This window comes from Physcomitrium patens, chromosome 5 (assembly GCF_059467195.1).
Source record: "Physcomitrium patens ecotype Gransden chromosome 5, ASM5946719v1, whole genome shotgun sequence".
Taxonomy (NCBI): Eukaryota; Viridiplantae; Streptophyta; class Bryopsida; order Funariales; family Funariaceae; genus Physcomitrium; species Physcomitrium patens.
This window is the reverse complement of record NC_143414.1, coordinates 16,242,478-16,314,566: the sequence shown is the minus strand read 5'-3', so window position 1 is coordinate 16,314,566 and position 72,089 is coordinate 16,242,478. Positions and strand designations below refer to the sequence as shown.

The window sequence follows — 72,089 nt, the reverse complement described above, 5'->3', positions numbered from 1 at the left end:
AATAATTTATAGGACTTCTAATACATTCTTGTATTGTAATACAACTATATGATGAAAATTTAATCAAAAATAAATTTTTAATTAATATTTAATCAAATTGATTCAATACTAATTCAAGATATTTAAATATAGTTTTTATAAAAGCCTCTTAATTTATTTTTTTATCTTAATAGCTAATAGATTAAAGGTTGATTAATAATTTTACCTTTTAGACTATAGGATTTCTTTTAATACCTGAAAAAGGCCATATATTAATAAAAATAGGATAAAAGAGATAAGTAATTAATATGATTGATACTAGGATTAATTTGAGGGTAGGTTTGAGCTAAAAAACTCCTACATAATGTTAGATTGATATCCAAGGGTCGACCATTTGTGGAGCAAGGTCGAAATCAGACCTCTAGCCACTAAAATGGTTGCCTAGGACAAAGTAGGGATTCATTCAAAAATTGAGATTTGTGAGTTAGCTTTAAGCTTATTCTAGAGGTGTAAGGCTTATTTTCAAAGGATTTGAAATGACTTTGCAATTGTTATTCAAAGTTAGGATTTGTATCAATGATTTGAGATTTATGTAATATATTAGAGCTAGCACTCTTGGCTAGTTTGGGCACTTGGTATCACATCTACAATATAAAATTTGATAATTCTTGGTTAATTAGATGTACCAAGCATATGTAAAATTTTGTATCAGTCTAATAATACAATTGAGAGATATTTGGATTTAATACAAGAAGGTATCATTAGTTGGCAATTTGGAATTGGATAGAGTTTCTATGATATCTGAGGATTTATTAGTTGGATGAAGATAAAATCTAACATAGTGTTAGTAGACTTCAAGATCAAGCTACATACTAATTTTGAATTGAAGTTAATAGTTGAAAAAAGAGAAATTGCTATTGGAACATCTCCATCAACTTTCAAGTTAGTTGCCAAGTGATATTAGTGCGGTTTTTGGATTTTTTTTCACAATTTGTAAGTTGGATTGAATTGAATTTTTTTAAGCATATAACAAACTTATAGTAGCATTTTTATGCAAAATTTTAAATTGAGTGAATAGTTAGATTAAGAGTTATAACTTGCCAAAGCTCACTAACTATGATTAGGACTTGCAAAGAGAAATCAAAATTGCCTAATTATATAAGTAATAAGGCAATTGGAGTTTATGTATGGTTGAGACTCCTAAAAACAGTGTTTTTGAGCACTTTGTATTGGCTTTAAGTACTTTTGAATTGAAATTCAAATTACATTCTTCTTATATGGATGGAATCTATTAGGGTTTTTTAGATATTTATAAAACACAACTTCACCTCCTATAGTCAAGTACTCGATGCATTTTCAAACAAGACAACATGTATTATGACAACGTGTCCAATTTGCTAGACATGTATCTTAACTTGTAAGCAAAGTTTTTTATATGTATGCCATATTAATAGCTTGTACCACAAGCTTCATATATGCAACACATATTGGTTAAGTTTCTAATCTACTAATCAACTATAAACATGTATAAAGTCAAATACATATCTATGAAGCTTCTATAAAGTTTTTCTATAAGATAATATCAAATCTACCTACATTTATCTTCTATCTAGCACTTTTTATTTAAGTAAATATGTATGTCCGAACACAATTTTAGATACTTAAATTTTTTTATAATCAATATTTTAAAAAGATACATAAATTTTAATATTGCATTAAAATACTTAATCTCTTAAAAAAAAAATTTTTTGATAGATCAAAATGATAGATTCTAAAATCATATTTAGGTATTATAAAAAAATAAATTTAGCATTCTTACAAAATTATATTGCCAAGTACATGCCAAGAAAAAATTCCAAAAGTAAATAGTTTTTTTTTATTATTTTTTTTTTATTTATTTATTTTTTTTTTTTTGTATGTGTGTGTGTAAAAAGTTGGTATACACATAACATTGATGGAAGGTCACTTGTATTTATTGTATTTATACAAGTGTATTTATATAAGATATTGTATTTATATTGAAAACATATTTTCATACCAAAATCCTTAGAATACTTTTATCCATTCTACTAGAATATCATTAAATATTTATATATATATATATATATATACACACACACAAATACATTATTATGAAATGTCTGTGTGGAGGTAAAGAGTCTATGAGTCTGTCTGAAGTCATTTGTTGCTGCTCTCTAGGGGAACATTCTCCTGGATCTGGGTCCCCATGGACATGATCCAATCAGAAATATCAAGTGTTGCTTGTTTTACTAGAAAAATACACACACCTACATACACTGACACAAAGAGGACTCAATCAAAGTTATGAAGTCTTTGGCATTTTCAACAACACATCCCTCCCTCTAGATAGTCTCAACAGTCCTCCTTCATTCAAATCCCCACTCCAAAGCACCCAAGTTGACTTTTGAAAAAAGTTGTTCCTTCAATATTTTGCATATATTTAACTTTTTTATTTTAAAAAAATAAAAATAAAAATAAAAAACTTTTACTCATATTTTTTGTCTTTAGTATATACTCCAATAAATCCAAGAGGACAATAGATTTAATTTATTTTTATTTTTTTCAAGATGTATTTCAGTTTCATGATTTTAGTTTGAAATTTAGTGCTCAAGGGGCCACCAAAAATGTACTTTTGACCCGAGGAAATATGTATAATTTTATTTATTTATTTGTATGTATATCTTAGTGTGTGAAAATGTATATATATATAATATATATATTTTGTGTATAAGTTAATGAACATAGTTTTAGGAACATTCCTTGTTATTTTTTTCTTAAAAAATATTACAAAGGACCATTTGTAGAACTTACTCCCTGTTCCATAAAGTTTGATTTATCATCTCATGTTTAAACGTACAACTTCTTTTTCATGATACACTTATTTATATTTTTTTAAAACATTATCAGGTTCTTTTCACATCTTTGATTTATTTTTTCTAAGAGTTTTCTCTTTTTTTTCTTTTTTCAAGAACTATTTTCATAGATGTCATTGGTGGTGTGATTGCTAACAATTAATTTTGAATTATTGAATTCAAAAGCATTATTAACTTGAAAGGAACATATATTTTTTCATGGACAAAGTGTCCTCAATCCCGGTTCAATTAATTTACTTGTTATTGTCTTGGCTATAAAATTGCAACCTCATCAGTTATGAACATGAAACAAACATTTCATTCTACTCTTCATGTAGTGTTAGTATAGATCTGTAATCATAAATGTTTTTCAATGGAATCTATTTAGTTGAATGCATGTATTATTCATAATAGTCATATAGCCATTTAAAATCGAAAAATGGTTTCAAAATTTAAATAAAAACTTGTTTTTTCAATCACCCTCTAGTAAATCTGCATTGCATTAATATTTGAAAATCATTGTTTCAATTACTAGCACCATCATCATCATCATCAAATATATGTATATATATACATGTATGTGTGTTACAAACATTTGAATAAAAGTTCTTATTTTATACTAATGGTGTATAGCTAAAACGTTTTTCTTTTTATCTGTTTTCATCAAACAACTATCAAAAGCAGTTGAGCTTTTACAAGGTCATTTTTCAATTTTTTTACTTCAATTAGGTATAAAACTTATAGATTCACGATTGTATTACTTTTCTTTTTTCACATGGAAATCATAACTAAAAGAACTTTAAACTTTATGGAATTCAAGTTAAATATCATTTCAAATTAGAGCATGACAATAAGACATTAAAGTAATTATAAAGAATATCAATTCTTTCTCTAGTTTCTCCTTTGTGGTGATATGTTTAGGATAAGTAAGCAAGTCACTTCTTGTTGGAAATGAAATTTAGCTTTGATCTCAGAAATATCATTTTTTACTCATGATTTCAAAAAAAATACAAAACATTACAAAACATAACAAAAATCTGTTTAAAAAAAATCAATCAAAATATAAAAAAAAACAAAACATAACAAAACAAAAAATAAATAAAGATATATTTTATGTATAGATTAAAAATAACTAAGATTTCCCTCAAGGGTTGGAGAAAGAAATTTTAGCAAGCTCTTGAGTTTATTTTTATTTTTATTTTTATTTTTTTTGAAGATATGAGCAAAAAATTAGAATGAGAGACAAAGCTTAAGTTTTGAAAGACGTTTAAAGGTCTTTCTACTCATGGTTGAATGAACACCCATTTCCAGATTGGTGGTGGATTTGATTTGTATAATCCATCCTCATAAAGTGGGTGTAGGATGACCAATGAGCACTTTAATTTCCTCTTAATTAGCATATTGACTATTGACCTAAAAAGATCTTTTTACTAATTGATTTTATTTATTTTAATATTGGAGTTATATCCCTGATTACTTTGAACTATGAATTGGATGATAAAACCAAACAGGATGTTCTGATTTGAGAAATTTAACTAATCAAGATAGACACCCAATTCTATTCACTTCTCTTTTTTTCAAGGTCTAATTTTCGCTTTCAAATCAGCATGTGTATCCCTAATAATTTTTTATTTTTTAAACTTTGAAATAGATTTATGGATTTTGGAAATCTGAAATACATTGGTTTGAATTCTCTACTCGAATAAAGGTCAGCTTTTATTTTATAAGGGTCATAATTTCTACATCTTTGATTGCAAATATACTTTTTTTAAGTAAGTTAGATAATCATTCTAAATGAATGAGTTACTTTTGAAAATGATATGTTTATTGGGATTAGATGCCAATTAGCTACTCATAAGTGGTTCTTGTAACAGAATTTTTGATTTTAATCAATATAATTAAATTAAATTGAAAAATTAGTTTGAAAAAAAATTGTTATTTTAAAAATGTAAAAAGTAAAAATAGCATGTCTATGTCCAAATATTGTATTTTGAGCCACATATCTCTATTTCAACTTAATATACGACTGGGACTATTTATAAAATAAAATAATAAAGAGACAGGTAAAAATCACTACAACTATTGCTCTGAATTTCACAGCAATTGTACTTGTAAACACACAAAATCTATAATGAAAGAAAGGTCATACTTTATATTTACAATACTTTGTATCAATATGGCTTTTACCCTTTTGTATTACAAACACGCTTATGGCCAAAACCTTCACATACTATATTTTCTTTAAAATTTTAATAATGTTATGTCTAACTCATATTTTCTATTATAAGGATCTTATTAAAATAAGACTCACTAAGAATTTAGCAAGATTCACTTCATACCATTGGCATCATTGGATTTTAAATACTTTTATAAAAATATAACTCAATAAAACTTTTCAAATGTACACACATTTTTAAAATAACACGTTTGTTATCTTCATACAGTAAAGTTTAATAAGTTTGATTTTTATTTTATTTTTTTAATATCCTCTTTCAATATTCTACATATATCTAGTTTTTTTCTACCATTCTATTATGTTGTTTTCTTTCAACATAATGACAATATATATATGTTTCATGCACTATTTTAAGTTTTCTGTTCGTTTATTCCTTCTTCCTTTCTTTTAGATATTTTCTCTGGTTTTTAAATACTTTGAATGTTCATTTGATAAAATATAATTCTTGTTTTATTATCAATCATCATTTTGACTTGACATTTAATGTTTATTAGAAAATAATTGCAAGTGATTTTATTCATACCTTGCTAAGATGATATTTTATAATTACTTGTTTTATTTAGAACATTCAAGTTTAAATGTTCTAACTACACTCTTTATAACACCCACTGTTCTTCTTTTTCTCTTTTTTTGAATGTAACATCTTTTGAACATAACCTATCAATACTGACACCACACAAGAAAAATTGCTCAAAACCTTTTTTTTGTACCACATACAACACACAAATGGTGCAACCAACCGCAAACCCTAACCCTAAAATCCAAACCCTCAATTGCACCGCACGTCGGACCCATCGGCGTTACAGTTGTGGTCGTTGTTGGTTCGTGCTGCATTTGCTTGGGTAATCAAAGACGCGTGAAGCGAGTATGCGAGGGCGGAGGAGAAGGACAAAAGAGCGCGGGGGGGGGGGAGAACGGGAGATAAGACATGAGTGCTTGATTATAGGGCAGGGTGCAGAAATGGGGGTAAGTTCAGGATTGCAGGTGGTGGGAGGAATCATGGGGGGGCCACAGTTGCCGAAGCTGCTGCCTGCTGCTGCAGGGTAGGAGGGGCTGCTGCTTTGCTTGAAGCGCGGCTTCCGCCTCATCGGGCTGCAGTCCCACAATATCTTGGCTGACAGGCGAAGCAGGGGAATGAAATCTTTGTTGGATGTACAGCCACGACACATTAGTGACGAGGACTGGCAAGCGGAGAGATCCTTTCGGATATGGATCATCGTCCCCTCCACCCTTTTCTGCTCAGCTCGCCTTGCTGCGCTGTGCTTGTGCTGTGCTGTGCGGCTCTGACGGGACGAGACGAGACGAGACGAGGCGGTGTGTTGCCCCGAGGGGGAGAGGACGACGACAACGACAGCACTGTCGTTTCCTTCCCCAACGTGTCTTCGAGTCTTTATTGGAGGTCGATTGCTCCAGTGTCCCCTGCGCCTTGGCACTCGGGGACTCGACGCCCTTGCATTTCCGCAGAAGAAGTGAAGTTGAAGAAGTGCGGATCATGGCTCTGCATTCCATTCCATAGCTTGCGCTTCTTCATTGGCATTGTCGTGTGGAGGTCGTGGAGCGGAGATGGAAACAGAGAAATTAGGGTTTTGAACCTCCTCGGGGGGCTCGTTCCTTAACGACATGTATGTGACCCTTTCACCATTCCGGAGGAGCTTTTGCAATACCTTTTCATCAATTCGTTTTTATCAAAGTATTTGTTGTTTAACAAGTATTTTACAAGTGTCATTAATGATGAATATTTATAATTTGACTTCGATTCTCGTAGCAAATAATACAAAAGATTAAAAAAATGATTTTTAAATTTTTATTTATAAAAAGAATTAACTTGTTTTAAGGGGGTTTTATATATTAAACCCAACTTTGAAATGCTATGGTACGAAAGTCTTTGAAAGGTTTTTGTGGTAAAAAAAAATTCTCTTCAAAAGCTTTGGTTTTTAGAGATGGTATAAAGTAAAAAGAAGTTATAAAATGAATAAAATAATTTATTTTTATTATAAGTTTAAATCTATTGGTTAATATACTATCTAGCAATTACAAAAATCATTAAATAGAATTAGAGATACTTTATTTTAAATTATTTTTAGAAAATTATATATATATATATATATATATATATATATATATATTTAGAAACCACTTCTCGAGATGAATCTATCAAATATTTTAAGGAACAAATTTTGTTCATGCTAATTAAAATTATAATATTCTATTGTATTTTCTTATCCTTTGAGATTGATTTTTCTAAGTATAAAATCAAATAATTTAGGCTTCTTAATTTTAATCAAAGAACCTAAAAGATTTAGCTTTTGACCTTTTCTCCTAAGTTCAAAGACATTCTAAGCCTTTCTTAAAAAATATATTTTAGTCAAATTATTATTTTAAAATAATAATAATAAATTATTTTTTTATCATATAAGTATATATTTTTCTTCTCTTCTATAATGACTCTTAAAAATCAAGCAATTTTTCTTATATTTAAAGAGCTAAAATATTATGACTTCCATTTAGTATTCTCATTTTGAGATTCTTTATATAATTCAATTGATATCATATTTTTTGATATTTTTTTTTAAGTTATTACTTTAAATACTAATTTTTAATACCATAAATATAAGGAAATGTTAAAATGATCCACCTTTTTATTAAATTGACTCACCTTATTGTAACCATCATTAGAAAAATGGAACATATTTAAAAACCATCATTGCAATCATGGCCTTTATCTTATCTCTATCCTTCTCCCTCCTTTCCCCGTTATTAGCTATATAAACTTTAATTACGAATTTTTCTCAATAATATTTAGAACTTCATGACATACACATTCTCACCAAGTAATGCAAAATAGAAACGAGGTTTCATCTATCAAAGAAGTTCAATACTCGTCATTATCTTGATGCCTTCTAAAGCTTGAATCTTTGATGGGTAGCTTTTTTCACCTTACCAATGCGACATTGAGTATAATTCAATCACAACATTAGAATCCTTCTTTAATTTGATGAATTAAGATTGTGAAGAATAACAATAAAAAAATTCACTACAATATGGTATTAGAATATTTTTCTTTCTGAATTCTCAATATGTGTCAAAGACATATATATTTACCTTGATAATTATCTAGATAATAAGAATAGGTGTAATACAAGTTGGACATATGGTGCACATCTAAGAAAATTGCCTTACAAATTAGACATGTGTCCTGCAAGTTGGATGCGTATTAGAGGTCCTATAGCATATTGCCACATAGTTCTTAATTAAGTAGTATATATAGATGTAAAAGTAAAGCCTTCTTCATTCTTGTCAATTGCTTCTTGCTTTCAGTCTAGATTCAAGAGTCTTATGTTTTTTAGTCTTTGGCAATAGCCATTCCAGTTCTTCCTTAAATATACATACTTTCTTCTATTTTGTTACTTTTTTTTTACACAAATTCTACAAATTTATGTATCTTCTTCCAGTTTGTGTCCTTGACAGATTAAAAAGAGTATATATATAATTTCAGAGTTTTGTCCTTTCTTGATTAAGAATGGATTATTCCTTTCTCTTGATAAGACATAAATATATTAGAAGTTGCAGATTACCTTCTTCTAAACTGATATTGTTTTTATTTTTATTTTTTAAAATTCTTGAGTATTGTATTCTGTGAGAATAGACACATTTTTTATTATTATTATTGTGCTAGCATGGCAGAGCTTGCTAAAATGAAGAGTGCAATGGCTCAAATGCAAGAGCAAATGAGAGAGTTAATGCCTACAATGCATCAACTCAGTTTACCACCACAAGAAGCAACAAGATTATTAGGCAATGAAGATATAGAGATGATTCGAGTTACTTCAACATCTACACCAAGCCATACTATTGCTCTTACAATAGATCATTCAAGTTTCAAGGAACCAGAAATTTGATTGTCTGAGAAGTTTCATGGCACAAGATTTAAGTTTCGAGGATTCATCAATCATGTACAACAGGTGATTGAACTACAACCTCAAAGTTATCTAACTCAAAGATCTCAAGTCAGGTTTATTAAAACATTACTTTCAGGTTCTGCTTTATTATGGTTTTCATTATTTTTTGAACGACGTGATCTAATATTAGATAAGTTGGAAGCATTCTTAATAGAGTTTTGATCTATAAATAGAAAACATGATGCAATTCATATTGCAACTAATTAGATTTGTATCTTGCAATAAGGTAATTGATCAATGATATTATACGCTTCATAATTTTAGCAATTAGCAAGAAATATCAAGTGGGATAATGTAACTTTCATTAGACAATTTCTCTACGGATTATAATATTAAGTAAAGAAATTGATGCTCAATTTACATGATCCTCAGACAATGAGTCAAGCAATTGATTTTGCTGTGATATAAGATAATCAGCTTTTTGAGTTTTAATTTGAAAATCGCACAAGAAAACCTCAATATTATTACAATTCAATGACAACACCAATGACTTCTCAATGTAAACATTTGGAAATAGAAGACATGCAAATTAGTGCAAAACATTTTAAACCTCTTACCAAATAAGAAAAGACTCATCGTTGTTAAGAAGGACTATGTTTATATTCTGAAGAAGCTAAGTACATTGCTCAATATTGTCCAAAGAAATGATGCAACAACAAAATGAGGAGTATTGCTGTCAAAATTAAATTTGTACATGTAGAAATCATAGACAATCATCCATTATCTTTTGGAGATGTTACTCATGAAATACTTCCTATAGATGTCATAATAAATGATTATAATAGTTGCATAATTTTTAATATAATTAAATCTTCATCTAATTTTGTCATTTTAGGTTTATCGTGGCTAAAAAAGTATAATCTTGTGATAGATTGTATTTCTCGTAAACTTAACTTTTTTCAAACATTATAAAGATTCATCATTTTTAAGAGTTTTTTTAATCCAATACAAAGCCATGAGTTTAGTATAGCCAAACTTGTACTTGCAGGTACAAAAGCTTTTTTGCATGGTGCAAAAGAAGGATTGTCTTTTGTTATTTATGCCACTCCCATTTTAAATGATGGAAAGATTTCAATTGAAGTTTCAAGTCAATATCAAGATTTTTAAGATATTTTTGAGAAGAAGAATATAAATATTTTCTCCAAGCATCGTCCATATGATTGTTCAATCAATCTTAAAGAAGGAACTCAGCCACCATTTGGTCTAATCTATAGTTTATCACAAAATGAATTGGCTGAACTTAAGAAGTACATTGATGAGAACTTGGACAAGAATTCCATACGCTATTCAAAATCTCTTGCAAAAGCTCCTATCTTATTTCTGAAGAAAAAAGATGGATTATTACAAATGAGTGTGGATTATCGAAGACTCAACAAGATTACTATCAAGAATAGATATTCTTTGCCTTTGATATCTGGACTTTTTGATCAATTAAGTCGAGCTAAGATCTATACTAAAATAGATCTACAAGGAGTATACAATTTGGTCCACATTAAAGAAGGAGATGAATGGAAGACTATATTTTGCATAAGGTATGGACACTTTGAATATAATGTCATGCCTTTTGGACTCATAAATGCACCAACTACTTTTTAACATCTTATGAATGTTGTTTTTTGTGAGATTCTAAATGATTTTATTGTTTATTACTTAGATAATATTTTAATCTACTCTAAGAACACAAAAAAATAAGAAGTTCATGTTTGTCATGTATTACAAAAATTTAGAGATGCAAGATTGTATGCCAAGATAAAAAAGTGTGTATTCCACATTACTCAAGTTGACTTTTTAGGATACATCATTTCAAACAATGGTCTAATGATGGATCCTAAAAAAATTCATACAATCATGGATTGGAAGATTCTAAAAATAGTAAAAGATGTACAATATTTTTTGAGAATTGTGAATTATTATTTGATCTTCATCAAAAACTTTTTTCAAGTTGTAGCACCACTTATACACTTAACTTGTAAAGACAAACTTCTATGGAGTAAAGAAGCAAAAGCATCATTTGAAGCTTTGAAGAAAGCTTTTACTTTTACACCAATCATACATTGCATTAACTTCTCCAAAATATTTTTTATAGAGATAGATACATCTGACTTTGCCTTAGGTGCAGTCTTGTCACAAATAAGAGAAGATGATAAACTTCATCTAGTAGATTTTTATTTTAAAAGTGTTTTAGCAATCGAGATTAATTATAAGATCCTTGATAAGGAAGTTCTTACAATCATGGATTCTTTTCAAGAATGGCATCATTATTTAGAAGGCGATTCAAGTCCAGTCAGCATATATACAAATCACAAAAACTTTAAGTATTTCATATTAGCACGTATTTTGAATTGTCACCAGGTCTATTGGAGCATTTTTTTGTCAAGATTTAAGTTCAATATCACTTATCACTGAGAAAAAAAATAAGGTTTGTTTGATACTCTTTCTAGACATTCTTATCTTATATCAAAAGAAAGAAAAGCAGCTTTTGACTAACAAAAGATAATTTTACTGAAGCTAGAATAATTTCATCTCTAAGCAATGAAATCAACATTGACTCTTAATTTGATTTTTTTCAAGCAGATCCAAGTTAAAATGTCCTCAGACCTTCTTGTTCATGATATTAAAAATAATTCTTCTTAATTTCAAGATACTTCCAAATTTGAGTTTAAAGAGAATCCATTTTATTTCAAAGGACACTTATATGTTTCAAAAAGAGAAGCATAATTACGTACTCTTGAAGCTCATCATAATTTTTCTACAATATGATATTTTGATTATAATAAGAATTTGGAGCTTATATCTGGAGATTTTTAGTCGCCTCAAATATGGAAGGCTGTTAAAGAATTTGTGTAGACATGTGATGTTTGTTTAAGATCAAAAACTCCTTGTCATTGATTTTATGGACTCTTCCAACCATTACCTATACCAAAACAACCATGGTCTTTTGTCTCTACGGATTTTATTACGGATCTTCCAATTTCAAGTTCATATGATTTCATATTCATGATTGTAGATCATTTTATTATTCACATTTTGTACCATGTACAAAATCTATCACAGATGAACAAACAGCTAAATTCTTCATTGATAATATCTATCGTTATTATGGATTTCTAAGGGATATTATATCATACAGAGGAACACAATTTTTATTAAGATTTTGGAGAACTCTTTTCAAGATATTAAAAGTGGATATAAAACTATCTTTGACTTTCCACCTTCAAACTAATGGACAAATAGAATGGATAAATTAAGTTTTAGAGCAGCATTTGAGGTGTACCATCAACTATCAATAAGATGATTGGACAACTCTTTTGCCATTGGCAGAGTTTGCTTACAATAATTTGGTACATACTTCTATTCAATAAACACCTTTCTTTACCAATTACAATTATCATCGACGATTTGACACTTTTGACTTTTCAAAAGTTGATAATTCTACGGCAAAAGATGTAGAAAATTGATTGTCTGAGGTATATGTAACAATGAAGGGATAATTAAAAGAAGTTCAAGAATGACAAAAAATCAACACAAGTGTCTATCACAAAGAACAACCTCAATTCTATGTAGGAGATAAGATATGGTTACTTTGTCATAATATTAAAACTATTGATTCTTGTGATAAGCTGGATTATCATAGGCTTGGACCATTTCCCATTTGTGAACAAATCAATTCAGTTGCTCAGCAATTATACCTATCAAAGTCTATGAAAATCCATCTTATGTTCTATGTATCTTTACTTGAGCCATACAAGACAATGATAATATAAGGAAAGAGAAAAATGCCACCACCTCCTATAGAAGTAGACAATAATGAAAAATTTGAGGTAGAAGAAGTCTTAGATTCAAGGCGACACTAAAATAGGTTAGAATATTTGGTACATTAACATAGATATGACATTAATGAATGTACATGGAAGCCATCTAGGAATCTAGCAAATACATCAGCCAAAGTTAAAGCTTTTTATCAATGACATCTATCAAAATCAAGATGAAGAGTCAAGAAATTCTTTGCTATGAAGCAAAGCAAGTCCAATGGAGATTTCATTCTATCTTGTATAATTATTTCTTTGGATTTTTTTACTATTTAAGAGATAGAGAACCAACAATCAGCAGATTTAATTCTAGAACTATCATTTGCTGAGCTACCAGACAAGACATTATGACTATCACAACCTTCAAGATGGCAAAATTGAGATAAAGATCCTCAAGAATGACATATTCTTCCTCAAATAGATAGCAAGATACAACGCATTTCATACCATGACCTTATAAGGGACTTCCAGTATTTAGTGATACTTTGGAAGTAGGAACCACTCTTGATGGTATTACTAATGTTTTGTTTGAAGAAAGTTATGAAGGCATCAATAATGATTAAATATCAAGATGGTCTTCTTGCTATGGTATGGCATATTATCAATGGTTGAAAGGACCTATCAACTACCTTTAAAGGGAACAAAGATCAAAGTACATGGCAAATACAATTTGGTGCATCTTGGACTTCATCGATATATAATCACCACTTCTCATGGAACTCGCCCTTAAAAAAGGGGGTAATTTCATTGACATACATATTTATCTTGATAATTATCTAGATAATAAGAATAGATAGAAGTAAGTCAAAGTAGATATATATGATAATATCTTATGAAAAGATTCCTAGAAGCTTCATAGATGATGTTTTGCCTTAATGCATGTTTATAGGTGATTGGTAGGTTGAAAACTTGGCCAACAAGGAAGCTACGTGTTGACCACTTGTAGTACAAGTTGGACATATGGCACACACCTAGAAAAATTGCCTTACAAATTGCAAGTTGGACATGTATTAGAGGTCCTATAGTATATTGTCACATAGTTCTTAGTTAAGTAGTATATATAGAGATAAGAGTGAGGTATTCCTCACTCTTGTCAACTCTTTTCTTACTTTTAGTATAGTTTCAAGAGTCTTATATTTTTCAGTCTTAGGCAATAGCCATTCTAGCTCTTTTTTGAATACCTTTTTTTATTTTATGACTTTCTTTTTGACACGATTGCTCAAATTTATGTATCTTCTTTTAATTTGTGTCCTTGACAATATGTTTATATAAAATAAAAAAAATGGTATAATTTCTTAACAATAAGACTCTTAGAAAGAATATTATTTTTTTTTTCATCCTAGACTTTGGCTTTATGTGATTCTATTGTCCTAAATTTTTTTGAATCAACATCAAATATAAATCTTGAAATCTAGATATTAAGCAATAAGATTAATAAAAAAAAAAATCATTTGTTATAATATTGATGGTCAAATTTAATAACAAATTTTTTAAAAAATCAATTCTTTTGTAAAAGCAAAATAAGACACAAGAAGAAGAAAGCAAAAATGTGACATTGAATTACCTTGTAAAATAGTTCTTCAATCATAGAAGTTGAATTTTTTAAAACAATTTTAATTATTCTCTTTGATATGCTAAGAATTCTTCAAGTATGAATAAAACTTTAATGCTCAATACACATACATATCGAATTATTTTTCCTTTAATTCTTTATATCTCTCTTGAATATGCAAAATCAAGCTACAATCGTCGACTAATACAAAAGAAAAAATTAATACTCTATTACAAATAAATTACTATAATCTATTTTTCATGCAAATACATTCATTTCTTTCTTTTGGAATGGTCTTTTGGTGTTAAGCATGCAAAGTATACTACAATGGCACAAGCTCTTTGTATTTATCACAAATATTTATGCACTTCTTATGATAATGTCATAAGACTTTTTTGGTTTCAGTGTCGCCACAATCATTTTCATTGTGAAGACTTTAGAATCTAAATCTTTTTTCTTATATAACATGATGTGTGTCAAAGCTCTATAGCAAGTGCAGCTTTATCTTTGATGAAATTAATTGTTCAATCTACATTTGGAGATTCTTACCTGTGCAAAATTGTGTATTGTGAATTTCTTCTAGTACATTCATTGGATGGCTCTTTTTGGAATGGAGTTGATCTTTTCAAAGTAAGATAATCACATGTTTTATTTTAAAAAAACATGGAAACTTCTCCCTTTTTTAAATGAATGGAGATTAAGAACAAAGAAAATATAGGAGATCAAGATCAAGGCCATGATTGTAATAATAGTTTTTGGAGATAATTAATTTTTTTAAGTATGGTTACAATAGAGTGGATTGATTTAGTAAATGAATAGGTCATTTTAATATTTCTTTTTTTAAATATAACTTTATAATTTTTTCTAAACTCACATCTTTCAAATGGATCTATTATAATTTCAAGATGATAATTATATTTATACCATAGAGGGAAAAGAATATATTATACATATTTTTTACTTTTTAAGACTATTAGATTTATTTTTCTAAGTATAAAACTAAATCAAATAGGCATTTCAATTTCAATCAATAAAAATATTTAAAAATTAAAGCCTCTCATCTTATCTTTTAAATATTAAGTTTATATAAGATTATATTATTAAATGCTTTGTATTTATCAATCTAACTAAAAAAAAAAACCTATGGTTTATAAAGATCTTTATCTTAAGTACAATATCATAATATTAATATTTATAGAAATATAAATAATTATTTAATTTTATTTCAAATATAATTTTTAAAAATAAATCTATTAGGACTTGATTTACTATTTGAATACAAATAGTAAAAAATAAATTATATACAAACTTAATTTAAAATAAAAATAAAAATTTAGTGCAATGTTTTTTTCTTTCTCTTTTTTCTTTTTTCTGTATTATCTTAATATCATTATTGGTCTAAATAAATATTCTTAATAATATGTTTAATACCTATATAGTATATTTATAAGATTCTAAAATGGCATCTACAAGCAGACATAAGTAATATATTTGCACTAATATAAAAAATATATATATATTAAAAATATTATTTTAATATATGTATATATATCATTTTTAATTTATATATATATAATAAGAGGTATAAATTTCTTAAGTCTCAAAAAGTTAATTATCTTATAAGATTTAAATAAATCTATAAAAAAACATAATCAATTTGTATTGATTAAAATAGTTATATTGTATTGATTATTTTATGGAATATAAAATAGTTATATTGTATTGATTATTTTATGGTCTATGACTATAATAAGCTTATGTTATTCTTAAGATTTATTTTATTATATCTTTACAGTATCTTAATTATAAAATAGAACTTAAATATTTGAATTCCTAAATCTTTTATTATGGGATTAGAAATAAATAAATAAATAAATTATAACATTTTGGATGATAATTCTAATTGATATTTATTTATTAATATTAAATATAAGAACAAATTCTGTTATAACTAAAAACATTACCAAGTGGTAAAAAATTTATTTTATTGTCTTGATGCTAATTAATTGAATACTATAAGGACTGATCTAATACTTCATTTATATATTTTATTCATCAATATGTTAAATTATAAAAAATCAAAAATTAATCATGTTTATTCTGATAATTTAGTAGGGTGTCTTTAGAAGTATTAAGAAAAACTAAGATATTCTTTGAATGTGGTTGAAATTGAGTTTAAATCAACTTTGCAACTAGAATTTTTTTCAATTCCAAAATATATTATTGATAAAAAAAAGGTTTTTGTTAAGCTTGAATTGCACATAGGTATGCTTGATTTTGTAGAAATTTTCAGTATATTATAAAATGAATTTATAAAAAAATTAAGTTCAAACTTATTTGAATCTAAAAAGGATTAAGAACTTTAAAAAATAATATTTTTTAAAAATAAATAAATAAATAAATAAATAACTTATCAATATATTTTAATTTATATAATCTATTACTTAAAATACATATATTTAGAATAAAATTAATATTAAATAAAAATGATAAGAAAATTATGTCATAAGAAGCTTGATAAAACTTAAGTCATGTAATGAAATAAAATATTAAAAAATCTTCTAATTAGTATAGATAGTAAAAAGAAAAAAATAAATATTTTAATAAAAAAACTCATCTTGAAAAAAAAAATGTAATATTAAATAAATTTTATTATGAATAATATTATTTACTTATAATTACTGTAAAATAATAATGTAAAAAATAGTTAAATAAGAGACTATAAAAAAAATTTAACAAATTATAAAAATATTACAACTACATATACATAATTCTAAAAAACTCTATCTAAAAATATTTTGGAGAAAAGTTTACCTAATAGATTAGGTAAAATCAGCCTTTGAATCCAAAAACTTTACATATATGTTTTTACTTCTATAAGACACATCTTATTTTGATTTTTAAAAATAATTTAACTTCAAGATATGTTATTTTTACTTGAGTTATGTAAAATTATTTTTTATATTATTGTATATTCTTACATCTTTATATTTTTCAAATAGGATACATACATCTTTTGTGTTCTTTTGTAGTATTTGTTTAAGTAATGAATATTTAAATATGCATGCATATATATATATATATATATATATATACATAATTTTTCTAAAAATTGTAATTTTTTTGAATGAAGTTTTAACCTAAAAGATAAAATCATATATTAAAAAGTTCCATGATTATTTTTTCATGTGTTTATATTCTTGTGCATACTATAGTGTATAATTTTTATAAATCTATCTTAAGTTAGATCTTAAATTCATTTAATTTATTAAAAATTATACTTATTAAAGATACTACATAATTATTTCTTAATGTTTAATTGTTAAGACTACAATTAATTATCTAAACATATTTTTTTAAAAAATTATTTATTTTTCTTAATAAATAAAATTAACATATATGTAAGAGACTCAAAATATAGAATAAAATTTTATGCAAGATTCTTGTTAATATTTTCTGTAAAGACTACCAATTTATATTATAACAAAGTTATAGATTGGTCCATGTGATAATTGAGCTAAACTTTGAAGTACAATTTTTGAGTCAAAAAGTAGTATTTCAATTGATAATTTATATTTTAAAAATAATTTAATAGTCCTAATTTAATCTATAATTTTGTTAAAATTTTACTTGAATATTTTTGGTTACTATTTACATGACTAAAAGCATTTTTTTATAAATTTTCTTTATTCCAAAAAACATAAATTTTAAATTTTAAATTTTAAATAATTTTTTTTATTAAAATATATTTTGGATAATTTCTAAATTATTAAAAATATGGAAATTCTACTCTTTATCTATTATAGATTTTAAATAATTCTATTAATTATAAATTTAATATTAATAAATACTTTTATATTTCTATTATCTTGTGCAAATGTTACTATCAAGAAGAATTTAACAATAATGTTGTAAATTAAAGTAATTATCTATTTATTGCATCTAATGCATTTTATAAGTTTTATACCAAAAATAAGTATTTTATTTTTAATGAATTGTTTTTTAAAAAAGTAAAAAATATTTAGAGCATTATAGTAAAGAAATAGAAAAAGAAATAATGCAATTTCTAGGTCCTTAATGATGTGTGTTGTAAAAAAATAATAAAAAAAAAATAGAAAAAAAATATTAGTCAATTTATAGTAGTAGAAGAATAAAACCACAAAATCTATATTTTAGTTAGAACAACTTATTTTTGGAAAAATCCTCTTGTCTTATAATTATGTTTTGAGATTAAGAAATATATAAATATTTTCTACAATATATGCATAATTATTCTTTTGCAAAAATCAAGATTATCTCATGTTTTAAATTATTTTTATGTTTTTACATTAATATATGGTTCTTTTACTTCTAGTCATAAGTTTTTAACAATCATAAAAAGTCACTATAGAACTCATAAATGTTAATGGTTATCAAAGTTGTTGCATGAGTAGTATGCTGTTAGATACTTCTTATCGTGAGCATCCTTTGTGGAAATTCACTCTCACACTGCCCGTGCCCCCACAACCTCCGGCCTAGCTGCCCGGGAACAAAACAATTCCAAGCCTCCAAACCCAACTGCCCGAGAACAACCCAGAAAACATTCCCGAACCGGGATCACGTTTTCATGTTTGAGGGATGGACCATAAAGGCCGGGCTGGGCCGGGCCAGGCGGGGAGCTCATGTTGGTGGGGACTAGGTTGGGTAAGACGGGGCATAATAATAATAATAAGTATAGTAATAGACTGAGATTGAGGCCCCCTTTAATGGGTCGGAAGGCTCACTGCCAGAGAAAGGCCCATCCTGCGAATCAGAGTAGGACCGGCTTATCCAGTCTCCCCAGAATGGATACAATCCCATTTGATGCCAATGCCACCGGCTACTTCGGTCGTCTCCTCAGCATAAAAGCCATGCAGGAATCTGGAAGCTCCTGCTTGCCTGCCAGTGTCTTTCATGGCTATTCATGGGCAAGCATCACTGACTAATGGATAAAGCCTCTCTGGCTTGCTACTTAAATTTGGATTTTGGTTTTTTTGCGGGGCTGGACTACATTAATGTCATAAATTCTAAATTTCTTCTTACATGGCAAATCTCAGAGTTACTAATTACATATTTTGATTTATATATGTATATATATTAGTGGAAACCTGGGCACTGCGATCTTTGGAACATCCATACATTTTCTTGTTCATGAAACACGCAAGCTGTCTTATACAATAGATTTGAACATGTCTCAGTTAGTTATGTTTAATCCACCTAGTTTGTGAATTATGAACTTGTTGTGTAAAATGTTTTATGTTTTATTTAATGATGATTTCGTGTGTAGATCCCATAATCCATTGTTCTGTTTATGTAGTATTTCATCCATCAAATCACATAAAATTGTGTTTTTATTTTTTTTCATTTTTTATTTATTTATATATATATATATATTTATATTTATATTTAAGTTTTATAATTTTGGTATATAGTTTTGGTGTATATATATATATATATATATATATATATTCACATATTTTCTAATTATATATCATAATATTTAAATTAAGTTGGAACTAGTTTAATAAATATTGTTTATTACTTTAGGAAGGCATGCAAAAGCATCGATCTTTGACAGCATTTTAGTAGTTTATTTATAAATTATTTGGGCTCAATTTGTATTTAGAGTGCTTGTGTACATTTATAAAATTTATGTAAGAGTTATTTAAAGATTTAACATGTTATTGGATCTCTATACATTAATTAAAAATCTTTGTTATCAAATCATCCACTTTATTATTATTGTTGTTTGTTTGCTTTTTTTTTTGTTTTCGTTTTTGTTTTTGTTTTTTGTTTTTTGTTTGTTTGTTTGTTTGTTTGTTTGTTTGTTTTTTTTTTTTTCTCTTCGTGTCCAATGGTTAATCTATAATGAGTATGAGTTCTAGATGAATTGAAGATTATTAATTAGTCCATGGAAGAGTTTAAGACCTACAAGAGTATCCTTTTTGGTCTTGATAATTCTCATGAATGTAACAAACTTAGCAGGTTTTTTAATACCAAATTTTTAAAATTTTAAATTCCTCCACTATAAATATAATTTTTAGAAATGATTGTCATTTCTTTAGATTGCAAACTAACCACAAGTTTTAATTTTTTAATGTACATCTATGCATTCTTTTTTCTCTTTTTCAAAATGATCAAACCCTAAATTTCACCCTTGTTCCCACCAGGTTTGAGTGTGTGGGGGTCCAAGTGTGAGAGAGATGGGTCCCATTACATGGGGCTATGGAGAGAGAGATGCAAGCAAGCAAGCAAGCAAGCAGGGCAAGAACAATCTTGCCATCACTTCAAGTGAAAAGAAGGAAAGGGGGGGGGGGTAGAAGAAGAAGGCTTAGCTCAGCTCTCATAGCTGGTTGGCACACTTGTATGTGTACCCTAATTAATTAATATATATGATGTATCATAACTGTGGGACACTCAACAGCAAAGAGGGGGAACTAGTCACCCTCAGCATCATCACTATCTTCTCTTCCCCAAAAGGGGGAGGGGGGGCTTTCCCAATTGATGGAACTGTCATGGTCTATGCCCCCCAGGATAGAAAGAGAAAGAGAGAGAGAGAGAGAGGGGGGCCTTTTCCACATGATGGAACAGTCCTGGTCAATCCCCCCCCCTTACACATACTGCCATTCATTCATTCATTCATTCATTCCCATCTCTCTTTCCTTCCCACTGTTGCTGTTCAGCTCACAACCCACCAGCAAAAAAAGAAGAATTAGGGTTTTGACACCATCCTCATCTCACCAGGGTAACTTGGGTTTCTCTCACAATCTACAACAATACAAGCTGGGCTTTTTATCACCCTCACTCACTCACTCACTCACACTTGGTAGCCCATTTGGATGAATGGGAGGAAGGAAGGAAGGGAAGGGAAGGGAATGGAATTGGGTATGCACTGAGGATGAAGAAGATTTTGGGGGTGTGTGTGAGTGAATCAGATATTTACTTCTTAGTGCAGGGGAAGGAAGGAAGGAAGGAAGGAAGGAAGGAAGGAGTGCTGTGCTGACAACCCAACACAACACAACCATTGAGAGACAGACTCTTCCTTTGTCTCAAGTAATGCCACCCCCGGCTATTTCCAGTCCATGGAAGGATGGATGGATGTATACTCTGCATGGATGTACGATCATAGTTTTCATCCCGATACAACTGGCTAGCCCCCCTCTGGTGGTGGACTTTGAACAAGGTAATTGTTCTTTTTACATTCTTTTTATAGATACAAAGTAGCTCTTTCAGGACACCAAATTATATACATGTGGGTAATATTTGATTAGAATTTAAGTGAGATTGGTGAGGTTAGAATGTTTGTGGATGTGTAATGTGTGAAGAAGGGCTTGAGAACACATATGACAATAGTTTTAAATGTTGGGCATAGGAACCAAAGCAACAAGTCAATCATATAATCCAGTATGTCATGCAATAAGGATTGAAGAGGATAACTATGTATCTGATTAAAATAAAAAATAATCAACCTTTTTTTTTTTTTACTCACTCTTCTACACTTCAATCCAAATAATGGTTATCTATTAATTAATTCGTTGTAGCATGTAAGATCTTTAAAAGGTTGTGATCTTGATAGAGGATTTTTATACTTGGAGGTAAAGATAAGGAGGTTATACCAAAAAAAAAAAAAAAAATCAATGCTTATGCTATTTACAACCAATTTTAGAATGTTTCCTTTTAAAATCTTGTAATATTTATTTTGAATTAAAAAGTACCAGTGATTAAATCAAAGTTTTTGGAGGTTTAAAATTTCTGAGTTATATTATTGTAAAAAAACATCAATGATAAGTTTGAAGGTTCCTTTATGCATAGTTTTAACATTAATTGGACATCTTTTAGAAATAATAAGCAAAATCTGGACATAATAAATCTTTAATGAATAATACTAGATTCTAATTATAGGTACCATGTTTAGTTGTAAGTCGTACAATTTATGAAGAAAATAATAATTCTAAGATTTGAATTTTATATTATATTTTTTTCAATTAAGCATTTCTGCTGTATATAAACTACTCACGAAATTAAAGATTACTTAAAAAAGAGTGCTTGTATTAGAAAATGAAAATGGCCAATTATTTGTGGTAGATATTTAAATTAAAATTTAACAAAGGATGATTCATTTATTGAAGTAGCTTGAGTAAAAAAACATACTATTCAAGCCCTTCTGGTGTTTAAAAAAATTATAAACTAAGTTCTAACTGAATATATATAAAGAAAAAGGCGATGTCAGATGTATGTTTTAATGTTGATAGAATCTAATAATTACCACCAAATTAAATTTTTTCTATAAAGCTAACCAATAATAAAAGTTTAAAAAATCTAATAAAACACCATTCTAATTGTCTGGGATGCGTTGTCACATTTTTTATATTAAATAGTATAAGTTTAGGTCTTAGATTGCATAACTATAAAATAAATTTAGAAGTGTTACAAAAAACAAAAGGGTCTTAAAGCCATCTATCATATGTTCAATTAAATCTTTTATATAACACTAACTTAAACCGGATAGTAATAATCAATCTCTATTCTGATTTCAAACGTAGTTTGCAGAAAATAACAATAAAATTCAACAGGTTATTGATTCAAATGTTTATTAAATACAATGTGTAAAATATTTTCATTAGTGTAGTTTCTAAGAAGGCTCTTGAATTAGATACACTTAAAATAATAGAACATAGTGTGGTATATATTTATTTATTTTAGTGTGACTTATTAGATAAACTGAAAATATATATATATATATATATATATATTTAGAATGGTTAAAGATTTATTTATAGACATGATTGAAAAATTATTATTTTTTAAGTATTATTTATTTATTTATTTTATTAGACATATTACTACCAAAATTAATTCAGTCATTTTAAAATGTATTTATTAGCAATGCCAAGAATAAAATCTAATTCATCATCTATTCAATTAAATAGATTCTCATTAGAAAGATTTTAAAAAGGAATAAAAAGTAAAAACATTATATGGCTAATATAGCAAATACAAATTGTTGAAAAAAGTTAAAGAGTAGACATATTTGCAAGATAGAATGACGTATATTAAACATATATAGGTAGGAAGAACTTAAAATAGTTCCAACATAATTTAAAAATAAAATCAAGCTAATTAGATGTATTTTTGTGTGTATGTGTGTATGTATGTATATATATATATATATATATACATATATTTATGTATCTAATCTTGTGCACAACTAAAAGTAATGGTTTAAAAATTTATGATTTAGAGCAAATAGTTATTCTAATTATAATGATTTCAGCTATTATCAAAAGCTTCTACAATATATAGGTATAATATATATAATGACGTTAAAATATGAGAAGAAAATTTTTATTTTTAATTTTATGAAAAGTTAGTAGAACAACCAAAAAAATGAAAATAAATAAAAAAATACACATGAATATTCTTAAAAATAAATGAAACAAAACTTGAGTAAAAAATGATCTTTGGTGGACAAGAAGATAAGCACATTGAAAAGCATTATATGTGTAAAGTTATACTAATTCCTAAATTTAATATACATACACACACACACACACACACGCACATACACACACACATATATATATATATATATATATATATATATCATAAATCATGGAATACATAATTTTAAGTTTTGAATACAATCACTTTTTCAGCTTTTATTTTTGAAAATGTATTCAGAAGTTTGAATCATTTTTTTTTTATTTCTTCTGCTTCATAAATGAAACATACTGCAGTACTCACTACACAACATCCTTTGCATGGATATAAGAAAATCTCAACTAGAGAAATAATAAAGGTGATGTCTTTCATCCTTTTTTCTTTCATACAAGACAAATGAAGAAGTAATAGTAATGCTCTCTCTCTCTCTCTCTCTCTCTCTCTCTCTCATTTTGTTGTGTTTAGTTATGAAACACAAGGTCATGGATCAAAAAAAAAGTGTAAACTCCCTAATTGCATAATAGAACTCACCCATTTACTCACCCATTCATTCATTCATTCATCCAACTATTTATACTTTTGGAATTGGAATACTTGGACCCAAAGAAAATCAGGCATTTATGATAACTTTGCAGGTTGAGTGTTTTTTTATTGATGTCACTTGTACAAAGCTTCACACACATACACACACACAATTGTGTTTCTTCTCAATCAAAGAAACGAATATTGATTTCTTTGATTGAGCATTCATTAAAGAATTGAGGTCATATTCATTCAATCATTCATATATGAGTGTGTGTATATGTATATATATATCTATATATATATATATATATATATATATATATATATATATATATATATATATGTGTATAAATGGATATATGAAGAAAGTGATGAGTACAAAAACAACACTGATTCTTTTGTTGCTTTTACATGATTGAGGGCCTTTTCTTTTCAGTGTCTTTTCCAGATTGGGTATATATTTGTTTCATGATATCATTGTTGGTAGGTATTTTAGAAACAAGGAAAGAAAAAAAAAAGTTAACTATGTGCATATATGTTCAACAATTCTACAACCTTCAGCAACACTTGTTTTGTAAAGTTACTAAAGAACTCATTTTATAACTAAATACACATATGAATACATGTACATGTGGAGAAAAAGGAGCATATTATAGTTTTGAAGCAGTATGAGATGTATCAACTATATGTCACGGCGTTAATCATGTAACTAATAATTACATATAGAAATAGGTAGAAATAAGTAAAAGTAGATAAAAGTAAGTTAATTCTATAATATTTAATATAGAAGCTTCCTAGAAACTTCCTAGATGCTGCTTTGACTTCATAGGTGTCTTTAATTGACTTTTTGGATTAGAAACGTGGTCAACAAGTTGGCCCTGTGCCACACATGTTGTTAGCTTGAAGATCAAGCTAACTATGTGGCCCACACGTAGAAAAACTTGCCTTGTAAGTCAAGGCATGTGTCCTACAAAGTCAATACATATTGGAGGTCCTATAGAACGTCGCCACGTAGCTCCTAGTTAGATAGTATATATAGAGACAAGAATGAAGGCTTCTTCAGACTTGTCAACTCCTTTCTTGCTTCTAGTCCAGGTTCAAGAGTCTTTAGTTTCTTGTCTTGTGGGAATAGCCATTCTAGTTTCCTTTTAATATACTTACTTGTTTATATTTTGACTTATTATATCGAGATAGCCTTTTTGTGTATATTTTCCCTCATCGAGTCTTTGTCCTTGACAGATTGACAAGAGTACACTTACAATATTAGAGCTTTGTTTTTCTTGAATGAGAGTGGATTACCCCTTTCTCTTAACAAGACATAAGCGTATTAGAACTTTATGGATTACCCACTTCTAAACTGATATTGTTCTTAGTATCTTCTTTGTTATCAAGTCTTTCTTTTCTTTTGTCTTGAGCAGTATCAAACAAATTTTTCTTCTTAGTGTCATTATGGTAGAGCTTGTTGAAATGAAGAGTGCAATGGCACAAATGCAAGAGCAAATGAGGGAGTTAATGCTTGCGATGCATCAACTCAATTCACCAACACATGAAATAACAAGAATAGCAGAAAGTGGGGATATAGAGATGATCAAAGCTGCTTCAACATCTACAACAAATCACGTTCCTTCTCCAATTGTACAACACCCTGTAAGCACTAGAGAACCAAGAATTGCCTTACCCGAGAAATTTGATGGTACAAGATCTAAGTTTTGAGGGTTCATCAATCAAGTACAATTGGCAATTGAACTTCAATCGCAAAGCTATCCAACTCTAGGATCACAAGTCAGGTTTATTCGCACTCTACTTTCTGGTTCTGCATTATCGTAGTTTTTGTCTTTTCTTGAACAACGAAATCTAATATTGGACAATTTGAAAGCTTTTTTGGTGGAGTTTTGATCTATGTATGGTGAACACGATGCAACTCGTGTTGCAACAAATAAGATCCGAATTCTGCGACAAGAAAATCGCTCACTAACAGTGTATGCTTCACTATTTTGACAACTTGCAATTGACATCAAGTGAGATGATGCTGCACTCATCAGTCAATTTCTTTATGGATTGCAATACGAAGTAAAGAAATTGATGCTCAACTTACCTGATCCTCAAAGTTTGAGTCAAGCAATCGATTTTGCGGTAAAATATGATAATCGACTTTTCAAATTTCGATCCGAGTATCATTCATGGGAACCTCAACGTTATTACTCAATGGCAACATCAACATCTTTGCTAAACGTACATTTGGAAGTGGAAGACATGCAAATTGACGTGGTACGTTTTAAACCCCTAACCGAGCAAGAAAAGATTCGTCGTCGTCAAGAAGGATTATGTTTATATTGCGGAGAACCTAAGCACACTGCTCAACATTGTCCAAAGAAACGACGCAACTATAAAATGAGGGGTACGACGGTCAAAGAAAACAACATGTCGGAAAACGGATTCGTCCAGCTACAATAGGGACCATGCAGCTGGAACCTTGTACAATTCCTAATGAAGGTCCTATCCTCTCCTCAGAACCCTCTCCTTGTTTTATAATAGACTTATATTTAGGACCTAAGAATTACAAAGCCTCTGCTTTATTAGATTCAGGAGCCTCAGCATGTTTTTTAGATGAATAATTTGTTAAAAGTCGTAAAATACCTTTTGTACAGAAACCTAAACCAGTACATATAGAAGTCATAGATGGTCGTCCCTTGTCTTCTGGAAATGTCACTCATGAAACTCATCCTATAAAAGTAACAATAGACGGTCATGATAGCTACATAGCTTTTAACATAATTAAATCCCTGTCCAATCTAGTTATTTTAGGTTTATCCTAGTTAGAAAAATATAATCCTCGAATAGATTGAAATTCGCATAAACTTGACTTTTTCCAGAGCGTTATTAATAGTTCTACCAACCAAGTAAAAAATTATAAGTCTAGTATAGTAAAACCCGTACTGATAGGTACAAAAGCATTTATACACGCAGCAAAAGAAGGATCAACTTTTGCTATTTATGCTACACCTATTTCTGAAAACGTAAAGACTTCAAGTGGCATTCAAAGTCAATATCAAGAGTATCAAGAAGTTTTTGAGAAAAAGAATGTAAATATTCTTCCTGAGCATCGTCCATATGATTGTTCAATCGACCTCAAGGAAGGAACTCAGCCACCATTTGGACCAATTTACAGTTTATTGCAAGATGAGATGGTTGAACTCAAGACATATATTGACGAGAATTTAGCGAAGAATTTCATACGCCATTCAGAATCTCCAGCAGGAGCTCCAATTCTATTTGTAAAGAAAAAAGATGGATCTTTACGAATGTGTGTTGATTATCGAGGACTCAACAAGATCACAATCAAGAATAGGTATCGATTACCTTTGATATCAAGACTCCTTGACCAGTTGAATCAAGCTAAGATCTATACAAAAATAGATCTGAGAGGAGCATATAATCTAGTACGGATCAAAGAAGGAGATGAATGGAAGATTGCATTTCGAACCAGGTATGGACATTTCGAATATAATGTCATGCTCTTTGGACTCACGAATGCACCAGCTGCTTTTCAACATCTCATGAATGATGTATTTCGTGAATTCTTAGACAATTTTGTCGTCTGCTATCTAGACGATATCTTGATCTATTCTAAGAACGTCGAAGAACATGAAATACATGTTCGTCAAGTATTACAAAAACTTAGAGATGTAGGATTGTACGCCAAGATGGAAAAAGTGTGTATTTCACACTACTCAAGTTGACTTTTTAGGATACATCATTTCAAATGATGGTCTCATGATGGATTCTAAGAAAGTCCAAACAATCATGGTTTGGAAGATTCCAAGGACAGTAAGAGATGTCCAATATTTCTTGGGATTTGCCAATTACTATCGGATCTTCATCAAAGATTTCTCACGTGTTGCAGCTCCACTTACTCGCTTGACTAGTAGAGATAAATTCCAATGGAATCAAGAAGCGGAAGCAGCATTTGAAGCCTTGAAGACATCGTTTGTCTCTGCACTAGTCTTATATTGTGTTGACTTTTCCAAGGCATTTTTTATGGAAACAGATGCATTAGATTTTGCCTTGGGTGTTGTTTTATCACAAATGGGAACAAATGACAAACTTCATCCGATAGCTTTTCATTCAAGAAAATTCTCAGCAGCCGAGATCAATTATGAGATCCACGATAAAGAACTTCTTGTGATCGTGGATTCCTTTCAAGAATGGCGTCATTATCTAGAAGGCGCTTCTAGTCCAGTCATTCTTTATACACATCACAAGAACCTCGAGTATTTCATGTCAACACGTGTATTGAATTATCGTCAAGCTTGTTGGAGTATGTCTTTGTCAAGATTCGAGTTCATTATCACTTATCGGCCAGGAAAACAACAAGGTTTATCTGATGCCCTATCTAGACGTTCTTATTTTGCACCAAAAGAAGGAGATGTAGCTTTTGAGCAACAAAGAACGGTCCTCTTGAAACCAGAGGAATTTCATCTCTAAGCAATGAAATCAACATTGACTGTTGATTCAACTTTTCTCAAGCAAATCTAGTCTAGTATGTCCTCAGACCCTCTTGTTCATGATATCGAGAATAATTCTTCCAAGTCTCATGATCCTTCTAAGTTCGAGTTCAAGAATAATCTATTATATTTTGAAGGACGCCTATATGTTTCAGAAGGAGAAGCACGTTTACGTGTTCTTCAAGCACGTCATGACTTTACAACAACAGGGCACTTTGGATATAATAAGACTTTGGAACTCATATCAAGAGATTTTTGGTGGCCACAAATGTGGAAGTCAGTCAAAGACTTTGTACAATCATGTGATATTTGTTCAAGATCAAAAATTCCTCGTCATCGACCTTACGGACTTCTTCAGCCATTACCTATACCAGAACAATCATGGTCTTCTGTTTCTATGGATTTCATCACAGATCTTCCAAGCTCAAGATCTTATGATTCTATATTTGTGATAGTAGATCATTTCACCAAGATGGCACATTTTGTGCCATGTACAAAATCTATCACAGGTGAAGAAACAGCTAAGCTTTTCATTGATAATATCTATCGCTATCATGGATTACCTAAAGATATCATATCAGATAAGAGAACTCAATTTGTGCCAAGATTTTGGAATACTCTTTTCAAGATTTGAAAAGTGGACATAAAGCTATCTTCGGCTTTCCATCCTCAAACTGATGGACAAACAGAGCGCGTAAACCAAGTCTTGGAGCAATATTTAAGGTGTACTATCAACTACCAACAAGATGATTGGACAACCCTTCTGCCATTGGCAGAGTTTGCTTATAATAATAGGATATATTCTTCCACGCAATAAACACCTTTCTTTGCCAATTATGGCTATCATCCACAACTTGATACTTTTGATTTTTTAAAAGTTGATAATCCTGCAGCAGAAGATATGGCAAATCGGTTGTCAGAGTTACATGCAATAATGAAGACGCAATTGAAGGAAGCTCAAGAACGACAAAAGATAAACACAGATCTATATCATAAGGAGCAACCACAACTCAACGTGGGTGATAAGGTATAGCTACTTTGTCGCAATATCAAGACTACTCGACCTTGTGACAAGTTGGACTATCGTAGGCTTGGCCCTTTTTCTGTTTCTGAATAGATCAACCCAGTTGCATATCGGTTACATCTACCGGAGTCAATGAAGATCCATCTTGTATTCCACGTGTCTCTTCTTAAACCATATAAGACAGTGGATACACAAGGAAGAAGACAAATGCCACGGCCTCCTATAGAAGTAGATAATAATGAAGAATTTGAGGTGGAAGAGATATTAGACTCAAGGCGGCACCGAAATAAGCTGGAATAACTTGTTCATTGGCGCGGATATGATATTAGTGAACGCATATGGGAGCCATCTAGGAATCTAGCAAATGCATCAACTAAAGTCAAAGTTTTTCATCAACGACATCCATCATAACCAAGATGAAAATCTCTCTTATAAAAGAGACAAGATTGAGGCAAGATAACATTCAATTTCCTATCCTTGTTTGTAACTTCTTTGCATTTGTGACACTAATTAGATGGAGAGCCAACAACCAGCGGATTCAACTCAAGAACCTTCGTTTGCTGACTTACCAGATGAGACATTGCGATTGTCACAACCTTCAAGACGAGGCAATCGAGATGAAGATCTTCAAAAATGACATGTTCTTCCTCGAATAGATGGTGAGATACAACGCGTTTGGTATCACGATTTGGGAAGGGACTCCCGATGTTTGGTGATTTTGCTAGAAGTAAGAACAACTCCTGATGGTGTTCCAAATATTCTATTCGAAGGAAGTTATGAAGGCCTCAACAATGATCAAATAACTGGGTGGTCTTCCCGCCTTGGTATGGGACACTGCCGATGGTTGAGAGGCCCTATCAATCATCTTCGAAGAGAACAGAGATCAGAGTATGTGGCGAATACAATTTGTCGCATCATAGATTTTCTCAACATATGATGACCGCTTTTCGTGGAACTCGTGTGTAGAAGGGGGGGTAATGTCACGGCCATAATCATGTAAGCTAATAATTACATATAGAAATAGGTAGAAATAAGTAAAAGTAGATAAAAGGAAGTTAATTCTATAATATTTAATATAGAAGCTTCCTAGAAACTTCCTAGATGCTGCTTTGACTTCATAGGTGTCTTTAATTGACTTTTTGGATTAGAAACGTGGTCAACAAGTTGGCCCTGTGCCACACATGTTGTTAGCTTGAAGATCAAGCTAACTATGTGGCCCACACGTAGAAAAACTTGCCTTGTAAGTCAAGGCATGTGTCCTACAAAGTCAATACATATTGGAGGTCCTATAGAACGTCGCCACGTAGCTCCTAGTTAGATAGTATATATATAGACAAGAGTGAAGGCTTCTTCAGACTTGTCAACTCCTTTCTTGCTTCTAGTCCAGGTTCAAGAGTCTTTAGTTTCTTGTCTTGTGGCAATAGCCATTCCAGTTTCCTTTTAATATACCTACTTGTTTATATTTTGACTTATTATATCGAGATAGCCTTTTTGTATATATTTTCCCTCATCGAGTCTTTGTCCTTGACACTATAGCAATTACATACTTTTATTATTTTTATTAGATAAATATCATGTGATTGTTTATCTTGACAACTGTGTAGTCGATGGAAAAAGTTAAAGTGACCATCTTGAATGGACATTGGCACAAATATAAAGCTATTTATGAAGCCATATTATAACCTATTAAGATGAGATTTATATAGTTGGATTGGATCATGTATAGGCTAGATATTAGGTAATCTCACATGAATCCATGTCATTATTGCAACATTTTACATTTAGAAATTTATTCTATCTATTGATTATTTTGAACCTTTATTAGTTAGAATAAATATCTTAAATGTATTTTTTATCACTCTTATATATCTAAATTTATTTGATGTAAAATTTTTATTATTGTTATTTTGATTATTAACTTTGGATGTAAATGGATATTGATTTTTTTTGTAAAATGTGGCAATTTGATAATTAAAAATTACAATAATTGAATATAATTTAAGAATGATATATATATATATAGATATATTTAGATATGTGTGTGTACATACATACATACATACATAATATTCAATCTCCTTTAAATAAATAAATAAATATCTATGAAAAAATAAAAAATATCTTCATTCCCCTTTAAATATGTTATCTTCCAAATATGTACTGTTCAAGTAATGTGTAGCTATTTCAATGCAAATGCCACTACAATCACATCCCATGCAAATTTTGCAATCATCAACAATAACCCTTAGCTCCAATACCTTAGAAATTAAGAGCATTGCCACCCATTGGCATAGACAGGGATAGTCCGGTCATAGTGGGCCTCTTTTTGAGGCCAAGTAGCCTGGCCAGCTATTGGCATCACTGTTGGTGATACTAGTGGCCATGCTTTAATGTACAACTCAACACCAACATACGAAACAAAAAAAGAAAAGAAAAGAAGAAAAAACACAAAAAAGAGAAATGGAAAAGAAACCTTAGAAATTAGAAATTATTCAATTATGAAATGTAAATTAAACATATCATCTTCTAAAGAAAACCATGAAGAACTTCATTTTAGCTTCCCAAGAAATGAATTCTTCATCCAGACTCAGCTTGAACAACCACAGTGGATACTCTCTCCTCATTGATTCAAATAGCATAACACTTGTGTAGTCAAGTCATGTAACAATCGTGGGATCCTGAGATTACGTTTGCGAACACACATAGATGAGGCGCAATAAAAGAGAGAGGGAGATTGAGAGAGAGAGAGAGAGAATCGAGCTATGGCGAGCTCAGTATGGAGTCGGCACAATCCCATCGACGTCGGAGCAAATGAAGCGCAGGGGCGTCGCAACAGTGCGAAGGATCCATCGGAAAGCTCGCCACTGATTCTCGCATAGGAGCGGCGGTTTCACTCTGGATCCTCGCACTGCTCAAGGATGCGGCCCACAGATTTCGGTGTCACCCACTCCGAGGATTGAACCGCACCTCACCTCACCGCTTCGCGATCAGACGTCACATTACGCGACGTGCCGTGACGTCAGAATGAGAGAGGAGGTGGGGGGGGGGGGATTTGCTGAGCGCTTTCTTACAGGGGTGGAGGGAGGGAGGGGAGGGGTGTAGGCAGGGGAGTCCGGTCATAAATGAGCACCACGTTAAGTAAATGGGATCTCAACAGACTTGTAATGCTCCTCCACCGCAGGAGCGGGAGCTCTGGCAGGAGGTCATCATAGGATGGGTGTTGGGGAGTGGGGGAGGGGAGCCTTGAGACGGGGACGATGCTGATCAGCAGGCGCGATTGCGGGGAGGATAGGGAGTCAGTGCAACTGAGAAACCGAGAGTAGGCAGGCAAAGCTAAGCAAGCAGGGGACGGAAGGGACGGAAAGGAAAGGAAGGGAAGGGAAGGGGAGGTAACGGGGACGGAGACCACATCTACATACATACATACATACATACTACTGTGTGGACAGTCACAGTCACGTCACCTCACGTCTGGGTCTCTGGCGACACTGAACGGATCCATCCGTCTCCAACCTGCAACCACATCCATAACCAACGATGAAACGGCCCCCCCCGCGGGTTTACGGGACACCACCACCACCCTGCTGCCTTCGTACCCGGATGGATGGATGAGTGATGGATGAGAATGGAGGAGAGTTGCCAAGCCCTTTTCCCCCTTCCTTCCGCTAGTGTGAAACAGGGGTGGGTGTGTGTGTCCGCTGATTGTTTCATTCATTCGTGTCGGAGCGTGGGGGCATGGTCCTGTCCTGTCCGATCCCCCCCCCCCCCCCCCCACGCTACGTCGTCGTCGTCGTCCTCCCCTGGGCTGGGGCCAATTTTTTACTTTATCATGAGCGCCGGCGCAGGATGTAAAATCGAAATGGTATCAGGGACAAAAGGGGCAGGGATGCAGTAAAAAGGGGCGGGGGCGGGGGCGGGTAAAGATCAGAAAGAAAGAGGGCAGGGGCGAGCGAGCCAGGGAGCCAGGGAGGGAGCGAGGGAGAGAGGGAGGGAGCGAGGGAGAGAGGGAGAGAGCGGGGGCGAGGGGAGAGAATAACGACTGAGCCAATGGGTGAGAGAGATTGTGTTAGGGCGTTCCGTTCCGACCAGCGTAGCCTAGCTAAGCTAGTAAGTAAGATTGCTGCTGTAAGAAAGAGAAGAGCGTTGCTGCAGGCCGGACCAGGAGGACACATCCCCCCCCCCCCCTTCGGTTCCTGCAGCATTAGTGGTGCATTTGGATGGTTTTCCTAGCCAATGTGGCTTCCTCTGCTGTTGTTGCCCAGGCGAAGGAAGGAAGGAAGGACGGTGTGATCAGTGAGGTGAGGGAAGCAAAGCAACCAACCAAGGAAGTAGAGAAAGCGAGAAAGAGAGAGAGCGAGCGAGTGCCACAGCGAGTGAGTGAGTGAGAGAACCAGCGAGAGAGAGAGAGAAAGTTGTAAGACTCCGGCATATGATGTTCGAAGGCATCGTAAGCGCATGCATTGGCACCGTCATGTGATGAGAGAAGGGTGGTCTAACTTCGATATGCGTGGGAGTAGGTGGTGGTGAGTGATATCAGCATCTGTATGTGTTCAAGCAAGTGTGTGTGTGTGTGTGGATAGAGAGTGTGTGTTCGCGAGCATTTGCACGGCTTGAGATGACTAGTGATAACCTAGGAGGTGAATTACTCGTGAGGATCAACCTCGGAGGTGGAGGTGGGGCGCTGGCAGGAACGCAGCAGCTTTGACGTCTGTCTGACAGTCTGGGTTTTCATCGAAGGTATTGCTTTCGCAGGGAGATTTTGTTGGAGGAGAAGGTATAGGCGAGAGGGGTGGAGTGAGGAGTGCATGGTACGGGAAGATCATCCGACTTTTGGATCAATAGTGGACGGTCGTACCTTGCTGAGTTAAACCGATGGAAAAGATTTTTGAGAAAGAGAGAGAGCGAGAGAGCGAGTGAATGAAGCTCCCATATGGACTGGAGTGCGCCTAGAGCAGATGGTTGTAGATGGAGGAGTTTGCAGGTGGCGGAATTGAGTCATTCGAAAACTGAGGTTGGGATCGCCATATAGTTGCGACTACGATGAGTGTGTAGTTTGCTGGGCTGGTTTGAGGTGTCTGATTGAGTGAGGACTAACTAGCCTGGGACAGAGATTGTGCGGGACTAGGTAGCGTGGTTGTTGTGGACGGCCTTGATACTGTTCTGTTGTTCCATATTATTTTTGAAAAGCTTGTATTTAGCAAGATTAATGGAGGCAAAGGGTTGTCCAAACGTTGAGGTAGACTTAATTCGGGTTTTTTTGACCGTTTGCGAACTGGTAGCTGTTCCTCAAAGAAGGTAGGGTGTTGAGCTTTCCAAAACACTGAAACGAAGGCTTTCGTAACAGTCGAGACAGGTTTCACGTCGAGGACTCGTTGAGGTCGTTAGAAACTCGATTTTGCTATACCGTGGCAAAGAATTCATTGTACTGAGGCCACTGATAGTTTCTGTAGATTTCATCAAAGACCATCTATTGGAATCAATGGAACGTTCTGCTCCGTGTGAGCGTCTTCCTGCACGCAGACTTGTTGTAGAAGTTTGTTGAACGAGGGTTTTCATGGAGGTGCCTTTAAGAGAATACGCTGCTCTAGTGCAGCTTGGGTAGGTTACATCTAGTGATAAGGGTGGTCAAAGTTTGAAAGTCGGATGAGGAAAGAACAGTGTTACGATGTAGAGGGCCGAGGCTGTACTACTCGCTTCACAAATCACGTATAGTGGCCGGACTGAGTCCAGGAGGAGGTGATGATCTAATATTTTAAACAATACGCCCGCAGTTACGGAATTTTTTAATTTTTAAGGAAATAATGCTGGAGAGATGATCAACAGTAAGTCTTGCTATCATATGTGAAATAATACACAAGGATAGCTGAACTTTGCTCTTGAGGACACATAATTTTAAATGGATGTTTTTCTATGGTGGAGTATCATGGGAGAACAACAATATTTAATCAGTTGTAATTAGCTGAGCGCAAGAGGAGGTCAGGATGTCGTGCATTGTAAAATGCATTTCTCAGGAACTCATGGACTAATATGAGAAATCTGGTCGCGCAGGAAACGCATATGACACTCTTTAATGCTTGTGCTGCCGCGTGAGAGTCCTATAGAGAGCAGCGAACAGTAGGTTCAGAACTCAAATACTGTTAAACTTATCCAGGTAACGGTTAGCGGAGTTGAGGCGGGTTACATGCTGAACATTAAGTAACATCGTATCGTAACATCTCGAGATTGCGATTTTGACAGTGATAACTGCCGAAGTTTACGATTGTTTGAGTATCATGCTCGATGTTAGTTCTTCAATGAGTTCGTTATGAAGAATCTTTAAATTTATGATGTACAATAAAAGGAGAATATCATACTTTGCCCATTATAACGTCAAACTCAGAAAGTGCGGACCACTTTGCTGAGTCTTTAGATATTAGAACTTTGTAAGTTGCTTCAACTCGATTTTGCCGTCTTTCGCGGGTAGCATTTGCATTGTCAGTGTGATAGTTGAGCATTATCCGCATAACCTTTGTCTTATCTGATTATGGAGATTTCAGTAAGGTGGTGGACCGCTGACGACTCGAAATTAAGATAGGATTTTCAGTGTTCAGATCGTTAATCACTATAGGATCATTCCTTCACAGGTGTACAACATACAGGAAAGGTCGTTCCCAGGTTTTCCAGAAGAACGCGCAGAATAATTTTAAAATTACAGTAATAAAAAACCCGCGTCCTGTAGCTTTCTGGTGTTGTGAAGAAATCTAACTGGCGGGTAACATGAGAGAGGATCACATGCGGGAAGCCTTAAGCTCACAACGCAGCTGAGAGGAAAGATGAAAGTACGGCAGTCACAACTCTATTTTGAGACTGCGGTAGTCTCAAAATAACGTATGTGACTTTCGTCATGAATCATGATTCATCTATCTGAATTATTTATGGTTATATGCAGGGACTAATATTCTGCTGCTTTGCCTTGTGATTTCCTGGGAAAACAGAGGATCCAGGATCACGAAGAATAGTGTGGAGAACGACAAATCTCCGCCTTAATGCAAGCCTTGGTCCTCACGTCTGTTCGACATGCAGTGGACGATACCTGCAGGTGGTTGTAAATTACCCTATGTCATAAAAAGAAGAGGGTTTTCTCTTTCTCAACAATTTATTAGCCAGTTTGATCTGCAAGACAACTATCGATTCAAGTACCTCCTTTCTCTTGTGGAGAGAAAATGCAAAACCGTAAAGCAATGACATCAGAATACTTTCGATGATGTTTCCACCATTGAAAGCAAAGAGATCGCTGACAGGGATATGAGTTTACCAACATTCTTTGTTGAGGATCAGGAGTCCGTGAAGGCGGACATAAAACTGTTATCATCTCATTCACCGATTACATGAGCTTGCAACGACCAGATTCTATTTTCCCACCGGACTTTGAGAACGAGCCTCCCAAACTTAATGCTAATTTGCTCAACCAGGTGTTGCAGCTGTTATGCTATCACTCGTCTAGACGTTGTACAAGCTTAAGGAATTCATCAACATTACTTTCACTGGACCGAAAGTTATCCGTGCAGGTATGTTATTGATGACTCATTTCACTTGATTCTTTTGGGCATTCTTGTTCTTGCTTATAACATTGGATGAGCTAATTCTTGGCTTCATCTTAAGTCAATAGAACACTAGCGAGCGAATCACTTTTTGATCTGAATAATTGAAGAGCCTCAAATCAGTATATTACTCTTAAAGGAGTTGCGGCAGTTGCATCGATTGCATTCCCCTCATGAAACCTTGGAGCAATGGAATGAATGAGTAACCCGTTGCCACTATAAAAACTCACAGAAGTTCATTAAAGTTCGTAGTTCGTAGTTCAGTCAGCTTGTAGAGGTTTTCTAATACGAAATACCATGAACTGATGTTAAAAGAATTGTATCTTCGACAAATTAAACTTTCGAAGATACTCTAGTCATGAAAGGTGACCAATAATGCAGCTCTATAGATTAGTTTTCCATTCAAGTTTGAAGTTTTGAAATTATCAAAGACTTTTGCACAACCTGTGCTAGTTTGAAATGAACCTGTGTGAATCTCATACTCAGTCCAAATTTCAGATGTCACTTATCGATTGCGTTGTGAGTTTATCCCTCCTCTCTCTGTTTAAGTTTTTCGACTAGCATATTTTGACTTTCAGTTAACTCCGACATCATTGTCATATAAATAACTGGCTTATGAGTTGCAGCCTCGGTTGATGTTGACAGGTTAGACCACAAAGAATTTGCTGACGCCGTGTTGAGGAAAAAAGAGATTTCCCTCATCTTATGTCAATGCGTTGAAGACATAACCATTCCACGCTTGAGTTCTCAGTTGCTACTTATGACTGAAGTGTGCTCGCTGGTGCCTCGCAGGAATAATTCCTGTCTTGTTGGAAAATGCCAGCCCTTTCTGGTGGCTGGCAATAAATTTTTTATTCTATTTATTTTCCATCCTTTCCTTTCCACCTGCACATCCCAATCGGGTGCAGACGATAACTCCGTTTTCAGTAGAAGCAGTTTCTTACTGCTCAACATCAACAATTCCGACAAAGAAGATGATATTTTTTGTTTGGGACAACTAGCCATGAACCAGGTCATGTAGAATAACGACTAGCAGTTGTTCCTCTCTTAGAGGAGTAGGTTGACCAAGTTAACAGGTTTGGTACTCTTTCGCTTATAGTTATTTTTCATACGCTACATATGTTTCCGAAATATGCCTATATATAGCTGAGTGCTGAAGCCTTAAAAAGCCACATATTGAAGCAATTGATCCTCCGGATAAGCTCTTTCATTAACGTCGGTGCCAGCAATCTAGTGAAGGCTTCAGGTGAATTTGATATTCGGGGATTTCGCTCTGTTAACCTAGTTCATGTTTACTTTCATACTGGAATAACGGGGTTGTATGTAAGGTCTCTTAGAATCAGACAACCTGTGGCTTCCTTCGGCACAAACCTTGAAGGCGACAAAAGGTATGCTCCAGATTTAATCTCAAGCACTAGCTCATTTGGAGAATGACGCAAAATTAGATGTAGTAGTACGCTAGTTTGACGTGTAAACATAACCATTCAATCTGAAGTCAATTGGAGTAGGTGCTTGGTTGCAAGGTGTACATTGAAGACTTCTTCGATTGAAGTATCATAATTTCAACTGCCAAAATGGTGTTCATAAACGATCATTTACTCATAAACTTTGATAAATTTACAGGTTGTCTGGACTTGGCGTGTTCTCTCTCCTCTGTCATTTACTCTTGTCATTAAGTTGTCTCCTATTTCCAAGAAATTGCCACTTCATCATTGTGTCGTGGTGGTGTATGGGATGAACCCTTCTGCACATAACAACGAGCAGCAAGGGGACCTTAGCTGGTCTACGGAGGATTGGGGCAACCCAAGTGCAGTCAGCACTCTTGACCAGGCCTCACGCCAGTACAGTAGTGCTGGCCGCCTTGAGTGGGAGTGGGATCCAATGATTCTTGCACAGCACCCTGGGAGTGGAGGGTCTACTGCTGACGATGGTCATGACGGTGCTCGCATGAAGAACCACGTAACTGCAGGTAAACCTGGCAGAGTGTCGATGTAACTCATTACAACTAATTGCATGAGTTCAATGATGTTAATAGTCCAGAGAATGGAATGTGTATTCACACGAGCAATTTCATTACTCTTCAGTGATTAACGTAATATCATTGAGGAAGTAAGCGTTCAAATCTTTTTTCTTGATTGCGATTGTGAGTTTGATCTACTGTTACTGAAACGTTTTAGACACGCTCAACATTGCAGGCTTGAAAATCATTCAGTAGCAAGTGCTGGTTATGATTGAATGTTATCTTCGATGATTGACAGGCACAATGTCTAGTTTTCGAGCTTCGTACAATATGAATATGCTGTCCGCCGGCCTACCATCCAACTTTACACAAAACCCAATGGGTATTTTCAGCTCTGCAGGGATCCGAAACTATGGAACTTTGGATGGATCTGCCCAGCTTTCGACCTCATCAAACCTGCATGGTGTCCTTGGAACATCTGGTATCCCAGGCCTAGCAGCGACCAGCGGCACAGGCCTTGACAATGATATTCGCAGCTTTGATCACAGTCGGCGCGAGTTCCTTGTAACTGGAATGCACGATCATGTCAAAAGAGAAGAGGTAACTGACCTCAAAATTTTGCAACTACTGGTTTTATCTTATGGATGTGGTGCAACATGATCCTGTGTGAACGTTCTTTTAGGCTACCATCGAAGCTTCCATGTCTTAAGAGGTGGTCAACGTGCTAGTCCAGGGCTCGCTGTCGGATACGTACTAAAGCGAATATTTTTAGTCCATATTGATATTCTGATCTGAAAGTGACTCACGTAACATGATTTGCCGAAAAGAGGAGTACTTTGTACAGATTGAAAACGAAATACACCGAGTCCTGGAAAGGTTCACAATTCACACATTGATTTTCTAAATTCTTTCGCTGTTGCCCCATCTCGATTCCTGAGCGAGTTTTAAATTTTAGGACTCTGGATGTAAATTTTTATTCCGAGCTCATATGCCGAAGATCTAACCTATTGTCTACCATTCAAAGGTCTTTGATGGGCATGCAAGGATTGGGCTTAACCTCGGTGTTCGAACCTACTTCTCCACCGAGGAAACCGCTGCCAGTGGGCTTGGTAAGCGACATCGCACAGGGTCACCTGGGTCACAAGTCCCTACATGTCAGGCAGAAGGATGCAAAACCGATCTTAGCACATCTAAACAGTATCATCGTCGACACAAAGTGTGTGAGCTCCACTCAAAAGCCCCCAATGTTCAAGTTGGTGGCCAAACTCAGAGGTTTTGTCAACAATGCAGCAGGTTTGTCATAGTTCATGTTCAGGATCACGATTTGATTGTATGCTTTCTTCTTGAATTCAAAAGTTGTGCTTCGGTAGCCTTCGGATAATTCTCGAATAGACTTTTAAGGGTCCCATTGTTTGAAGTCATTGTTTTTAGCACCGGAGAGAAGAAAGTTTCTAGACGAGTTACTATAATTATCCATTTTTTGGTTGTCAAAGTTGTGTTTGTAATGACCCATCACAAGATCCATCAAATGAAGATCATTAAGGGAGATCGAGTGTTGGGTCTTTCAGTACTGATGTGGATCTTGTGATGACTTCTTCAATGCCCAGATTTCACTCTCTAGAGGAATTCGATAATGGTAAAAGAAGCTGCAGGAAGCGTTTGGCAGATCACAACAGGCGTCGGAGAAAACCACAACCCTATGCATCTGTGTCTGCAGGAAAGTTGGCTGAACCTATTGGGATTAAGAACGAAGACGATCCCTCAGGTAGCAACCGTGTCAACGGTAAGTCAACATTGGGTTCTGCCTGAAGGCAGCATTTTATAAATGGTTATCTTTACAAAGTAATTCTATTGATAACGCTCGATGAGTGGATCGATGTCATCGAGCAGTTATACACTGTTTTCATCAAGTTGATAGAAGTCACTGTGTACATATGCGTCGGCCATCCCTATTCACAGCTGCGGTGGGATTCATTTAGATTAGTGTTTGCAGCACTCGTGTTTATTATTCACATGTCGGGAAGTACCTCTCAATTATCTAACTCTACTAGTTTGTCAATCAACATGCTGGAGATAGATTCGTGGGGATTGGTCAAAATAAATATGAAAGGATTGCTTCATGTCCTTAAAAGAAATATGTGGCTGAAGTGATCTAAGTGGTACACAAGTGCAGATTCGAAATCGATGATCATACCATTAAAGTGTCGAAGTTCACCGAGCTCAGTGTCCCTTGAAGACTCTGATGAGAAGCCTGGCCCTGTTGGAAATAGCTTACATTTCCTATCTTGTAATCAGGGAATTAGAAGGGGACCTGGTGATGATCAGCATTTGTCTCATTCTGGAATGCAGATGAGCTCGCAAGATATGAAGCGTTCAGAAGCCTTACTCTCTTCCCTGTCACCAGCACCCCTCATGCTCCAGAATGCCAAGCAGCAGATGCCACTGGTAGGAGGCAACGACAATCACGATCAGGATCATTCCGTTTACCAACAGCATTTGCAGGTACATGTGGACTAGAATCTAAAGTTCATCGTGCTTTTGCAAAGACTGAACATTTTCGGATCGATACAAAAGAGCAGTACTGGATATAGATTCTGTGTAAACACCACAATAGTACTCTGATACTACTTCCTTAAAATTAGTCTCACTAATATCATTTATGAGCGATTCACTAGAATGGATTATGTTTGCAGGCCATCAGCATGGGTCAAACAAGTGGACCTAAACTTTCGCTCTCATCCCTAGGTGGTCAATTAGGTTTGAGCCATCAAGCTGGAGGACGGAGGCAGACGATTTCTGGTCAGATGCATAATGAAATTGAGACTCCAGTTCCATGGCTGAGGCCTCCAAATTTACGATCGGACTTGACCCAAGTGATAGGAAGACAAAGTACTATGAATCTTCAGCATCTCATGTCCAATGATTCAAAGTCTGGTATCATTTCAACTTCTGCAAACTCTCAGGTATGTGATACTTTGGTCGTGCACCAACAAAAGTGAGGGTCGCATGCCAATTCGAATTTTCACAATCACCAGAAGGTGAGCTAGAACAGGAATGCATAAAGTACGGAGATGTTTTTGTTTTCACGCTGATGAGTACGTTTCTCTAAAAAAATAATTTAGAAACTTAATTGAAATCGATATTGCAGGAGCCCGATGTTCAGGCTTTCCCTTCATCAAGCCAAAATTTGATACCTCGTGATATTGCCAGCCCTGAGTGGATGCTCGGCAATATGACAGGACAGGCCGTACGTGCAGGGTCGAACCCATTTGTATCCTCCTCATTGAACAATATAACTGGAAACGGGCAGCTGGAGTCCGTGCATCAGATTATGCCGTTGATTGATTCATCTAGTGAGGATGGTAGAATTCCTAGTAACGGTGGGAGCGACCAAATAAGTCATCGCACCCACACGCCGGTAGAATTTATGAGGGAGCATAACACTGGAACAGATTCTGAACCAAGGGGTGACGACAACAACAGCCGTAGTGGAGGTAGCGCAGTAGGTAGTCCTGACATAAAATATCATGAGCTTCACGCATTGAGACCGTACGAAAGTGTCTCATCTTCCATCTACGACTCGAACCACAACCTTTTGTAAGCTGCAACACAAACATATGAATATTTGCATCAGGTATTCTCTCCGCTCAAACGTTCTCATTGCTCCCTATCCTCTAGCTCTGCCCCAAATATTCAAACCGTATTATTTTACATTACTACTAGAATTTTAGTCAAAAGAGTGCACTTAGACACCCATGTAGCTTGTGGATTGAACACTTGTGTATAAGCTGATGATCTTTTAACCGTATCCCAAAAAATATCAAACATATGGACATCCTTATTGCTAACGGAGAAGTTCCTCATCTTTTAGATATCGCTCTAATAATTTTAAATTTACAAATTACTTGTCTAAAGCATTTTGCAATTTTTGAAACCTGACACTTAAAATATCGAACCCAAAGTGTGTTCCCTGAAGCACCTAGGTGTTGATAAATGGAAATGCGTTTCTGAGTGATGCCTTCATTTGCGTCTCTCCTAGACGTTTGTCTCTGGCTTCTCAAGCCTTGCAAACCTTGAAATTGAGGTTTTCCATTTCAAATTTTGTAGAGGTCTAACACGTCTTTTTATTGCAGCGAAATGGGTTTGCAGATCCGGGAAACCCTCGTGTGAGACCATGGTGTGACCATTGCTGACTTTCCTACGCAAGTGGCTCTTCTGCAATCAAAAGGGACTTGCAACAGTATAGCAAATGATAACCTCTTGCTCCTAGTCATAGGAGATTGAGATCCTCAGACCACTGTGTTCCCATTTGAAACCTGGAGCATGTACTCAATACTTTAGGATAGGAATTTTGTTACCATCCTACCTCTGTGCTAGCTTGCTATCTTGAGAATGCGGAGATAGTTCTAGGTACATAGGTGTTTCCTAAGAACCACCGACTTATCCTACTTATATTTACATTGGAAGGGTTGTGAAACGGAAGCTACCGTCGCTGAAGACGATCCGTAATGAACTTTCGAGCAAGCTGTTCCTGGTGGACTCTTTCATCTTGAATCTATCATCAAAACTTTGATCTGATGAATGAGCAAACCTGTGTCTGCTATTGCTGTTCTGATCCCGTATCAACCTGTTGATGCAGAGCAGAAATATACTACAAAAGTAAAACATTCTCTCGGTACACAGCGAAACAAACAGCATAATAGCCTATCTACTTCAGTGTGACGTCTGGCAGGTCGGGCTTTGTAGAGAATGGCAGGTTCTGACAGATTGGGGAGGGGGCAATGCATTACAGATCTCCTGCACCTCCTTGTCAAAATCCTAATCCGGCATAAGGTCTTTGAGCACATGAGGAATCGGGTGTACGTAAACAATCCAGGAATGACTAAATCTCTGCGCGCTTCGGAAGGGACCACCGCTATGATTCTCATCTCACTTCTCTCTATCTTTCTCCTTGTCTCTTTTCCAGCAAGTAGCTCCAGACTGATCCACAAGGCGAGTCTGGGACCCACTGCGCTCAGAGTTTGAGCCTAGTTTCGTACCTGACGGAGACACTTCACAGAAGAATCTCATGCAATGAGTAGGACACTGCCCACTTCGTCACGTCGATAACGGGCAGCAAGGGCAATGAGAATCGCCCGGGACCCATTAGCAACTGTAGCCAGTGTGAAGCTAAACCTTTTCCGAGAACCGAATAACCAAACTCTACTGGGAGGAAGTGTGATCAGTGAGCTGGTGGACAGGACACCCGGGAGTATTTCGACGAGGGTACCGGCAGCTAGTTTGTTGATGAGTGGGAGCAGCTGCGGGCAGCGACAATGACCCACATATCCCCAGCTCACACCAACGCACCGGAGCTTTCCCTACTCATAACGCCAGCTGCCTCCACGCTTCCATGCCTGTAACTCATTTTTACTCATCGTTCACTTAGATCCATCCATTTATAGCCATTAGATGATCAATATCCGTCCATCTTTGAATGAAAACTCCTTTAATTTCATAATTGGTAGAGTATTTGTCTTCCCAGGAGCTCCGCGTTGGGGAACTGCTCCTCCACCCCGATTTGGTGACAAGGATCGAAGTCATAAGCTGAGGCTCTAGTCTGGAGGAGATTGAGGTTGGTGTGGCGGGAATGGAAGCCTGCACAAAGAGAGAAGCTGCTCAATGTGATATTACAAGCCGCGGAGACGCATGGGTCCTCTACGCTTCTTGCTTTGAGAACTGTTGCTGAGACTCATGTTTTTATAGCTCCATTCCTTGTAGTTTTTCTTTCTTAGGTATCGAAGCTTGGATGGCAAGGTGATGCAGTAGTTCCACAGTGCTGCAATGGTTCCTAGTGTTATTAATGAAGATTTCGATGACGACGAGGAGAGTACGTCCATGATGATTATCGTCGTTGTGACTCTTCTTCTCGTGCTAGGAGTGTGGATGACTTTCTTCTGAAGTTGAATTGGTGGCTGTTTTGGTTTCAGCCACCACTGATGGACCTCGTAGGGTGAGTTTAACGAGTAAAAATTTTGGAGAAGCTTAAGAATGTGTACTCCAAACGTCGTACAGAAGCCAGACTATGCCATACAATCAACGCGAGAGATATTGAACCACCATTAGAAACTCCTTGCAGAAGAATTGCATTTAGTGACCCAGAATTTTAAGGTTCCCGTTGCAAGTACTTTTAGAAATCTATGAGTGGCGTTACTTGCTCATTGTTACATTTCTATGATAACGTCCAGCACAAACGATATTAGAGTATTGCTTTGTGTTTCAGACCAATCAGATATTGCTGCCAACTTCACATTCAATTGAGCATTTCAGAATGAGCTGCGAACCACATAGAAAGCGGAAAGAACGAAAGGAGTACCGAGGGTCGGTCTTCGCCAGCTGAAAGAGGTGTGCGCAATCCTTTGGCACATTCACTTACGTTTAAAGTGATTGTCACTTACAACACGTGAACACAACATTAAACTCAGTCTTCTACAATAAGTGTTTACCTGTATGTAGGCGTAAGAAACACAATTCTGTTGTACTCGAAAGATTATCGGAAAGCCTCTTTTATTTCCTTAGGACTTAATGTTTACGATATTGGACATGTTTTGAATACCATTTTTACGGCCAGTGCAAGAATATCATTGTTATGCACAGCTTTAGAGGTTGTGAGGTCTCTGTATTGCAATGCAAGAATCGGGCCATCTACTCAAAACAAAAATCTGCCATTAATTAGATTACTTCTGAGTTCTGCGTGCAAAGTGCACGAACTTGTGCCAACTGCAATTCGTGTTACCTCATCTTTTATTACCATTGCTACATTTTCCTTTAATATCCTTGAAAAATGCTTGAGTTGTTGAACACATGCCTGATCCGAGTTCCTGAATCACTGTACAAGTGCTTCGTTCAACGAAATGAATAGGGACGGTACAGTTTCGCACTCAACGATGCAACTGATGGATGACCGAAACTAGTAAGCAAGAAACGCCGTCTTGATATTGAAGGCTTAAGAAATGGTAGTGCCGACGATAAAGAAGAACCTGGGACAGTTCTAGAGGAATCAATCTTGTCAAAGGCTCTAAATCACGACATACAGCAGCTCCGGCGGAAAGTGAAAAACTTCACATCAGGTTAGTCTCAATTTGAGCCGGGGCATAATGTTCCAATCATCAATACAATCAATTCCTCGTTCTTTACTTTTGTGAATTGCGTGGTTGACTAAACGTTTGCTACGTATATTTGAAATTTCTGGTTGAGCTATTCACTGGTTCTAATTTTACGTGGTTACAATAGATTAGTAGTACAATATTCTTGTTCTGCTCCAATCTGCGATTCATGTATGTAAGCATCTTTTATCACAATTGCAGTGGATTTCTGGAATACGTGATGCTAGCATGCAGCCAGCTTCTCCACTACATTGACAACTGTTATCATGGACTGTTGGATTCGTTGGAAGCAGGGAAAGCTCTTTAGCAGCATCCTTTCTTAACCTTCAAGTTGGACGAGTTAATTTGTAGCTCCCTTCGTTGAATGGTTGCTCCACATTCCCTATCCTCGGGAAGAATCCCACAGCTCATCAGATATATAAGAGTGATTAGATTACCCACATCTTCAGCTTCTGCAACCCCAACTACGTTCATCATTCATCAGTCCTCGTTAGAGTTTTTACTTTATATTCTTCAAAACTAAATAGAAAATTTTCAATTGCACCTATCATTAGTCAATATATTTTGGAGTTAAAATTCGCAATCATGTTTGTCAGGCCGTCTACACTCTTCTAACTTTTTCTGATCGCAGGATCATCACGGTGCAAATGTTAAGCCAATGAACGATTGCAACAGTTCAATGCGTCCGAAAGGGATGACGCTATTCCAGGGTCACTTGTTCGACGTTTTCGACCAGTGTTACTCGGCTAATAAGAACAGGATTGTTTTCGAGCTTCATCACGTTCAGGAATATGTTTCTTCACCAACTGATAATAGTTTTCACCAATCTTCCAGTGCCTGGGCAAATTTTGAATACGTTATGGGACAGCTCTTCATAGGTTCTACGTATACATTTCAGCACATTTAATAACAAGAGAAGCAGCTTCATTGAACCGCCAAATTCAACCCTGTGGGATCAATGTATTTATTAATGTTTTCATAGATGTTTCTGTAAACATAAGGGTGAACACATTTTGGACAGAGAAGGTTGAAAAAAATTGAAGTTCATCAACTTTCTACATTGTTAGGTCAATATCAATGGTTTTTGAGCCATTCTACTCAGACACCATATTTAATAATTACTTTCAAAATTTTCAAAACAACTATTTTTTTAGTCTTCTCATGTTTTAAGGATTATACTTGTATTAGCAAAGTTACTTTGTCTCAATTTTTTTTTGTTACAATCTTATTAATTCACAAGGTGACAAACATGATATTAAGTTTAGAACATTTGTTCCAATAAATACATGAAGCAAAAATATTAAAAATAGTAAATAAATAAGACTAATAAAAGAATTTTTATTATTTTATAATAATATTTTTATAAATTTAAAGTAGATAATACTTGCAATATATATATATATATATATATATATATATATTAAAACATTTATAAAATTAAAATAAGATCTAAATACCAAAATTTGATTATTATCATCAAGAATTGAAGTACAATGTATTAAATACTAATATAAATATAATTATTTTACTATATTAATAGTAAGTTGTAAGTTTATTTATAAATAATAAGTTGATTTGCTTTTGCAATGTAGTCAAGTTGTTGCAAACCAAGTTGGTCTTATTCATGCACGAGACAAAAGTTAGACAAGGGACAATAAAAACTAGTATTTGAGCACAAAAGAAGGCAAGTGTAAACAAAGATATGGATGTCTATTTTAGTAGATTATAAACTTAACACATCTTTAATTATGAAAGTACAATTAAAAAAAAATGAAAAAACCTAATATATTGTATAGGATATAAGCAAGAGAAGGCTAAGAAACAAAAACTTATTTTTGTTCTTTGTATTGTTGAGGTTTTGACGAGTTTATTCATTATTAAACATTAATATATATATATATATATATATATATCTATTTTAAAAAATCATGTTATTTCACAAAATAAAACTTCTTTGTAATAAAATATCTATAATTTATAACAAAAAATTAAACGTCATCATAAAAATATTGAAGCTACAATCTCAACAAATAAAAAAACTTTTTAATGCTCACTCTAAAAGCCATACAACTCTGATTTTTATTTTGAAAATACTATTCCTTCCAACAAAGTCAGAAAGCATTGTAACGTTATTTATCAAACATTTTTTAATTTTTTATTTAATTTTTTATTTTTTTAATATCAATAGATTAGAGCAAAAGATATTGAACTCATCTACATATTGATACCTTTGCAAGGTCAAATTCTTACAAGTCCACACCACATGAAAAATGCTGCAAAATAAGAATAAATCCTCATTAAGTCTCATATCTTTTGCTCATATATGTACATGATTTCAATGTAATCCTCATACACACAATAGAGAAGACAAACAAGTGGATCGCCAAAACATAAACAGCCTTCTTGACGCTTGCTCCCATCACCAAGTTACGTACCGTGCCCTAGTTTCCCGCGGTTATAGGTTCTCATCTCCACGGGTTTAGGCCTCGAAAAACAGCGAGAATATTAGTGCGTTGCTCGGGAGAGCTCATTGGGTGTGCGATTGTGTGTATATGGACTTGAGAGCTTTGCATTTGGAGGAGCTCGTGCGGTGGTTTGACAGCAGCGCGGAGGCGGAGGCGGAGGAGGAGGAGGAGACCGGGTGCGTGATATTTTCTTCTTCATGCTTAGTTTGTATTGCTCTGCATCTGTGTGGCTAGAAGAATAATACGGTGATGAGGGCTTGGCCACGACGTGAAATCGACTTTTTCTCGTAATTTTGTGGGATGGTGTAGCGGGAGGTATTCCGAAGTTATCATTCTTCTTTTCTGGCGAACAGTTCGCTCAATTTTAGCACGCGATGATAAGGATTCGGGGAGTGATCCGACGCTATATTGACTGGAGTTCGTTTGTGCTCTGGTGCTAGTGTGATAGCAGTGTCCGTGTATTCCGAAATCAATTTCGGACGTTGTAGTTTAACCCGTGGGAATGCGTTTTGGAGTGCTTTGTGTTCATATTTTGGGGAGAAAAGTCTCGCCTCAGACGTTAGTATGTGCCGCATTAGCTTGTTTTTCTTTTTTTTCTTCTTTTCGTCTTTCTTTTTAGTTTTTTAGAAAGTATTTCATTTGAATTGAAACGTAAATAATCGAAAATTTTGATCTACCTCATTGTTGCGAGGTTTAGTGCAGAGAGGGAGAATGAGAGAGAGAGAGAGAGAGAGAGAGAGAGAGAGAGAGAGAGAGAGAGAGAGAGAGAGAGAGAGGTGGGGCGCTTGTAAGCGTACGTTGGCTTAATGTGGCGATGATCGTCGCTCGAAAAGTGCGTTGAGAGGGTGGATTTAGGGCTGGATAGAGGCTGAACCTGTACTTCTCGAATTTGATTATCACGATTCTACTGTTTTTTTATTAAAAATGTTAGTAGGTTTGTAGCACTGGATTTCCTGGTGTTCTGAATGAGAAATCATGTCAGATTTAAAGCAAGGAAATGTTGACACGGGTTCAGCATTGACCATTGGTTCTATGCGAAGGTAGTAGTTTTATAATTTTTTTGGCGAGATGTCGTACTATCCACTTTGTTTGGGATTGATCTTCTCTCAAAGTTCCTTTTCTGGGCAGGTGCTACAGTTTTTTTCTAAGTCTAGGGATTTTGGTTGAATCCTTCTCTTTTTCTTTTTTCTTTTTTTTCTTTTTCTTTTCTTTTTATCAGGTTCTGAAGCCCTCGAGGTGTGACAATGTCTGATGACGATGTCTGGGGGTCGGAGACCATCGTAGGAGAAGAGGGCAATCGTCAAGGGTCTCATTTACATTCGGAACTGGATCATGAATGGCAGGCTCGACATAATCAGTTTCATACTGTATCCTTTCACAATTATCTGTGCAAGTCTTTTATTCATCAGTGACGAATTGGAATTGAATCAGATCAAATCCGTTAGCTTTCGTGACTGCAGACTGAACTAATTTTGTTTCAAACCCATCTCAAGTATAGCATTGCGAAATAGCGGGGCTCAAATGAGGTGGCAGATAGTCCTTCAACTTTTTTGTCGCTTTCGCATAACATTTCCTTCTTTGTTGTCTTTTCTAACTAAGACTGTATCATAGCTCGCACTTTGTGAAACTTGACGACTAGAAGTTAGGTTACAGGGATGGGGTGGAGGCAGGCAAAAATTCATCTGTGCAGGAGGGTTTCAATTTAGGTTACGCTGAGGCCACTGTTGCGGGTTTTACCTGGGGTGTTGCTCGTGGCCTTACCAGGTAGCACGAATACTTGAATTTCTCTTTCATAGATTAGATATAGTACATATGCCTGATTGTGATGTCAAGGATTTAGGTTAAGAATCATCTAACTATGTTTCCCTCTTGATCTAGTAATAATCGCCCAAATTAAGTTAATGATTGCAAAGTCTCCCAGTGAGGTTTTGAACTTGAGAGCTGCGGGTTTCTGTAACGCGTATTCCGTTCTTCAACTGCATACAGAGCTTTCGCTGCCTTACCAGATTCATTGAAGGACACACTGGTTGGCGAAAGTGACGTAAGAGGACACTTGGAGGCTCTGGATTCCTCTATTTACAGATATTCTTCCACAGATTCGCTGCGTACATTTCACCGGAATATCAACAAAATCCGTGAGGTTAGTGTATCAAGCTCAGATACAGTGTTGGAGTCACAAAACATTGAGGAGATTGGAAGACTTGATCTGGAATCGCAAAGAGAAGGTGGAATTCGCATGACCTCTTTCTCTGGTGGTAGTTTGCTCCCACATAGTTGTCTAAATGTTACAAATTTATATCGCGACTTTCTAACTCGTCTTGTACTGATTGCCACAACGAGTAGGATCATACATGTTAAGGAATGTTGAAGTTTTTGACACTCTTGTGGTTTATAGTTTCCAATTGCTTTATTGAATTTACGGAATAGCGACCTCTTTTGTAATGCCTACGTTCCTTGTAGTCTGTTCGTTGGAGAATGAATTGACAATGGTTCTTGTAATCGTACGGCAGGGTCTCTGGATAGTCGAGGTGAAACAAGGTCAATTTCTATAGTAGGGATAAATCGGTTACCCGAGTCTCATAGTGCTGGCGCCTGGGAAGTAGATAATGGAGATGATGCTGCCAGAAATGAACTGAAGGAGTTGGAGGAGAAAGTGCGAAGGGAGTTTCAGTTAACAACTATCAAGATTAGTGATGTCCTTACAGCACCAAACCAGTGATTCTATTACGCAGTGATACGATTGTGGATCAGATTTTGGTTGAAAGTCCACCTAGTTGTTAGTGGCATTTCATGGCAATATATGTTAATATTTATACTAGAGAAAGGTTGCAAATTTACCAACTCAATGACTCGAATTTTGTGTCAATGTGGTTTTCTGCTTGGTATCCAGTATACATATTTGAAACGAGCTACTTGTAGTTTCTCTACTCGTATCCTCTGCCTTTGGCAGTGAATGAAAGTATATTTGTAAGAGATCAGCTCCAACTATCTCACGTTGTTGCGAGAACAGCTACTGTTCGCACTAAACGCTGAAAGAAATAGACCCAAGCAGTCGGAATTGGGGGATCGCTAGAAAGACGTTAACATTACCTTGGTACCGCTGTGCATTTGGATTCGATGGGGTTCGATAAGGAGATCGCTGGCGTGTTAGCCGACTTAAAAGTTGTACAACATGATAAAATGAGATGAAGAATTAAGCTTAATCTTCGTTAACCACTCAGTCTCCTGATATGTCCCCTAATGCCATGTGATTCAACTGCATTATACTTTGTACGAAACGCATGCTCATTCAAAACATGACTACGCCAGTATCGTTTTAATCAAAAGATGACATCAAATAAAAATGGAAGACTGATTGATTTGAAAAGTCCGCAAACCGCACCTCCAATGTCAATTTCACACGGGGGGCCTTAACAATTTTAGCATTCGACGCTATGTCTCTAAAATTGGTACTTTTGCTCCTCTGCTTCCCTGCAGTCATGATTGAGCTCAAGTCAAGCGCCAGAAGAGGACGGGGTATGAGTATATATGTGTACAGTGCGAGGTTACTATGTTAAGCCTAAATTAAGACGGAATCTACACGAAAACAATATTAAGGGGCAGAGCGCCTATCTGCGTCAATCACAGATTTGAGGTTCAGTAAAAGGCATTGCACTCGACACCTGTTCAGCTGTCACCCATCACCTTGCCTTAAAGCAAGGCACAAATACAGCTAACAAGATGAGTGAGAACGGACAAGTTATAATTCGAGTGCACTTATGCACACTCTAGAAGTCTATTTCTCAAGTAGGGAGCATCAATTAGGTGGACATAGAACTTTGAACATAACGGCTAGAATCCAGTCTGATAAAACTCCAGCTGCAGCAGTGAAAGGCTACAAGTGATGTAAAAGTGAACATGACTTAGTACACCTGAATATAAAATTGACTCACTTGGTTTCCACTGGAATCTCAGACTCAACGAGGTGTGTACATAGCAGGTACATTTGGGGATATTTGCGTCTTTCGAGTGTATCTAAGAAGCATAGCTTCTACTGATTGGCCTGGAGCTTGCATTCCCCTGTCATTGATGCAAGGCAAAATGGTTATATCATGACTTTGTTGTTAGCATCAAAAACAACAACATGAAACAAGCTACGCAGCCAAACCTCTTCATCTTTAAAACGCTAAGGAGCACAAACAAAACTTTGTCTATCAGAGAATTTGTGATAAGAGATGCCAGATGTACAACCATTGCTATGAACAAGTATTCACGAAGACTGAACCTAAAGATCAACTTCAAACACAAAGATGGAGAGCATCGAAGTTCATCCTCACCTTAAATAGGGCTCTAGATCGTCCCATTCCCATTTAGGGTTTTCCTTGAAAAGAGCAGAAAAACGCTCTGCTGGCTTTGTGGGCAAAGATGAAACGCTGAAGAGTCGAAGCCAGGAATCAGCTCCAATCCTCTCAATTAACACCTCCCCTTTCAACATTTCCAACTCAGGTTGTAGTCCTGTAGGAATATTTCTCTTCCATGCATTCAAAAAATCTTCTAATCTCCACTTCGGGACAGAACGGAGTAGCTGTTTTGCATAGTGTACGCAGACTTTACTTTCCTCAAGTTCCCATTTTCTAGTGTCAGGTTCCTGTACATTTGTTTCAACCTCCTTCCCATAACAGGCAAGACAATGTTCAATGATTTTAGGCGTGTAGCCATCATTCCTTACAACCTGGACTACTTCGGATTCTTGTAACAACTTTATATTCCAGTCATGTTGAACAGCAGTCAACAAAATGACATCTAATAAGCCCTGCATGAAATTTCCATCAACTATTCTCCAGAACCCTTCAATTTCCACTGCTTGCACTGACTCTAATGCTGCTTTGATTTGGCTATAGCTGGCCTGCACTTGATTCGCAAGGTCATCCATGGTGTAAAGCCCCGTTCGTCCCCGCTCATCTTCCTCCAGCATCTGAAACAATTGATCATAGCCTAGCATGAGCATTTCGTTCTTGTAAATTGTAAAAATTGAGTTTCCATTACGCTAAAAATCTGAACCAGCGGGCAATCGAATAGATACCGAAGACATTGATTGTTTTTTTTATTGTTCCACACAACTATGGGAGGCTCTAATCCAGTCATTATCCTATCGTACAGGATTCGACGAGTCCTCATGTTCAGAACCGCTTGTGAGCTCATTCTTGTGGCTAGTACTATGTGAAAGAAAGATATGAATTAATAAACCTTAAATGAATAACTTTGGAATGCTCATGGACAAATATTTCCAGTCATTATAAAAATACATCATGTGTCCTGCAAGCTCAAGAATAACTCTATTCTTTAATAGAGCAACAATAGAACTTGCTTTAGCGAACTAAATTCACAGCATCTTACAACACACCTGCTCCTCGTCCAAATCTTCAGTGTATGGACGCTGATTCAGAAGAACCTTCAACTTATCGAGCCTAGGCGCTGTCTCCACCAATTCAATAAGACCTGGTACCATTGCTACTACACCAGCACTTGTTGGCCTTGTACAATCTTTTTCATTTTCGGGGCAATCCGTGGCGTCCGATTGCAGAGTGGAATGTTGTGTGGGAGAAAGGAGCAAAACTGTGTTTGAAGTTGATACATATTTTATTGCATAAGTGGTCGAGGACGTACATAGAACCGCTTCATCATTTGGGTCTCCTTTAATAGTCAATCTGAGTTTGACTGGAATGTCAGAAAACCACTTTTTTTTTTTCCCAGCTCAAAAAGATTAAATGGTCATCTTTGAACTGCCCACAACCTACCCCTTCTCCTCTCAAACTATGAATAAAAGATGAACAAAAATGTGCTCTAAACTCATGTAGCTAATCCACATTCCACACCCATCATTAGTATTGTTTCATCACGTAGCATACTCCTAAAAATTAGAGGATGAGGGGCACTGCTACATGTTCGTGAAGACTATTGACAAGTAAAAATCATGATGAAGAGGTCTCTCTTATTAGAGAGGAAGATGCGACCGTCTAAACATAACGGTAAAATCGCCCAAAAATGTTCCAAATTTCCAAACATCACTTTACATGAACTGAGAGAAGTTTCATACCCGTCATTCAGTAGCTCCTTCAAGACGCTTTCATCCACTTCCAACAGCTTGAACTCTTCCGTGGCGAACGAATCAGAATATCCCACCGTAACACTTCCGTTCACGTTGAGATCTAGCAACTCCGCCATTGCCCTTCACCAATCACTACTTTCAAATTGGGCGCATTTTTACAACTTGGGACATTTCCGACAATAAATTGAAGTCCGCCCACGGCGTCTCAACAACACCAATGCTTCACACCTACAGGGATCTCAAATTAGCAAAAAAAAAAAAAAAAAAAAAAAAAAAAAAAGTGAATACCAAAGTCGACTAGGGCAGGTTCAGTATAGAACTCATCAAGCAGGTTAAATCTCTCAACCCAACCTAAACCCTAACTCTCAAAACCTTTGCAACTGACAATCGCGTCCACGTGGAATTAACACAAGAATCGAGTTTGTAAACGACACCCTCTCCCACCTCATCGGAACTTCGCGTCAATGAGGCGGGCCACTTGTCCGGTTCTTTACCCTTGAACCCAAATTCAAACTTCTAATGAAAAACTCAATACGGCACACACCATACCTGGTATCCAGGGCAAGATCACGTCCCACGAGACCTAATTCAAAACGATTCCTTAACGTCATCAATCATAGCCAAATAAAAAATGTGTGCGGAGGGCCTTTACGCGCAACCTTCATGCTGTTCTCGCGGACCACACGCAGTGCAAGCACACGATGCCTTCAATGCACCACACACATCAACTCAATTCAATGTCGAATCGTTCCGCAAATGCTATCCCACCAGCGTTCGAGCGCATCGAGGCCAAGATGGAAGCAATAGAGCTCGGCAAACCAAAGCACCGAAGGGAATCGAGGAAATCCACAAAGCAGCCTCAACGCTACCAAAATGCGCAACCTCCACAACACAGAGACACAAAGCTGACCTCCCTCCTGAAGTAGAGAATCAATCAACAGGAAACACTAATCGCAGCGAGTACATTGCAACGCAAGACAGTACGGCTCACACACACATACACTCTCTCGCCCACTTTGCACGAGTGAGCGAGGGCGGGAAGAAGGGGAGGGAAGCTCAACACCGCATGCCAACGAGCTCCGACGTTCATCCACGACCAAGTCATGGATGGATGGATGAATTCATTCGCCTCTTTATATGGTCCAGGCTTGCCACTTTTTGGACATCAAATGTTATGGTACACTTTGGCTTGCAACTACTTTTTCCTTACATTTTGTGTATTTCAGGGCACGTAAAAGGAATAGAATGAAAGGAATAAAAGGGAGTTTGTTTATTTATGTTTTATACTTAAGTCTTCTGATGGATTTATATTTGTATCTATTATTATTGTTATTATTATTTATATTTATTACACAAATTTACATTTATGATACCAATATTGCACATGAAGCAAGGATGGCATGTTATACTAATTTATCAACCCAAAAAATATGAGAGCTTTAAGAAACCCATATATATATATATATATATATATATATATATTTTGCTTTGTCAACAAGTTCATGATATATTATTTGAAGGAAGAGAAAAATGAGAGAAAGAGGTGATGATGATGATATATATATATATATATATATATATATATATATCTTTATTTTAGTAAAGATACTGACAAAAGACATTGTAATCTTCCTAATTCTAATGAATTTGTTGCTATTAAATGCATTCCCTCTGAAAGAATAAATATAGGTAGATTTGATATTATCTTGCAATATAGCTTCTTAGAAGCTTCATAGGCGAGTATTTAACTTTATACATGTTTATAGTTGATTAATAAGTTAGAAACTTGGCCTATAAGTTAGCCATGTATCGCATGTGTAGGTAGCTTGTGGTATAAGCTAATGATGTGGTGTATATGTAGACAACTTGTCTTGCAAATTGGATGCATGTTGGAGGTTTTATAGGACGTTGTTACATAGCTCTTAGTTAGATAGCTATTCTAATTCAATATATTATCATCTTTGAGTGATTTTTTAGTCTTTTCAAGTGACATAAGACTTTTTAGTCTTTTTGTCTTTGGCAATAAATTTTTTGTTTAATATCGCATCATCTTTGAATGATTTTCTAGTTCTTTTGAGTGATATAAGAGTTTAATTAAGATTTATTTTTTTGAAATTTATATCTTTGATATTGGGCCTTTTATTTTTTAAAACAATTGCATGTTTAGTTTTAATTGAATGTTATTTTTTTAGATATTTTTTAAATTTTTTGCCTTTTTTACGACAATATAAGCATAGGTCTTGTTGAAATTGATGCTTTTTTTTCCTTTGTTGTAAGAAGTTTGAACCATATTACATTAATTTGTATATTCTTAGCTCTAAATTGTAGAAGTAATATATTTATTGAAGTAACTCAATACAAAATTTTAATGTATTTTTTTATCAATCCATAAGCATTGATCTTGATAGTGTTAAAATAATCAATTATTGCACTTTACAACTTAGCTATCAACTTCATTGAATATTAGATGATTTCATAGTGACAATAATGGATCTTTCACATTAATGATTTCTAATTTTAATCATCAATAAAATTGGCTTATAAGAGCTTATTCATCCAAATTGATGTCATAAGCCATTTGCCTAAAATCAGATGCATAAAATAATATAGAGCATGATCCTTGATATAATGAAAAAATCTTTGTTATCATCAATTGGGCCTTGTTATATTTTCCAAATGTCTATACAAATACTTGTAAAAAAAACTTTAAATTTGTTCAAGATAAGAGATCTCTTATCAAATAAAAGAACAAATCTAAATAAGGCTTGTCATGTAAGTAAGATTCTAACTAAATCAACTTGCAACTTATATATTGAACAATGCTTAAGTTATAAAAAAGTTACCAATTAAATTTGGTTAATAAATCTTCAAAACCTTAGAGTATTGTTATAATGTAATACAATTAATAGATAAAAATAGTAAAAAAATGATTATATTATAGAAGATCTTACTTCAAATACTATAGCAAATTATCTTAGAAACTAAACAATAGTCTAAAAGAAACTAAAACTAAAGGTGTAAATGCTATCTTTTTACAAAGTAGACTTCTATTTACTTTGTAAGGCCATAAATAAGGCAAAATAAGATAGATTAAAAAAATAAAAAAATACAAACATATGTAAGAAGAAAGTAGGAATTGATTTTAGGAAAAATTAACTCAAAAGGGAAAAAATTGATATTCAAAGAGGATTAGTTATCAACATGGGTCTAAATTAGATTCCAAGAGACAAAATGAGGCACCTATGGCAATTTTTGGATTCTTTTGTAGATTAAAGAATCAAATTTGAGAGTAGAATTGATAAGATTTCTTTAAGCATTGATTTTGAGTGATTTGAGTATGTAATGACTTTGTAAGAGCTTTGCAAAGTCACAATTATTTTGGATGATTCTGGAATTTGTAAAATAAAAAAGGTATTATATTTTGGAGAATTTTGTGAGTTTGGTAGTAGATCTATTACTCAAATTTTGAAGACTTATGTAAATATTTGTTTGAATTGTATGCTATATGTTTGAGTTTGATCAAATGATTAAATTAAAGGTTATTAAATTTGAAGTAGGTTGAGATCTTAGAAATTGGACTTTCAAGGACACTTAGCATTTCTAAGTTCTTTAGCAATCTAGTAATTGAATTGAGGTGAAATTTATGTATAAAAATAATAGACTTAATTTGCTACATATATGTAAAATTTAAAAATAATTAAATATTTTAAAAAAGAAATATTGATATTAGAATTTTAACATTCAAATTGAAGTAGGAGGCTGGTGTCGTGATGTAATACAATTATATAATGAAATTATAATTAAAATTAAATTTCTAATTAATATCTAATTATCTTAGTTCAATTATAATTTGAGGTATCTAAACATGGCTTTCATAAAAGCCTCTTAGGTTATTTTCTTATCTTAATAATAAGTAGATTGAAGATTAGTTAGTAATTTTACCTTCTAGGTTATAGAGACTCTTCTATTACCTTAGAAAGACCATAAATTAATAAAATCAGATTAGATAAGATAAATAATTAGTATACTTGGTACTAAGATTAAGTTGAAAGTAGGATTGGACTAAAAACACCTTAGAATAGGATAGATTGATACCTAGGGATCAACCGTTTATGAGACAGGGTCAAAATCAAACCTTTGGCCACTAAAATGACAGCATAGGGAAAAATAGGATTTCATTTGAAGATCAGAGATTAGGATTTAAGAGCTAGCTTGAAGTTCTTTTCAAAGACATAAGAATTTTTTTGAAGGGATTTCGGAGGACTTAGCAATTTTTTTTCAAAGTCAAGGTTTGTATCAATGATTTGGGTTTTATATAATATAATTAGGGCTGGCAATTTTGGCTAGTTTGTGCAATTGGTATGACTTATATAGTTGAAAACTTCATATTATTTGGATTATTGAATGTGCTAAGTGTATACATAATTTTGTGATAATCTAACGGCATGGTTTAGAGATATCTAGTTTTTAGCACAAGAGGATTTTAGAAGGTGGCAGTTTGAGGTTGGATAGGATTTCTATGATATTTCAAGATTTATTAGTCAAATTAAGGTGAAAATAGACATGGTATTGGAAGACTTGAATATCAAGCTACACACTAGTTTTGAGACAAAGTTAACAATTGGAGAAGGAGAAATCATTGCTGGAATTTCTACTTCACTTTTCAAGTTGGCGGCCGAGTGACATTGGTGCAAATTTTGGAGGTTTTTTCACAATTTGTAAATTGGATTAGATTAAAAATTCTTAAGCATATAAAAGACTTGCATTGACAATCACATGCAAAATTCTACATCAAGTGGACAATCGGATTGGATGTTATAGCTTATTAAAGCTCACTGATTAGGATTGGAGTTTACAAGAAAAATCTAAATTGCTTAAATATGAAAGTAACAAGATAATTGGGATTTATGTATAGTTAAGACTACTAAGAAGAGTGTTATAAGCACTTTTGAATTAAAATTCAGATTATATTCTTCTCACATGGATAAAACCTATAATGGTTTCTTGGCTACTTGTGAAACATAATCTCACCTTCCACAACTAAGTGCCCGGTGCATTCCTGAGCAAGACAATACATAATACGACATAAGTGGTGAACCCGACGTGAAAGTTTGGGGTGGAAGGTATTCGATTATATTTGTGGTTATTTGGAATTGATGGTGCAAGAAGGCAAGAAGATTGAATTTGGACTTTTTGATGGAGCTTTGGATGGAGCTTCAAGTGGATCTTCAAGCGCAACTTCAAGTGGAATTTCTATTAGTGAACAAGGTACGTACTTTGACCCAAATACTACAAAAATGTTTCAAGCATTTACATTATTTATGCAACAGCAACAAGGCAATGATTGCAAAGAGGATTTGGCAACCAAAGCATTACATGCAGTAGTTAACAAGGTTGACCAATTTGATGGGAGGGATATTTTCAAATATTTAAGATGTTATGTGTAGAAAATAGAACTGAATAATGTTTCTAAGAAGGAGATGATTCAATTATTTGAGCTTGCTATTGTACTAGAGATAAGAGAGCATATAAGGTCTATTATGGGGTAATTTGGAAGTTCATAGGAGGTATTTTTACACGCAGTGAAGGATGAGTATTTTTTTGGAAGATATTGATGGACTTATCAAGAAATCATTCTTGGAATGGATTGAGCGACCTAATAAAAATTTACAAGCTATAGAATTATTAAGTAAATTTGAAAGGCAATTTTTTTGATTTCTAAAAATAGAAAAGTTAACATTGGAACCAAACAAGATTGAATTGTTTCATCAAGTTATTAATAAAGAATTACAAGAGAATTTGAGGTTCTTCTTGAAGATAAGAAAGAAAAAGAAGGATTAACAACAAAGTGGAGAGCTGTTGAAGATGCTAGTGGATTATTTACAAAAAAAGAAAGGAGAATGGATAGGTTTAGTACTCAAAGAGTGGTACAAGTACCAAAGACCCCAATGCCTACTACAAGATTGATTGTGCCTATTGTCCAACCTCCAAGAACTACACCAAAGAAAGAAGATATGAGACTTGAGGAGATTGTATGAGAGATGCGAGATCTTCAAATCAAACTTGCAAGGCTTGAAGAAAAGAATTCTACAATAAGTTCAAAGGTTACTTTTAAACAAAGGTATATGCAAAGATGTATTTGGTGTGATGATGATTCTCATTCTTGAGAAGATTGTCGTGAATTTGATGAGATGGTTCAACAAGGCATTATTTATTGTAAAGATGGGAAGGTTGTATTGAAAGATATTTGTGATCTTTTCCAAACCAACTTTGATAAAGGAGGCATGAAAGCATTGGTTAAAGATTATTTGACAACACATAGAATTACAATTATAGAAGGTACAAATTATAGAACTAGGATGGATAATGATGGCAGACAGAATTTTGTTGAAAATGTTCAACCAAGTGGACTTTGGTCTTCTGCTATTTTTACAATACAACAAGAGAAGATGCCACATAAAGCTTTATTGAGAACTATTGCAACAATTCGTGGTGCTACTAGTTGGAAGGATCGTGTAGAAGCTTTGTTAGTTTATGCATATATAGCTGAAAGCCAACATGAAGCTTTAATGGAAGAAAAGAGGAGAGAAAATTTTGATGATTCAAGAGAAGGAAATTCTTCTAAAAGGCAAACTCGAGGAGATAAGGCTCGTGCATCGGCTTCACAAGAATTGCCTACAAAGGATATTTCAACAATATCAGAAAAAAAAGTAAATGAGATGAAAGATAAAGGTAAATTGACAACTTATAAACTACTCTCTGAAAATGAAGCGGCAATAGATTTAAAGGGAGTGCTTGAGGAATGTGTGCTCAATGCTAAGGTTGAGTTTACATTGAAAGAAATTTTAGGTATTACCAAGAAAGAATTCTATGATGTCATTATTAACAGTATTAAAAAAAAGATGCAATTAATGGGAGAAGCTGGATTAAATCATGTTGTTGATGCACACATATATGAAGGTGAAGAAGATGTATTCGATAATTGTTACAAACAATCAACAAGTGAAAGAAGGAGTAATAATCAAAGGATACGTTTTGATGATCAAGGTAATAAAAATAGAGAGAGATTTCAAGTCATTATACTCAAAAGCATTGGACTAAAGCAACTACAAAGGCATTAGTGAAGGTTGGAGATATAGATGAACCAATTGTTGCTTTGATTGACAATGGTTCAGAGATAAACCTTATGTCTAAAGATCTTTATATGAAGCAAAGGTGGCCAATTGAAATGGAACATGGGTGGGCTATATGGGCAGCAATAATACATGTACGGAGTTATATGGTACTTGCCCGGATGTGAAAATTCCGAGTGGTGATGTTGCATTGGATCAAAATTTTTTTATTCAAGATACAACATCTTATCCTCTTATTTTGGAACAACCATATATTATTACAACTCTGATGGAAAAAAAAGTAATTGATGTTCGTTCAGCTAATGCACGTATTTGTAGTAAGGATGAGAGGAGGGCAGTACAATTTTTGATTGTGCTTCTAAATCATGAGTAGAATCGAGACAAATTGAGAGAAAATCCATTGCCAAGGATTGTTGAAGAATTCAAGGATTTTTTGGGGGTACCACTATAAAGCAAGATTATAGAGGTACAGAAAGAGAGGTACTCTCGCAAGATATAGGTACTTTTAATAGATGATTTATTAGTATTTTTGAAAATAGAAGCATTATGTATAAGAAGATTGATGATTTAAAAAGAAAAGAAAGAAAGGAATTAAGTACTATTGAAAAATAATTGTATAGGTTAAGAATATTAGAAAATAATGAAAAGATTATAGATCTTTATGAAAAAAATGGACTGAAGGATTCTTTGGAATTGATTGTATCTATTGGATTAAGTAATGATGATAAAGTTATACTAATTCATTCAAAAGAAGTTTATGATATGATTGAATCTTTTCAAGCACCAGAGGTTATAGTTGAGACAAAATATAAGACAATAGATAAGAAAGTTAAACCGGTTGTCGGACCTTTGTTAGAAGATTCTAAAGAAAAAATGGAAGAAGCATCAAGAAAAAAGAGCTTGACAGATCCAAAGAATCTTGGTCACAAGTTTACTAAAGAGACTTTTGAAAAATTGAAGATTCATTCTGATGGTTCTTTATTGGTGGAGGAAATTACTTGCTTCAAAGAGATGTTGGCAAAACAAGATAGATCATTTGCCTTTGAATCTTATGAAATTAGGTGTGTGGATCCAAATATTATAATACCTATGGTTATTTTTACTATACTACATATACCTTGAAATCTAAGGCTAATTTCAATACCAAAGGCATATTTACCAAGCTTGGTGGAATTATTAAAAGAAAAGATAAAAATGAAGATTTTGGAGCCGTCTTTTGCACCATATTCTAATCGATGGTTTATAGTGCCTAAGAAAAGTAGGTCATTACATTTTATTTAAGATCTGCAATCAATGAATGCAGTAACTATTAGGAATGCAGGAATTGGGCCTATAGTAGATGAATTTACCAAGGCGTTTGCAGGAAGGGCAATTTATTCAATGAATGATTTATATTCGAGCTATGACCAATTTCAACTTACAAAAGAAAGTAGAGATATGACAACGATGAAAACTCCACTTGGATTAGTTAGATTGTGTACTCTTTCTTAAGACGCAACCAACTTAGTTGCGCATATGATAAACAAGATAAATGAGATATTAAGAGATTTTATTCCTGAGAAGACTATACCTATTTTAGATGATGTTCCTATAAAAAGGTGTAAAAAAGAAGACAAGGATAAAACTTTAGATAAGAGGAGGTGTCGCAAGTATGTCACTGATCATATACAAGATTATAAAAAAATATTGACTCGGCTTGGAAAAGTTTATCTTACATTATTGAGTAAAAAATCTACATTTAGAGTACAAGAGGTTGTGATTGTTGGACATTTATGTAGATTTTATGGAAGAAAACCAGATCTGATTAAAGTTGATGCAATTGAAATAATGAAAGAAGATTGTAGTTTTTTTATAGAGATTTGTAAGTTTTTAGGTGCATGTGTATTTTATCGTATTTAGATTCCTCATTATAATCACATAGTGGATCCATTATATGAATTGTTATGCAAGGGCTATCGATTTAAATGGGAAGAAAAGTATGTTAAAGTAGTGCAAAGATTGAAGAAATTATTGATATTGCCTCCAATGTTGAGAAAGATTGATTATAAGTGCAATAGACTAGTGATTCTTACTATGGATACTAATCCGATTGCCATTGGATGGGCTGTAGGTCAAGATGACTGAAATGGATACAGATTTGCATTGCAATTTGGACCTAAAGTTTTAAGTACTCGCCAACGTGCATATTTACAAGTAAAAAGGAAACTATGGAAAGTTGTTTCAGCTATGAAAGTTGAAAAGGATTATTCGATTGGAGCTATGGTGGTAATTGAAACAGATTGTTTGCTTTTACTTGAAATGATTACCAATTGTACAACACAAGGTATTGTGATGTTGAGATTAATTGCTTATATCAAATCACTAAATCTTGAATTTAGGGATGTTGTGGAAAAGGACAATTGAGTAGCAAATATGTTATCTCAAGCAATATATGAAAGAAAATATGAGATGGTTGAAGATATTGATGATGTTGGAACAAAATTCTATTCAATATCAAATCTTAATAAGGAAGATAAGATATTTTTTGAAGATTTTTATGAAGGAAAATTACTAGAAATTGGTCTTTATTTGAATACCTTGATTAATTAAGAGAATTGGTCAATAAAAAAATTTAATCAAATAAAAAAGAAGGCTTATTGATTTTTGCTTCAAGAAGGGTTTTTATGGAAGAGACCAAAGAAAGAAATTGGATTGCCAAGACGAGTAGTAGGTATTAAAGAAGATCAATAAAAACTACTCAAAGAGTTTCATGAGAACCTATAGGTGAGACGTTAAGGAATTTGGGCTACTTTTGCTAAAATAAAGGAACGATATTGGTGGAAGAATATGTATCAAGATGTAACTTTGTTTTTAGAGTCTTGTGTAACTTGTCAGATGTATTCAAATATATGACATCGAGATGGGTTGCATCCAACATATCCTTTGGTTATTCATTTTAAATGGGTTGTGGATTTGGTTACTATGCCTATGGGACTATGGCAAATGAGATATTTAGTTTTGGCTCATGAAGATTTATCAAACCAAGTAGAAGGTAGGGCACTAAGAACAAAGTCCATAGAGGAAATTTGTAGGTTTTTACCTGAGGAAGTTATTTGTTGCTATGGATGTGTGAAAAAGATCAGTGCAGATCGAGGAGAATTGAATGCACATGAAGCTCGTGATTTTTTTAAGAGACGTGGGATCAAATTATCATTGATTACTGCTTATAATTCAGAGAGGAATGCAAAGAGTGAATGTAAGCATGCACCAATTGCAAAAGCATTAGTTAAAGCTTGCAACGGAAGAGTGAGAGAATGGCCTCGACTTCTACCTTATGTATTATGGGCTGATCGAACAACACATAGATCGGTGACAAGATATATGCCAGTGGAACTTATGATAGGTCAAAAATCAAATATGCAGATTGAAGAAAATGTACCAACTTGGAGTATGCTACCATGGAAAGATGGGTTGACAACAGAGGAATTGTTAGCCATTAGAATTCGACAACTTGAACAAAGATCGGAAGATGTGGAATTAGCATTAAAAAGGTTACAAAAGGTAAGGTTAGGAAATAAGAGTCGATTTGACAAGCAACATTGATTGAGACCTAAAGCAATTGAAGAAGGTGATTGGGTATTTGTTTATCATAGCACTCTGGATTATCAATATTGTACTTTACGAAAGTTTTCTAAACATTGGTTTGGACCGTATGTGGTAGTAATGGTTCATGATAATGCCACATATTTATTAAGGGAGTTAGATGGTATGAGGTTGAAAATACCTATTGTTGGAAAGCGAGTGAAGATTTTTAAAAGACAAGATAGAGTAATCAATATGGAGGGTCATGCTGAAGATATTGGCATTTTTGAAGATGACAATTCTTTTGAAGAAGATGGTGAAAATAGAAATGAAGGATTTGATGAAGAAAATGAAGAGATGGTATGATGCCAATTAGGACATATGGTTTATTTGGCGCATGCCGGAAGGTACGCATGTTAAGAGGGGATAAATGTTGTGATGTAATACAACTATATAGTGAAATTATAATTAAAATTGAATTTCTAATTAATATCTAATTATCTTAATTCAATTACAATTTGAGGTATCTAAACATGACTTTTATAAAAGCCTCTTAGGTTATTTTCTTATCTTAATAATTAGTAGGTTGAAGATTAGTTAGTAATTTTACCTTTTAGGTTGTAAAGACTCTTCTACTACCTTAGAAAGACCATAAATTAATAAAATCAGGTTAGATGAGGTAAATAATTAGTATACTTGGTACTAGGGTTAAGTTGTGAATAGGATTGGACTAAAAAATCCTTAGAATAGAATAGATTAATACCCAAGGGTCGACTGTTTGTGAGACAGGGTTGAAATTAGACCTTTGGCTATTAAAACAATAGCCTAGGGCAAAATAGGACTTCATTCAAAGATTAAAGATTAGGATTTAAGAGCTAGCTTGAAGTTCTTTTCAGAGATATAAGAATTGTTTTGAAGGGGTTTTGGAGGACTTAGCAATTATTGTTCAAAGTCAAGGTTTGTATCAATGATTTGGGTTTTGTATAATATAATTAAGGCTAGCAATTTTGGCTAGTTCATGCAATTGGTATAACTTCTATTATTAAAAACTTCATATTATTTGGATTCTTGAATGTGCTAAGTATATACATAATTTTGTGATAATCTAACGGCATGGTTTAGAGATATCTAGTTTTTAGCACAAGAGGATTTTAGAAGGTGGCAGTTTGAGGTTGGATAGGGTTTCTATGATATTTCAAGATCTATTAGTCGGATTAAGGTGAAAATAGGCATGGTATTGGAAGATTTGAAGATCAAGGTACACATCAGTTTTGAGACAAAGTTACTAGTTGGAGAAGGAGAAATCATTACTAGAATTTCTACTTCACTTTTCAAGTTGGTAGCTGAGTGACATTGGTGCAATTTTTGGAGGTTTTTTCACAATTTGTAAATTGGATTAGATTAAAAATTCTTGAGCATATAAAAGTCTTACATTGACAATCACATGCAAAATTCTACATCAAGTGGACATTCGGATTGGATGTTATAGCTTATTAAAGCTCATTGATTAGAATTGGAATTTATAAGAAAAAACTAAATTGCTTAAATATGAAAGTAACAAGATAATTGGGATTTATGAATAATTAAGACTACTAAGAAGAGTATTTTAAGGACTTTTGAATTGAAATTCAGATTACATTCTTCTTGTATGGATGAAACCTATAATGGTTTCTTGGCTATTTTCTCGTATAGGATTTTTATTCTATTTGGTAAGTATAATTATCTTTAAATTTTTTATTTTTATTGATAATTTAATTTTTAAAAATTATATGAATTTTTTAAATAAGATCAATGGTTTAATCAATAGATATTGAGATTTTAAATTGTACTATGATTAAATTGAATTGATTAAGTTTTGATTAGGTTTTGATTAGGATTAAATTAGGATTTAGGATTTGATTAAGATATGAATAAGATTTAGGATTAGACTAGGATTTAGTATTTGATTTAGGATTTGCTTAATATTTAGGATTTTAGGATATGTTTAGAATTTAGAATTTAAGATTTATTTAGGATTTAATTAAGATTTAATTAGGATTTAAGATTTGATTTAAGATTTGCTTAAAGTTTAGGATTTAGGATTTAAAATTTATTTCTAATTTAGGATTTGGCCTAAGATTTGATTGAAATCCATTATGATTTCAATTAGGATTAAATTAGGACTTAGTTGAGATTTATTTAAGATAATTTTTTTATTATATTAATATTTCTTTAGGATTTTTTAAAGATTCTTTTATAGATTATTATGGATTTTTTTGGACTCCTTTAAGATTTCTTATTATTTTTGTAATTTTTTTAAAGTTTCTTTTGAATTTGATTAAAGCTTGCTTAATATTGTTAAGATTTAATTAGATTTTATTTAATATCCTATTAGAATTAGAATTTTTTTATTACAATTTTAATTCTACCTTCCACAATTAGGTGTTTGATGCATTCTTGAGGAAGACTTCATAAAATACGATAATGTGTGCCATCAATTTATTTTAAAGATTAATTTGAGGCTCTTTATGTTATTGAATAGATGATTTTTTTTTTATTGAGGTATAGATGCCATTGCCTCCTTGGATGTAGAAGCTTAAGAAGGTGATTGCATCACACATTGAATTGCTCTAGATCTTCTATCATCATAAAATCTTGCAAAAAATTCTTCAATTTTAATAATTCTTCAATTTTAATAATTCTTCAAAATAAAGCATTTAGTGTATTTATAATAGCATCCACTTTAGACTCACGAGACTTAATTATATTAACATCTTTACTTCCAACCATCTTGAGAGAAAAAAATAAAATTTTTAAATAAGATAAATTTAAAAGAGGATACTTTGTAACTTCTAAAGTATTTAAATGCCTTTAAGAAGAGGGATAATTCTCTTTCTATCAAGAAGGATCAAGATTTAGTATTGATAAGAGGACAATCTTAACAAGCTTCTATGGATATATTTATCAAAGATAAGAATATAATAAAAAAAAATAAACAAGTGAGACTTCTTTCAAAGAAAGATGAAAAAATAGAAATAACTTGATATGTATATTAAGAAAGAAATTGGAATGGCTATTGCCAAAAGCCAAGAAAATTAGAAATCCTTGAAACTAGACTGGAAGCAAGAAAGGAGTTGATAAGAGTGAAGAAGGCTTCATTCTTGTTTTTATATATACTATCTAACTAGGGGCTATGTGGCGATGTTTTATAGGACCTCTAATATGTGTTGACTTTGTAGGACATATGCCTTCACTTACAAGGCAAGTTTTTCTATGTGTGGGCCACATAGTTAGCTTGGACTTCAAGCTAACAACATGTGTGACACATGGCCAACTTGTTGACTACGTTTCTAATCCAAAAAATCAATCAAAGACAACTATAAAGTCAAAGTAGCATCTATGAAGCTTTTAAGAAGCTTTCATAGCAAATATTATAGAATTAACTTATTTTTACCTACTTTTACTTACTTCTACCTATTTATACATATAATTATTGGCTTATATGCATATGTCCTTGACATTACTCCTCCCTCTAGGGACGAGTTCCACAAGGAGCGGTCATCATATGTTGACGAAATCTATGATGCGATAAATAATATTTGCTACATACTCTGATCTTTGTTCTCTTCGAAGATGATTGATAGGGCCTCTCAACTATCGGTAGTGTCCCATACTAAGGTGGAAAGACCACCGAGTTATTTGATCGTTATTGAGGCCTTCATAACTTCTTTCAAATAAAACATTTGAAACATCCTCAGGAATTGTTCCTACCTCTAGTAAAATCACCAAACATCAGGAGTCCCTTCTAAGGCCGTGATACCAAACGCGTTGTATCTTCCCATCTATTTGAAGAAAAATATGTCATTCTTAAAGATCTTCATCTCAATTATGTCGTCTTAAAGCTTGTGACAATCGTAATGTCTTATCTAGTAGGTCAACAAACAAAGGCTCTTGAGTCGAATCCATTGGTTCTTGGTTCTCCATCTCTTTAGTATCAAAACTACAAAGAAGTTACAAAAAAAGATTGAAAGTAAAATATTATCTTGCTTAGATCTTGTTTCTTGATTTTGATAGATATTCTCGATAAAAAGCCTCTATCGCCTTTGCTACATTTATAAGATTCTTTACTGGCTCCTATGTGCGTTCACTAATATCATATCAATACCAATAGACAAGATATTTCAATTTATTTTCGTGCCACTTTGAATCTAAAAATTCTTCTACTTCAAACTCTTCATTATTGTCCACTTCTATAGGAGGAGGTGCAGCATGTCTTCTTCTTGGTATGTCCACTATCTTGTATGGTTCAAAAAGAGTCACATGAAATATTGGATGGATTTTCATTGACTCTCGTAGATGTAAAGGATATGCAATTGAATTGATTTGTGTAGAAATAGAAAATGGTCCAAGCTTTTGATAGTCCAACTTGTCACAAGGACAAGTGGTCTTGATATTACAACGAAGTAACTATACCTTATCACCTATGTGGAATGGTGGTTGTTCCTTTCGATAGACATATGTATTGACCTTTTGTTGTTCTTGAACTTCTTTAATTATGCCTACATCATTGCATGTAGCCGTGACAAATGAATTGCCAAAAATTTTGTCATAGGATTATCAACTTTTGAAAAGTTAAAAGTATCAAGTCATGGATGATAACCATAATTGATAAAAAAAGGTGTTTGTTTTGTAGAAGAATGTATCATGTTATTGTAAGCAAACTCTATCAATGAAAATAGAGTTGTCCAATCATCTTGTTGGTAGTTAATTATATATCTTAAATATTGCTCCAAAACTTGATTAACATGATGTCGAGGTAGAAAGAATTTGCTCAAGAAAATGCTGAACTTCTCGCTATCACTAATCATTCAATCAAGCTTCAAAATAAGAGAAGCCCTAAGTTTATGTATAAATTTTCCTTTTTGAGCAATTACACCAAATACACAAGCCTCAAGTAACCAAAAACATCCAAAATATGATAAATCCTTTAAAACCTTGTATATCCTTATGTGGAAATTTTTCCAAACTTCAACACCTCATATTTCCTAATCCGACTGTCCAAAAAAATTCAAATTTTACATGAGGTACTGATGTCTTCTTATTAACTTCAAAAACAAATTTCAATTGCAAATTCAATGTGGATCTTGAGATATCTTGAAAATCCTAACAATCACTTCAAACCCTAGTCTTTATACATCCACGTGCAATTTTCTTTATACCTCACAAAATATAAGCTCAAATACCATAAAATTTATATTTATAGCTTTTTAATACAAAATATTATATTTTCCAAAAAGTTTGAGCCAAAAATTTGTTCAAAAACTTAAGTCATGGCTCCAATCATTACTATAAACAAAACCGCTCACTTACTGCCTTTGATTTGGAAGTGCCACCTTCAACTCCATATAACTCCTTCACAAGAACTCCAAAAGCAATAATTCTTTCATAAAAAATGTAGGCCTTGAAATTATTGTCTTAATTGCATCTTCCGATCTTCAAAAGCTTCTATACAACTCTTCATATCCTCAAAAGAGGAACAGTATATCTTAAATTAATACCTGAACTTCAAACGGCTATATCTTCTTCATCCTAATTTCAAATTTTCTAATTTTTATACAAAAATTGTACTCCAAATCCTAAAATTTACAAATCTAGCTTCTAATTTCCAAATGCTCTCTTTGAAGTCACTGAAACCCTTGTTAAGGTCATGGGCAGCATCCTCAAAGCCCATTGGGCATGATATTCGACCAATAGGGATGAAGTTCCTCATTCTTTGCCTTCATCCAACCATGCCTTACTTTCATCCCTCTCAATTAGCCTCCTACTAGTTTAGATTTTCATCCTTAGGCTTCTACCTTCTCCCAAGGCTTCATACTAAATATTTAGGTCCTATATGTTTTTTTTAATGTCAAAATCAAAACAAGTAAAAAAAACAAAGTAAAGTTTCTTATACCAACTCTTTTTAATTTAATCTACAAGCCACTCTAACAAACATCTAGATTTATTAACATATAAAATTTTTTAACTAATTTTTACATACTGTAAGCATTTATAATATGATAATGCTCCATTTGTCCATTAGTTTGAGGATGGAATACCAAATATAGTTTTATATCCACTTTTAGAATCTTGAAAAGAGTCCGCCAAAATCTTGATATAAATTGAGTTTTCCTATCTGATCTAATATCCTTGAGTAATCCATGATAGCGATAGATATTGTCAAGAAAGAGCTTAGTTATTTTTTTACCAAAAAAATT

General features: G+C 33.8%; 3 protein-coding genes and 1 long non-coding RNA gene across 17 annotated transcripts; 3 read left to right on the top strand and 1 right to left on the bottom strand.

The window, feature by feature from the left end:
* Positions 1-33,948: 33,948 nt before the first annotated feature.
* LOC112282745 (uncharacterized) lies at positions 33,949-44,039 on the top strand. 11 transcript variants are annotated; one of them, XM_090250689.1, is made up of 12 exons: positions 33,949-34,219; positions 35,970-36,035; positions 36,896-37,468; positions 38,147-38,889; positions 39,125-39,470; positions 39,760-40,061; positions 40,486-40,754; positions 41,069-41,244; positions 41,635-41,963; positions 42,155-42,424; positions 42,610-43,095; positions 43,595-44,039. In XM_090250689.1, the coding sequence occupies exons 5-11, from the start codon at positions 39,236-39,238 to the stop codon at positions 43,060-43,062; spliced, it is 2,034 nt and encodes a 677-aa protein (XP_090106815.1). In that variant the 5' UTR covers positions 33,949-34,219; positions 35,970-36,035; positions 36,896-37,468; positions 38,147-38,889; positions 39,125-39,235; the 3' UTR covers positions 43,063-43,095; positions 43,595-44,039. The 11 variants fall into 11 exon arrangements, with proteins under 11 accessions (XP_090106815.1, XP_024376560.1, XP_024376553.1 ...); XM_024520792.3 differs by having other exon boundaries at positions 33,949-34,444; XM_024520785.3 differs by having other exon boundaries at positions 33,949-34,444; positions 35,970-36,072.
* Positions 44,040-44,173: 134 nt separating this feature from the next.
* On the top strand, positions 44,174-47,432 carry LOC149989310 (uncharacterized). The gene is made up of 4 exons (XR_016503111.1): positions 44,174-44,859; positions 44,986-45,845; positions 46,339-46,570; positions 46,808-47,432. It is a non-coding gene; the product is annotated as an uncharacterized LOC149989310 (long non-coding RNA).
* A 1,718-nt stretch (positions 47,433-49,150) lies between these two features.
* On the top strand, positions 49,151-51,912 carry LOC112282551 (uncharacterized). Its single transcript, XM_024520271.3, has 5 exons — positions 49,151-49,247; positions 50,291-50,438; positions 50,714-50,835; positions 51,058-51,296; positions 51,582-51,912. Exons 2-5 carry the CDS (start codon positions 50,316-50,318, stop codon positions 51,788-51,790), a joined length of 693 nt encoding a protein of 230 aa, XP_024376039.1. The 5' UTR covers positions 49,151-49,247; positions 50,291-50,315; the 3' UTR covers positions 51,791-51,912.
* A 499-nt stretch (positions 51,913-52,411) lies between these two features.
* LOC112282549 (uncharacterized) lies at positions 52,412-56,179 on the bottom strand. 4 transcript variants are annotated; one of them, XM_024520268.3, is made up of 6 exons: positions 55,819-56,179; positions 55,148-55,387; positions 54,455-54,758; positions 53,388-54,025; positions 53,004-53,130; positions 52,412-52,542 (listed from the first exon to the last, which is right to left on the bottom strand). In XM_024520268.3, exons 2-5 carry the CDS (start codon positions 55,273-55,275, stop codon positions 53,028-53,030), a joined length of 1,173 nt encoding a protein of 390 aa, XP_024376036.1. In that variant the 5' UTR covers positions 55,276-55,387; positions 55,819-56,179; the 3' UTR covers positions 52,412-52,542; positions 53,004-53,027. The 4 variants fall into 4 exon arrangements, with proteins under 4 accessions (XP_024376036.1, XP_024376037.1, XP_024376034.1 ...); XM_024520269.3 differs by having other exon boundaries at positions 52,412-52,683; positions 55,709-56,177; XM_024520266.3 differs by having other exon boundaries at positions 55,709-56,177.
* Between the last annotated feature and the right edge of the window lie 15,910 nt (positions 56,180-72,089).

What these genes read in the sequence shown, in the direction of transcription:
- LOC112282745 (XM_024520793.3), top strand. Translation starts at nt 39,236, where the DNA reads ATGAACCCTTCTGCACATAACAACGAGCAGCAAGGGGACCTTAGCTGG. An exon ending in ATCATGTCAAAAGAGAAGAG is followed by an intron (nt 40,062 to 40,485) that starts GTAACTGACCTC and finishes TACCATTCAAAG; the next exon opens with GTCTTTGATGGGCATGCAAG. An exon ending in TTTACCAACAGCATTTGCAG is followed by an intron (nt 41,964 to 42,154) that starts GTACATGTGGAC and finishes TTATGTTTGCAG; the next exon opens with GCCATCAGCATGGGTCAAAC.
- LOC112282551 (XM_024520271.3), top strand. Translation starts at nt 50,316, where the DNA reads ATGTCTGATGACGATGTCTGGGGGTCGGAGACCATCGTAGGAGAAGAG. An exon ending in GACATAATCAGTTTCATACT is followed by an intron (nt 50,439 to 50,713) that starts GTATCCTTTCAC and finishes GACGACTAGAAG; the next exon opens with TTAGGTTACAGGGATGGGGT. An exon ending in GTTGCTCGTGGCCTTACCAG is followed by an intron (nt 50,836 to 51,057) that starts GTAGCACGAATA and finishes AACTGCATACAG; the next exon opens with AGCTTTCGCTGCCTTACCAG.
- LOC112282549 (XM_024520268.3), bottom strand. Translation starts at nt 55,275, where the DNA reads ATGGCGGAGTTGCTAGATCTCAACGTGAACGGAAGTGTTACGGTGGGA. An exon ending in AAGATTTGGACGAGGAGCAG is followed by an intron (nt 54,026 to 54,454) that starts GTGTGTTGTAAG and finishes CAATTGTTTCAG; the next exon opens with ATGCTGGAGGAAGATGAGCG. An exon ending in GATCTAGAGCCCTATTTAAG is followed by an intron (nt 53,131 to 53,387) that starts GTGAGGATGAAC and finishes CATCAATGACAG; the next exon opens with GGGAATGCAAGCTCCAGGCC.